The sequence below is a fragment of the Megascapheus bottae genome, chromosome Y, assembly GCF_031878675.1.
Source record: "Megascapheus bottae isolate mThoBot1 chromosome Y, mThoBot2.hap1, whole genome shotgun sequence".
Classification (NCBI taxonomy): domain Eukaryota; kingdom Metazoa; phylum Chordata; class Mammalia; order Rodentia; family Geomyidae; genus Megascapheus; species Megascapheus bottae.
This window is the reverse complement of record NC_143548.1, coordinates 4,351,703-4,423,791: the sequence shown is the minus strand read 5'-3', so window position 1 is coordinate 4,423,791 and position 72,089 is coordinate 4,351,703. Positions and strand designations below refer to the sequence as shown.

Here is a 72,089-nt window from a genome sequence, read left to right as displayed (position 1 = left end):
TAGATCTCCTTGGCACATGTCAAAACTTTCTTAATAATGACCAAGAAACACAACAAATCAGAGAAAGTCTGGATAAGTGAGACTGTGTTAAACTGCAGAGCTTCTGTATGGCAAAGTCTAGCAAATTAACTAGAAAGCCTACAGTGTGGGAGAAGATTTTCACTAATGATAAAATGGAGAAACTACTCACATGTAAAATATTTCAACAGTTCAGAAAATTGAATCACTCCAAAACTAATCTCCAAAGAAAAAGTAGATTCCTAAGGCGATCTAGTATGACGCTAAATGAAAGGACCTACAGGATATAGAAACAAAAGCCATATAATGAGTAATCTTTATCCTTAATGTACTATGTTATATCTCATTTCTTTTGCTGTCCCTTGCTTATCTCATATTGTTACACTATTTCTCCTGCTTATCTGATATATTGTATATTTGAAGTCAGATAGGGTAAAGAGGAAAACAAGATGAGGGGCTGGATTAGGGGAAGAGAAATGGAGACCAAGACCTGAGAAAGGGTATCAATGCACCTTCTATCTGGTGAATATAATGTAACCCTTCTATTAATTATAATAAAAAATATATGAAAAAATCAAAATGAACAATATATATATTAAAAAAGAAAACAAAACATATCACATCATAACCAGGTTATGGGCTAAACTGGCCCACAGTAATTTAAAATGTGTTTTAGGTTCAGGATTACCTAGATGGCCTTCAATAGATGTATTATCCATGAAACTTATGATATGGTTACTGAGAAGATCCCATTACCAACAACACTGATTTTATATTTGGGAATTGTTTGATGGAATATTTACTCAAATGTCACTTTATTACATGCCATATCATGGATGCATACTGTGATGACAGGGAAAAAGGCACAGCAGTTACCTAATATATTACTTTTCATTTAAGAATTATTCTATCTTTCATTGTGACATTAGGGAATGATAAAGAAGAAAACATCAAATAGTGTTTTGAAATATAGGCTTCTGTAATTGAAATAATTTTACAACATAAAACATTTACCCATGCTCTACAAGACAGGGCTGTTTTAAAACATATTTTTCTATTACAAATTACCTTTTCCAACATGAAAATTTATCAAATGAAATCAAATGCTGATTTAGCTTCAAATGATATTTAAATAAAAGGAAATTTGGGGAATGTTGCAATGTATCTGTGAGTATTGGTACTAAGATTTGCCTGCTTTCAAATTTTTACATTTAAATGTTTCCTGTACACATATCAACTGGAAACTGTGGGGAAATATGTGCTTGGTACCCCAAAGAGAAAGAAAAAAGTAATCAGGATTTTAACCTTTCTTCTGGCTGAATTTTGCATTTTGTCCTTTAACTAAAAGATTGAGACATGTCATTAGCAATATGTATCGTTGCAAAGAAAATAGTTTAAAATACTTCTAACATGTCCATATAGGAGTGATAAATGAGGATGCCCTCATTTATGAAGAGAAAATGTGAACACATTCCTTAGACAAACAAATTAGACACACATGTATAGAAATGGAAAAGAGGGTAAGGGAATGTTTGCAACCTGAAGAAGAAAAGCAAACCAACCCATGGCCACCAATGCCTTGAGGATGCCCTCGTTTATGAAGTAAGGATAAAATGTGGACACATCCCTTAGACAAACAAACTAGACACACATATACAAAAATGGAAAAGAGAGTAAGGGAATGTTGGCAATCTGAAGAAGAAAAGCAGACCCACCCAACAGAGAAGTATCCCTCCCTTAGGTCGAAAGGAGAGTTCTCAAAATTGGCTTCTCAGAAAGAAGGATTATGATTTGTTTATATCCCTTATGCCTATGTTCATCTTATGGTGAGATGGCAAATGAAGCTCATTTATTCTTTTGTCATTAAATGCATTCAGTTGTAATCAAATTGGAAGATAAAGTCAAAGATCCCAATATAATGAACCTTCTATAATGGAATATATAACAACTGTGATAAAATTCAGGAGATTTATTCCCTGGAAGTAATTCCTCTTGCACTCCATCTGGTAACCTCACCTTGATAATGGCAATTTTTTTGATCAATCTTAGACTTTGAATGCAGAGCCTGATCATCATGCTTGAGCATTCTGAGAGCTAGAGCATAACCACTTGAGGTACAGTTCTACTCAGAGCCACTTCTGGATTTTTTTCTATGTATGTGCTATCATGGAATTGAGCCCTAGAAAAGCACTCTACTTCTAGGCCAAACTCCTGGACCTTCTCTTTATTTCTTTAGCCCAGCTTTGCATTGGATGTTTGGTTCTTTATGAATTTGTTTTGAATGAGTTCAATGTTTGAGCTGCAGATAAATTTTAGGTATGAGGCATCTGCCAGTTTTAAGGCTAGGTGAAAATGTCCCTTACTCTGGGCTTTCTCTTTATCTGGCTATCTAGATTCCTGCCATGGAAAAGCTCTGCAGTTTGATGCAGCAACATTTGTCCAACCTTTCATTCAGTTGTTCTGTTTCTGGCCCTTAAAAAAAACAAAATAGATAAAATGGCATTAAGGAGCCTTACGGTAGGATAGGACTTATTTCTTCCTGTAAGATTTTCAGGGTATCAGCTTTGGTTTTCTCCAAAATGGAGTTGAATCTGGTGTAAGGTTAAAATTACGGACCAAAATGTAGTTATCTATTTGTGATTGACCAATTCTCCCAGAGCCATTTGTTGAAGCAGCTCTCTTTTCTATATCCAATTATTAGTTTTCTTTTCAGAGTTTAGTTGACTATATGTCAGGGAGTTTATATGTGGGTTGTCATTTCCATTTCATTTTTTCTTGTGGCAATACTAAGTGGCTTTTATTAGTATAGCTTTGTCATAGAGTTTGAAGTTTGGTAATGATATTTCCCCAGAGCTGTTCTTTCTTCTAGCGATCCTTTTTCATGCACATTAAAAAAAACTATTGCACACAAAGTTTTGGGTGACATTGCATTCTTTATGGGTATTATATTGATTTTATGCATTTGCATTTTCTTCCTGCTAATCCTCCCAATCCAGGCTTGGGAGTTTTTCCACTTCCTCAGTTGGGCTTTTTCGATTTTTAAAGTTCTCATCATACAGGTTCTCCCTTTCTATGGTAAGTAATTTTATCAGTAATTTTTGAGTTTATTGCAAAAGAAGTTGCTCTCCTGATTTCACCTTCTCTCTTCTCCTTGTTGAATATAGAGAAGACACTCATTTTTCATGAAAAGAAAAAATAAAATCTGTTACTTTAGTAACATTTTATATCAGCTGGAGTAATGTAGGATTGGAGTCTGTAATGTTCTTTAGCCACAAAATGCTGTCCTCCACAAAGAGGGAACTTGTATCATCCTTTTCCCTATTTGCAATCCATTTATATTTGATTCTTGCCATATTTCTCTAGTTATGAATTCTAATACTATATTGAAGATGAATAGAGAGATAGAATCCTGTCTCACTCCTGATTGCAGAGGGAATGACTTTGACTTTTCATAATTAAGTACAATGGTAGCTCTAGGTTTGGCATATTCAGCCTTTATGGAATTAAGGGGTTTTTTTTAACTAGTTACTAGTTTCTCAAGAGCTAATATCATAAAGGATTGTTGGACTTCATCAAATACTTTCACTGTTTCAACTGAAATGACTATTGGGCTCATGTCCTCCCTTCTTGTGATATGATTATCTGAATTGACTTGTGCAAATTGGATCAGTGATGCACCCTAGCAATGAGTCATGTTTGATAACAATGTTCATGCCTGATGTATTGTAGATGTTGATTGTCTTAGATTTTGGTGAGAACTTTTGCTTCAATGTTGATCAAATAAATTGCTCTACACTTCTGTTATTTTATCAGTCGTTTCTGATATTCCTGGCTCCAAAAAAAGTGGCTGGTGGAGAACTTTGCTTCAAATTCACTCAGAGAATTGAGGAGTGTTGGTGGGAGTTGTGCTTTGAAGACCTTATTCAATTGGGCTGTGAGTTCTTCAGACCCTGAGCCATTATTTCATGAAAGGTCTTTTACAGACATTTCAAATTTATTACTATTTTGTTGGTTTAGATCTTTTGGGGTTGATTTGTTTATATCAATAGCTATAATTTTCTTCTATTTTTTCCAGATTCTCAAATTTTTTGCCATAATGTTTTGAAAAGTACTTATTACATTCTGCATCTTGCTGCATTTTTCCCTGATACTTCCACTGATTGTGTCTGATTGTGTTAATTTGGGTGTGTTCTCTTTTCATATATTTGTATATTTGCTAAAGCTTTGTCAAATAGTTAATTTCTCCAAAGAATCAAGTCCTTGTTTTGTTGATTCTTTCTGTGGTTTTTTTTTACTCTATTTCACTTAATTCTGATTTCATTTTCCTAATTGTTCTATTCTACTGGATTAGGCTTTGGCTTGTTATATCTTTTTCCAGGACCATAAAGTACATCATTAAATAGTTAATTTGAGATTTCTCTAATTTGCTGAGTTTGGCACTCAGAGTGATAAATATTCCTCTGAATACTGTCTTTTCTCTATCCCAAATTAATCTGCCTATTTTGAGCTCTTTTTTTTCAAAAAATTAATTTTTTACTTTGATTTTAGTTTTCATCCACAATCAGAAGATTTACTCTAACTCTGCTAGAGTTAGAGGGGGATAAGGAAAACATGGAAGCCAATCTGCTGCAGAAAGAACACAAGGATTACAGGATACTAAAAGCAGATTTCGTAGAAGGGTGCTCTCCTGAGCTATACAAGCATGTTCTGATGATTAAGGGAAACAAAGTCAAATGTTTTAGAGTTGTCTAACGTGAGTAATGGTGAACTTCTTGCTGGTCTTGCCATTTCCAGATCCAAATCACTGCATGGTATCCACCACTTTCATGCTCACTTTCACCTTCTCAAAGACCACATGCTTGCTTTACAACCTGTCTTGACAGTACAAATGTAAAACTTGGGGCCATTTGTGATTGGCCTAGAATTGGCTGGGGACAAGATACCAAGAGTTGTATGCTTCAGGATGAAATTCTCAACTTCTAACTTTAATTTTACAAATTTGCCACCAAAGCCATTATGCTATGTGAAGTCATCACCAGGGCACATAAATCCTGGGATAATCATGTGAAAGCAAGAGCCATTATAAAGAAACCCTTTCTCTCCAGTGCTCAGAGAACAAACATTACCTGCAGTCTTTAAACTTCCTATGACATTTTCTATTCAAATTACATCAATATTGATGGCACCTAGTGCTCACAGAGAAATTGTTGCTTATAACATTTACATAATTGGTAACTCTAGTTAGTATTAAAATCAAATAAGAACAAATGAATCTAAAAAGGGTGCCTTGGGGCTTTTGGACAAACCCAGATTCTTCAACAATTACAGATGAAATTATGTGGAATATTGTTCCTTTATGTTATTTCTGCCAAGAGAATCATAGATTGCAATTCCTGGCATATCTCCATATCTATTTTCTACTAGTTACCATGCAGTTCATTTGCTTTGTTTTCCTTGAAAAGCAGAGTATTCAATGTTCATAACAAGGATCAAATTTCTCCCCAGGAAAGCAGGGTGGTGTTACATATAAGATATTTGAATTGTAATGGAATTCTTTGTACAAGAAATGGCACACCATTTCCTTAACAGGTAAAGTAATTTGGAAAGGTTTTTATGAGATTTCATAATACTGGGTAACCTAGGCTCATTAAACACATTATATTCTCCTTATTGTAACTGTTGAAATACTGGGCTCTGTGGCATGATAATTTGGATTCTGTAGCCTGCCCTACAAACCAATACCTTTGATAAACCTACATCATTGTATAAAACATAAAGATTAAGAAGATAATTATAATCTCTACTGCATAAAAAGTCATTGTTTCTATTACCATAGAATTCTTTTAATCAACATTTTGTTTTTAAGAACCACACAAGTATTTTGGGAGGAATAGACATGGGAAGAAGACACTTTCTTGACTCCCAAGAATATGATGGAAATAACCAATATAAATGATGAGAAACACAAAGGAACACTTTCTTTATTTTAACTTTTCTTTCATTTGAAAAATTATGACTAAAAATAATTTGAGGAAAAGTTGAAGAACTAAGTTATAAATTTATAAGATTGATTTATCTAAACTAATTGCTTATTGCACTTAGAAGAAATATGTGCTTGGAATATGTATTGAGTGAAAACCACTTGAATAGGCATTCATGCCAAGCTTTATTGAGAACCACAGACTATAGTGAGCAAAAATAGTAGTATTACTAAATGGTTCAAAATCTCAAAATATTCACTCTGATGAATAGCATCTCACATTATACATGAAGACAACAAATTTTACTTGAGGTCAAAGTGAACTATTTCTGTACTTTCTCAGACTGAAAATTGTGCCAATTATAATATTTTAATTCAATATCTGATACTACAAAAAAGTGAGGAATCAATTAGTGTAGGATTTTGTAAGTTTGGGTCTATTAATTCAAATTTATTGTCAGTGTATTACACAGAAGGGTTAAAATTAAATCAGGCTATATAAACAAGACAAAATTTAGAAAATTGGCAATGTGTAAAAGCGAGATGCTCAGCAAAGTTAGAGCATATTAAACTGCCTTTTCAGAGCATTATGAGCAAACACAATACCCTGGTGTCTTTATGCCTTCAATAATTTAAGAAAATTGTCTGAATATATGCAAGCAAAATGCCAGATATCAGGGGCAGTGAAAATCAACTTGCAGAATGATAAGCAAATTCTCCTGCCCACTTGCACAATGAAAAGAAGGAAATATTTTGAGATAAGTGTTAGGCATGCAGGAAAAATTATTTCAAAAAGACCCTCAGTCATGTGAAAGTGATCTCAAGCCTCTGCACTTCTTGACAAATGGTCTTGTGAAGTGGTGGTGAATTAGTGCATATTTCAAAGTAAAAGTTGCCCAGGGCACACAATGTAATTAGGAAATTACTGTGCTTTACCAAGGCAAAGATTTTGCCTGATCCACTTTTCTCTTTACTGGAAAACAAAAGTTTTCATTGACATTTAGCCTGGGGGGATAACAAAAGGATCTTACTGATATGTATAGTGCACAAGATGAAACTCTTGCAAATACGATAAGTTCTGACACTGTACAATATTGTTTTGAGATTTTAGAAATTTAGGAACCTGAGAAACCATTGTGGTAGTAGCTTAGCATCAACTGCAAGTTGAATGAGATATGCTTATTTCATATAGTGATTTTCTGGCATCGTATTGTTATATGCCAGTAAAGATTTTCTCGTAGTCATTGTGTTTCTTCTTTTAATTTAATTAAAATCACAACAAATTGGTTAAATTATTGCAGACCAACAATTGTCAGTGAAATTAGAATATGATAGGCTAGAACTCAAGAAAATTCCGCTTACAAAGACATTCTCTCAAACTATAGGAAAGTAGATTTTTTTTCTGTGACTTGAACAATGAATACTTATAAGTAAAAGATCATGTTGCCATGCCAGTATTAACTGAAAGAAATGTTAACATTTCTGACTGCCTGCTTACAATATTTCAAACTGCATTTTTGAGTTATGTGAACATATTGTATTCCACTGTTTGTCAAAGCTATTTTTAATGTTTTTGTGTTTCCCACAAAAACTCCTAAACTGTAGGCAGTAATATGCTGGCATAATCCTTATTCAACTAAAAATAGAAATTAGAACCAATTCTGGAATATACCTTTGTAAACCTATATCCTTTTGTATCCAACAATCGATTGAATTAATATTTATAACATAACCATAGTACCATTAACTGAAGTAAAATGTAAGTGATTTTCCCTAAATTGGGAATAAGTGACTGTTGCCAAATTCAAATACCTTCATAAAAATATGATTTGAATAAAACTTGAATCATCAGGAAGTGTCATTGTGGGTCAAGCGGTAGAGTTGTAGCCTTTAGCTGAAGAGATCAGGAGCAGTGCCAATACCCAGAGTACTAGTCCCATGGCTGACAAGAAAGAATGAATCTTCACATAGGAGGCTCATGACAGTGAGGAGCCTTTTTCACATGGTACTGGAAAGAGAGGAGCTCTAACATTCACCATAAAGGCAAAAAGGCAAACAATTTTTTGTAAAAATTTTGATCATTTACAATGGAAAGAAATTTTGGATATTTCTGTGAGGTTCATCAAAGAATGAAAGGCATAATGCATATTTCCTATATTTTCAGTTTGATCAAGGAAAAAATTATGAGGTCAAACCAATGAGATAAACAACACAGAGAGAGAGGCACTTTGCCATACACACAGAGATGGTGAGAGGTCATTGAATGTGGTTTTTTTCCTTAATTACTACTTGCAGAAAATCATTAATAACATTCAGGTTTGTGTGTGTGTGTGTATGTGTGTGTATCTGTGATTTGTGGGGTAGCTTGTTCACATCTGAAAATAAGGACCTACTTTATGCAGCCATGTGGACTCCTCATTTGACAACACAAGTGTGGAACTGTCATTTATAAATTGTGTGTTTTCAGTAGAAATACTAGTTTTATTAAGTGTAGTCTACATGTTTTAATTGTTTTGCTGGTTTTCTGGCACACTCATAGTTACAACTCATCTTTCATTACTCCGTTTAGACAATGGTAATAAGTTATGGATTGATTGAATCTAATTAACCATAATTATTTCCCAACGCAAACTTACATTTCAATTACACCCAATGAATTGTCTGTCCCATCAAGGGAATTAATTTTCTGAGCACAATATATTTTAAAGCACAGCAAAGAAAGTACAAAGCACCTTCATTTACATGAGATGTCTGAAACAGAATGTAGTTTTTAACCTGATTTTATAAACGCTACACATATCAGTGAAGAATTCTGTTTCCTAAAATTATAAGAATCCTCTATATATAATGTGACTCAAAATGTCTCCTAATGTATGCTGAATGGATTCTGCTTGAGAAACAATACAAATTACAGAAGAGATGTTGCTACACTTGTAAGAAAATGGAAAGATTTGAAAAAAAATATTAAGTAATCAAGACAGAAAGGAATATAGGGTTACGGTTTCTTTATTTGCAATAATTAGCACACATCTAACACTCTCCTAGCAGAGGATTACAATATGCAAAACCTAGATACATAGGTCATATAGAATGAGAATAAATGAAAGGGTCTCTGTCAACCTTCAAATAATATGTAGTTTTTGATGAAACACAAACACCTACTAACAAATCACTCTCAAGTACACAAAAGAGATATAATATGATCTTTTTTGTCCTCATTTTGGGACCATTTTCTGAATTGAAACATTTCTGTTACAATAACCAGTCATAAGAAAACACAATAGATGTCCTAACATATTACCTTACTTTTAAGATTATTTTACTTTTCTTCTAGAGACTACCCAAATAGTGAAGAAAAGAAAAACATGAACAATACTTTGAAATATGGGTCTTATTGAAAGAAATAAATGTCCACACAAAACATCTTATTTAGTCTTTGCATTGTAGCACTCTATTTATACACAGAGTGGAATGCAATTGCCTCAGAATCCAATAGAGACAGCTGAGGTCAGACAAGCAACAAAAAAAAATCTCTTTGCTCTTTCTTTCTGGACATTTTCAAGCACATTTCCTACTAATTAAAACAATATACCAGACATTTAAGAAATTTCTTCAGGAGGGAAGGAAGATGGCGCCGAGACAATAGGGACGCTACCTAGCTTTCTCTGACAAAAAGAGAGAACCAGGGAGTCCCACGAGCCAACTATCTAAAGAAATCCACAACAACAAACTCAAAAAGCAACGGAGAAGGACTCAAACTGGAAAAGAAATCCAGATAAAGCTCACATCCAACTTTCTCAAAGAATTCGGAACACGAGGACCCCTCCCCCACCTCTCGCCCAAAGCCGCGAAAAGCCGCGCCAGACCAAGCCGCGAACAGTGGCTTGAGCGGGTGCCGGCTCCACGCAGGGAAAGCGGGGGCGGGCACCGGCTCTAACCTACGAAAAGCAGCGGCAGTGGAGGGCGCCAGGCTGGGAGCCCAACGGCTGCAGAAACCAGCACAGAACTGGGCCAGTGAATGGTGGAAGCAGCGGAACCCAGTCGCGGAACCAGAACAGCAAGCAGCGGAACCCAGACGCAGAACACAGGCAGCAGCGGAGACCCAAGGGGAGTGAAAGACTCCCCACCACAGAGGAGCTCCCGCAGATGGACGCAGAGGCGTGAGTAATACAGCGCATCCCCAAACACATCGGGAAAGCAGAGCGGGTGCCAAGCAATAGAACTTAACTCAGACCCCAACACGCCGCCCGAGAAAGACTGGCGGGAGCAGGGGGGCAAGGAATTTAGAATCCTTTCCCTCCCCTCAACAGCCCCCCCCCTCAGGCCATTGACTGGAGATTGACAGGCGGGCTACCCATAAGTCCCAGCACCCCACCAAGGGAGGCGGGGCTGCCCCAACTCCCATCCACCCAACGGGCTAAACCCCCAGCCCTCTGACTTGAAACTGACAAGCGGGCAGACCCTAAGACTCAGCACCCCACCAGGGGAGGCGGAGCTGTCCCAGCTCCCACCTGCCCACCAGGCTCCTCACCCAGGCCACTGGATCTGGAGAGTGGAGCGCTATGGGACCCTGCCTTACAACAGTGGGTAGGGGGTGCGGGTAAATAGGAGCCAGCATCTGCCCCCCCTCAATTCTCTAGCGGGGCATCCTCCAGCTGGGAATCCTGAGCAAGACACCACCGAGGGCCCCCCCCACAGTCACAGACTCTGACAAAGCAGTGGAAACACAGCAGGGCTCTGAAGGGACGACCAGCAGCCAAGCTCCCCTTCTGAGAACCAAAAAGGCACAGCTCCGCCCTTGGAGCCCACGTCCCCAGCTGGGCCTCGCCCCTGGGAACAGAGGGGCCTCCTGCTGGTCCTACTGAGAGCTCCTGAAACTCTCAATCCCCACACCCTTGGCTTGGGGCCTACCCTGGAAGCAGCACAGGAAAACGTCCACCAACCACGCTCAGACGGAAGCTCGCAGATCCATCCCATGGTCCACTGTGAGGCCACTGGTTGGGCTAAGAGCTAGTCATGCAGCAACACATAAGTTTTATTCTAATACTTTCCAAACTATGTACTCAAATACTCTACCTACTTACCCCCTGACCTCTCTCATTCTATTTCTCTGTCTCTGGACCTCTGCTCCTCTTTCAACCCTTATACTGCATGGATCTACACTTGATGGCTGTTGAGCAACATTGTATATCTAGGTGTTCAATCATTCTCTAGGCTCAGAGGGACTTAAAGACAATAGAGATTGGATTGAGAGGCTTATTGTTTTGGATATAAATCGCTTATCAGTGAATAGTTAGACTAGTCCATAACTGCACAAAAATAAAGAGTGATAACACCAATCAAAACTTATGAACATCTAGAGTCTGCCAGCTACAGAGGTCTAGGTTGGACATATCTGAAAAACTATAATTGTGTTTAGTATTAATCTTGCTCCCATTTTCAAATGGGCAGAACAAGAAACTCAAGAAAAATGTCAAATCAAGAAACAACACCTCCCACCTCCCCCACCCAATGTAAACAGCCAATGCAACAGTCACTGACAAACCTAGAGGAGAGTCTTCCAAGTGCTGTACAAATGCAATTGATAAACATCATTAATGAAAAATGTGAAAATATAAAGAAAGAGATAAGGGAGGAAGCCATAGCTGAACAAGAGGAAACCATAAACAAGGTGATAAGTAAAAAAGAAGAAGCCATAAAGGAGGCCATAATAAAGGCTGTTCAAAGAAAGATGGATGAATTCATAGAATCCACAAATAAAAAGGTGACCGAACTCCAGCAAATGTTCAAAGAAAATAAAGCGATGGAGCTAACCACTCAAGTGGAAATCAAGGAGCTAAAGAAATCCATACATGATCTAAAAGAAGAGATGCAAGGCATAAAAAATGAGCAATTAGTAGCAAGGGAGATGAAAAATAAAGTAGATAGCTTTGATAGCAGGTTAGACAATGCAGAGGAGAGAATCTCCGGGGCTGAAGATAATTTAGTTATCATACAGAAAGAACAGAAAATGAGTCAATCCAAATCTAGGAAAAATGAGAGAGCGCTTCAGGAGGTCCAAGACCTGACCAGAAAACAACATCTCACCGCCACATCGTAATCCGAACTGGATCAGTAGAAACCAAAAAAAGGATCCTAAAGGCAGCCAGGGAAAAGGGTTCAGTAACCTATAAAGGAAAACCAATCAGAATAACCCCAGATTACTCAGCAGAGACCATGCAAGCAAGAAGTGACTGGAAGCATATATGTCATGCCCTTAAATCAAATAACTACCAACCAAGAATTCTGTACCCAGCTAAGATCTCATTCATAACTGAGGGAACAATAAAAACATTTCATTCCAGGGAAAAGCTGCAACAATATGTCGCAACAAAACCAACACTACAGAGAATTCTGAAAGATGTTCTATACATAGAAAACCAAAATAAATGCAATATAGGGAAAGAAATGGCACCTAAACAGCATACCACCTGAGGACCACAAGAACTGTCAAGACACAGGCCCAAACAAAAGCTTTCAAAAATGGTAGGAACTAATAAATATCTCGCAATCCTAACTCTCAATATCAATGGACTTAACTCTCCAATTAAATGGCATAGGCTGTCTAGTTGGATCAAAAAGCAAGATCCATCGTTCTGCTGTCTTCAACAGACACATCTTACCCAAAAAGACAAGCATCTTTTGAAAGTGAGAGGTTGGAATAAACTCTATCAAGCTAACGGCCCCCATAAACAGGCTGGAGTCGCCATCCTCATATCAGATAAAATAGACTTCAAACTAAAATTAGTAAGAAAAGACAAAGAAGGTTACTACATACTACTAAAGGGATCTTTCCTCCAGGAAGACATAACGATCCTAAATATTTACACACCCAATCCCGGAGCTCCAAACTTCATCAAGCAAACTTTACTTACACTGAAACCATACATAGATCGAAATACAGTGATTGTCGGTGACTTTAACACACAACTTCCACCTATGGACAGATCAACAAGGCAAAAACTCAACAGAGAAACCTTAGAAGTGAACAACTATATAGAATAACTAGATCTAAAAGACATCTGCAGAATATTCCACCCAGCAACGACACAATATACGTTTTTCTCAGCAGCACATGGAACATTTTCCAAAATAGATCACATCTTATCCTATAAAACAAACCTGGACAGATTCAGAAACAGAAATTATTCCACGCACACACTCAGACCACAAAGGCATCAAACTGGAACTGAACACACATCTCCACCAACGAAAACCCTGTAACTAATGGAGACTGAACGACACATTGTTGAATCACCAATGGGTCATCGAAGAGATCAGGACAGAAATCCAACAGTTTATGAAATTTAACAGTAAGGAGCACACAAACTACAAACTCCTTTGGGACACAGCAAAGGCAGTACTCAGAGGAAAATTTATAGCGCTGAGTGCCTACAACAAGTTGGAAAAATTGCAAACCAACGAGTTAATGTCTCACCTTAAGCTCCTAGAAAAAGAGAAACAAAGCAACCCTAATCCCAGTAGAAGAAAGCAAATTATTAAAATCAAAGCAGAATTAAATGATTTGGAATCCAAAAAAACTATAGAAAGAATCAACAAAACAAGGAGTTGGTTCTTTGAAAGAATTAACAAAATTGACAAGCCCTTAGCAAATCTTACCAAAAAAGGATGAGAGCATATCGAAATAAACAAAATCGCAGATGACAATGGTAATATCACGATAGAAATTACCAAGATCCAGAATATCATGAGGGAATACTTCTCAAACCTTTATGCCAAAAAATTTGAGATTCTAGAAGAAATGGATGAATTCCTAGACAATATTAACATACCCACACTGAACCAAGAAGAACTAAGCCAACTCAACAGGCCTATTTCAAGCTCTGAAATAGAAATGGCAATTAGAGAACTTTCACCTAAGAAAAGCCCAGGGCCAGATGGACTCACAGCTGAATTCTATAAGGTCTTCAAAGCAGAGCTCACACCAATACTCCTCAAGCTCTTCACGAAATTGAAAATGAATGTTCCTTACCAAACTCATTCTATGAAGCCAGTATAACCCTCATCCCCAAACCAGACAGAGATTCATCAACGAAAGAGAACTATAGACCTATATCTTTGATGAACATCGATGCAAAACTTCTCAACAAAATACTGGCCAACCGTCTACAACAACTCATCAAAAAAATTATACACTATGATCAAACTGGATTCATCACAGGGAGGCAAAGCTGGTTCAACATACGCAAATCAATTAATATAATTCAACACATCAACAGGAGCAAGGACAAAAATCACATGGTTGTCTCAATAGACGCGGAAAAGGCATTTGACAAGATCCAACACCCCTTTATGTTAAAAGCTCTGGAGAAACTAGGTATCCATGGAACATTCCTCAATGTAATAAAGGCTCTGTATGAGAAACCTACTGCTAGTATTACACTTAATGGTGAAAATCTAAAGCCATTCCCTCTAAAATTAGGAATGAGACAAGGATGCCCACTCTCTCCACTACTCTTTAACATAGTACTAGAATTCCTAGCCAGTGCAATAAGGCAAGAAGCAAGCATAAAGGGGATCCAAGGAGGGAAAGAGGAAATAAAACCATCCCTCTTTGCAGATGACATGATTCTGTATTTAAAGAATCCTATAGACTCTACTCCCAAGCTCCTTGAGCTGATCCAAAGCTTTGGAAGAGTAGCAGGCTATAAAATCAACCCTCAAAAATCAACTGCCTTCCTTTACACCAACAGTGAGAGGAACGAGGCAATAATCAGGAAAGAAACTCCTTTCACAATAGCCTCAAAGAAAATAAAGTACCTAGGAATTAGCTTAACTAAGAATGTAAAGGACCTTTTTGACAAAAACTTCAAAACCCTAAAAAAGGAAATTAAAGCAGAACTCAGGAAATGGAAAAACCTCCCATGCTCCTGGATTGGAAGAATCAACATGTGAAAATGACAATCTTGGCAAGAGCTATCTACAAATTCAATGCAATACCCATCAACATCCCAATGTCATTCTTTAAAGAAATAGAAGAGGCAATCCAAAATTTCATATGGAATAATAAAAGACCCCGTATAGCAAAAACACTTCTTAGCAGAAAGAACAGCGCTGGATGAATTTCAATTCCAAACTTTAGACTCTATTACACAGCTATAATTCTCAAAACAGCTTGGTACTGGCACAGGAACAGGCCTGAAGACCAATGAAATAGAACTGAGGACCCAATATTAAACCACAGACCTACGGCCACCTAATCTTTGACAAGGGAGCCAAAAAATAGAATGGAAGAAAGACAGCCTCTTCAACAAGTTGTTTTGGCAGAATTGGTTAAGCACCTGCAGAAAACTAAAGCTGGATCCTTCTTTGTCACCTTGCACTAGAATTAACTCCAAATGGATCAAAGACCTGGAGGTAAAAGCTGACACACTGAAAACTCTACAGGAAGGAATAGGAGATACACTAGGCCTCCTTGGCACAGGTCGAAACTTTCTTAATGAAGACCAAGAATCACAACAGATCAGAGAAAGGCTGGATAAGTGGGACTGCATTAAACTGCAGAGCTTTTGTATGGCAAAGGACATAGCTAGTAAACTAATCAGGAAGCCTGTAGAGTGGGAGAAGATCTTCACCAACCAAACAATGGACAAAGGCCTCAAATCTAAAATATATCAACAACTCAAAAAATTGAACCACTCCAAAACTAACTTCCAAAGTAACAACCATCCCATTAAAAAATGGGCCAAAGACTTAAAGAGAGTCTTCTCTGAAGAAGAAAAAAAAATGGCCTATAGACACATGAAGAAATGCTCAACATCTCCAGTCATAAAAGAAATGCAAATCAAAACAACTCTAAGATTCCACCTCACTCGAGCTAAAATGGCCAAGATATGGAAAACGAAAAACAACAGATCCTGGAGGGGATGTGGCCAGGAGGGATCACTACTACACGGTTGGTGGGAGTGCAAACTCGTTCAACCACTATGGAAAGCAGTGTGGCAGTGCCTCAAAAGGCTAAACATAGAACTCCCCTATGACCCAGCAATTCCACTACTTGGCATTTACCCAACCACCCAGAAACAAGGACATACTAAACCCACTAGCACAACCATGTTCATTGCAGCACTATTCACCATAGCAAAGATATGGAACCAACCTACATGTCCCTCAGTTGATGAGTGGATCAACAAGTTGTGGTATTTGTACACAATGGAATTCTATGCTGCTGTCAGAAAGAATGACATCGCCCCATTTGTTAGGAAATGGAAAGACTTAGGAAAAATCATATTAAGTGAAGTAAGCCAGAGTCAAAGGAACTTAGGCTCAATTCGTCATAATCAGTAGAAACCTTGGGCTCTACTAGCAGAGATTTGCAATAGAGCAAACTCTTGATACATAAGGACATATAATGTGAAGCTAATTGAAAGGACCTCCAGGATAGTGAAACAAAAGCTATATAATGAATGATTGTTGTCCTTAATGTACTATGTTGTCTCTCATCTCCTTTGCTGTCCCTTGGTTATCTCATATTGGTATAGTATCTCACTTTGTTATCTGATATATTGAACTTATTTGTATTTGGATATTTGAAATTTGATAGGGAAGGGGGAAAACCAAGACGGGTGGGGAGTGTGGGGTGGTAGGGAAACGGGTACCAAGACATGTGAAAGGGTATCAATGTATGTGAATTAATGCACCTTCTATCTGGCAAATATCATGTAACCCTTTTACTAATTACAATAAAAAAAAGAAAAAAAACAACAAAACGGCCCTGACAGCATCTGCTTTACCAGGTTTGGAGAAAACCCAGTGAAATAACCTACAGAAAGCACTAAGCAGATCCCTAGCCTACGAAAAGAGCCCTGAGCAAATACTAATTTTAATTCTTATAGTCAAGGGATAATTGTAAAGTAGATTTGTCCAGTGACAAACGATCAGGATGCATTTCCTCTGGACACCACTGCTTTCTGGGCTCCCCACAGGAGGAAGGAAAAGCAGGAAAGGAGATGAAACCTGAAGGCATCATCCACATTCAGTCATTCTTGTAAACCACATGGGGGAGGAGGGATTTGTAATTGTAGCTAAAAATAAAATTATTGAATGACCTGTGGCTATTGCAGTCTTTGCTTAGCACCTCTCAGAGGACAGGTACCACCTGCTGAACCTGCTCTATGGAACAGCAGAGTCCATCAGCCCCAAGGCACAGTAAGTAGGAAGGTTAAGGCAATAATTCCAGGTCTGGGTCCAAGCTGGGTCTGCCATTGATGATGTAAAAACCTCCCTCTCCACCCATCTTTCCTTCCCTCATTGTATTGGTCCTGGGGCTAGATCTCAGGGGCCCAGACACTGTCCCTGAGCTTTTGTGCTCAAGGTTAGCACTCTACCACTTGAGCCACAGCTTCTCTTCAGGATTTATGTTTTTTGTAGGTCATGGGGCTTGAACTCTGGGCTTGGGTGCTGTCCTGAGCTCTCCAGCTCAAGGCTACCACCCTTACCCTGGGCCTGAGCGTGTCCGTAAGCTCTTCCACTCAAGCCTACCACCATACCCTTTGATCCACAGACCCACTTCCCATTTTCTAGTGATTAATTGGAGATAAGAGTCTCACATTCTTTAGTGCCTGGTCTGGCTTTGAACTGCCAACCTCAGATCTCAGTCTCCTGAATAGCTAGGATTATAGGCTCATGCCTATATATTATAGGCCTGGCCTGTGCCTGGCCACTTCAGGACTTTTGATGGTTAATTGGAGATAAAAGTCTCACAGACACTGCCCAGACTAGCTTCAAATCAGATCTCAGATCTCAAGTCTCTTGAATAGCTGTAATTAAAGATATGAGTCACCATTCCCAATTGGCACTGCCCTTTTGATAAAATAGAGAATTGGACCATCTACACACACACACACACACACACACACACACACACACACACACACACACACACACACAGTGGGACCTGTAGACATTTCTTCTTTGCTATTTTCCCCAGCTGTTCAACACTTGGGGGAACCAGTTTTAATGACAGGAAACAAGGTCATATGGTTGCTGGGAGACCTGTGGGATACTGTGCAAGAGTCCTGCGTGGAACTAGGCCAGGTCAACAGGTATGATGAATAGGTTTGCAGATAGTCCCATTGGGTCTGCGGACCTTTGGACCTTCAGGAAAGTGTGAGCTGTGGCAAGAGGAAAATCCCGAAATAACAAAGCCTGTTTATTATTTTAATGATATTCTCTGTGTATCCTCATACCCAATTTTCTTTTGTGCTGGTATTGGGGCTTGAACTCAGGATATGGGCATGGTCCCTTAGCTTTTTTTTTGCTTTTTTTCCTCACCTCCAGCTTTTTGCTGGTTAACTGGAGACAAATTTCATGGACTTTCCTGCTGAGCTGGATCTTCAGTGATCTTCAGATCTTAGCTTCTTGAGTAGCTAGGATTACAGAGCCACCACTATCTGGCTTCACTAATGTTTTATTGAAGAATATTTTCTATCCATCAAATAGCGGAAACTCCGGGAGTTTGGCCTAGTGGTAGAGTGCTTGCCTAGCATGCATGAAGACCCAAGTTCTATTTCTTGGTACCACATACTTAGAAAAAGCCAGTAGCGGTACTGAGGCTTAAGTGGTAGAGTTCTAGCCTTGAGAAAAATCCAAGGACAGTCCTCAGGCTCTGAGTTTAAGCCCAAGACTGGAAAAAAAATAGAGGAAACTCCAGAGGGCAAAACACATGGTACAATTAGCATTTTAGGTGATTTTGATTTAGTGTAGTCTTACATGTGCATGTGGACACACACACACACACACACGAGGGGAAAGAGAGGGGGGGCGGAGACAGAGACAGACAGAGGCAGAGAAAAAGGTCCATATTAACAATTTTACTACTAAATTGTTACCTTAGAACTCTTTGTGTGCTTTTCAACTTGGAGCATTTTTGGAAAACAGAGTTGACATAAAGTGGATAATGGGTTCTTCTTGGCTCCCACACTGGTAAGCTGCCATGAAATGAAATTCTTTTTTTGTGTGTGTGTAGGTCATGGATCTTGAACTTGGCCTGGGCCTACCCCTGAGCTCTTCAGCTCAAGGCTAATGCCCTATCCTCAAGCCAAGCACCACTTCCTGTTTTCTAGAGGTTAATTGGAGATAAGAGTCTCAGGTTCTTTTGTGCCTGTGCTGGCTTTGAACCTTGATCCTCAGATCTCAGGTAGCTAGGATTACACATGTGAGCCACAGCACCCTGTGAAATAAAATTCTTTTACTGTGTGTATTTCTGTGTGAAAATTTTTTTAAAATTCTGCTCATATAATAAATCACTTACTGAAATGAACTCCAAAAAAAAAGAAATTTCTTCAGACACATAAGAAATTGTGACACAACACATTTTTCACTAGTTTATCTTGTTTTCTTATAAGGGCAATGCAATAAAATTCCAGGGTCTGCAGATTCCTCAGAAAAATAAAAGGTTCTAATAGAGTAGTAAATGTATTTGGGCCAATACAAACCTTTGAGTGTTGTTACAGTTTATAATTCTGCATTACTTTAGAATCCCTAGAATGACAAGAATTAAACCAGGACAAAGAACAGCACTAGAGAAACTGAGCAGGCAAACAATGGTACTAGAGAAATTCATATCTGAGGTACACACATCTATTAGGTAGTTCATTTTTGGAAATTTCTTCACTCATTTAACTTATGTCATAAAGACCCAGAGTTTACTTGAACACTTCACTTTCAAAATTCACATATGGAATTTGAATTAATTATCAAAACTTTACAATTTCAGATTCTATTTCTATGAAACATATGCTGTCAGCTTCTGACAATATACACTATATATTTCAGCAAAGGAAAAGAAAAAAACCATATGTAATACAAACTGAATTGCTTTGTGACAGTGATATTGGAACCATATGTACCTTCTTCCATTCTGACAGGCAGGTTAGTTTCTCCTGTGGGGAGAAAAATTCTCTTAGTACAACCAGGAATAACTGCTTTAAAAAGCAGGTACTAGACATATTTTCACTGTAGAAATCCAAAAACAGATTTAATTAATCTTGTGCAATTTCATTTTTAGTCACATTTTTGACCCCCGTAGGGGTTGATTTCAGCTCTTGGAGATTTCAGTTCTGAGACTTTCAAGGACCAGAGTTCTGAAATTTGAACCAAAGCATCACTTCTGGCTTTTATTGGGTATTTGGTTCCAAGCTATAGAAGCAGGGCTGTGTGCATGCTTTGTTATCTCTCTACTACAAAGCCATATTGCTAGCCCAATCTACACATTCTGAAAATACTTTCATTTCTCTATTTCACATATACCAGAATCCTTTTCAGGAGTTATATTGGAAATATAGTAAATCTGGTTTCCCCAAAGCTTTCACAGTTTATATTAGGTAACATTCACAGTGTTATTCAAGGAAAGTAAGATTTACTTACAATATTTAAAATAAAATATATTTAGAAGTAAAGCCAAAACAAAATGCACATAACTTCTACATTAAATTTGCTACTTATCTGAAAACATGATTTCATTTGAAGGTTTTCTTTAATAGGCATCATCAGAAGTGGCTCGGGAATAGTTTATATTCATGTGGAATTTAATAGATTTTCTAACTCAATTGGTAGAAAATTTCAGCCTAATGTGTCTTTTGAGGGTAAAGCAGAGCCAGTACATAATACCACTATGTTTGTTGTGACCCACATAATTAAGTCAGAGAAAATTAAAAATGTCATGTCATGGGGAATGGAAATTGGTACTTTCTGAAGTTTGAAGATGTAATGGAGGGTTCGTTTGTCCATTGTACAGCAGCGACTACTTTCAGAAAACTCTGGGTATTACCTGGTAGGACTTTAGGAATGGAAAAGGAAAAGCCAAGATCAGGACAGAAATATCAAAAAATATCCATGTGCCAAGTAGTCATCTTACACAGTATGGAGACAGAAGAAGGCAAAGAAGAGAAGGGGGTCTTACCAAGGAAGTCAAAGCCCTTCTTCACTGCCAAGAGAGAAGACCCAGAAGAAGGCTTTCCCCTAGCAACCTTTCTTTGTTTCTCCTGTTGCCCCTGCGTGGGGTCACCGTGATTGTGACGCAGCTCAACATCCTCACTTCCAGTGCGCCCAGCTCCTAAATTCTGCCCTGTCCGTCATAACTCAGTGGACAAACTCATTTTCACAGCGAAGGCGGAAGACAATGTCTTTCTTCATTTGACTCTCTGTTCTTGGGAACAATTTAGTGGGCAGGTGGTAGAATTCAGTGAAGGAATATCATAAACTTATATGACCTACATGCTGTCAGTGCCTTAAGAAGTTGTATATTACCAGTGTGTTTTTCTGCTAAATACATAATATCCATCTCTTCTTGAACCTTAACTAAATATGTATATTTTCTTATTTGGTAGAATTCTTGGAACATCCGAAGTCCAGGTTTCATTGGGTGCACGATATAATCCTCCAGGAAAAACAGTAATTTATGACTCCACTCTCATTTTAAGAAAGACCCCAAGGAATATAGGTTCCATGGTTTCCCTCATTTGTAATACTTAGCACACATCTAGGAGAGGATTACTGTAGCTCAAAATCTAGGTACATTAGGTCATCTAGGATGAGAGCAAATTAAAGGAACTCTAGCATATGGAAATAATGGATTTCTCTTCTCTTGTTGTATTTAATGCATTATGTAATTTCTCTTTTTTGGCCCTGATGGTTATTCTCCTGTGGTTATTGTATCCGACTTTGTAACCTGATATATTGTGTATATGTTCATTTATTTGAAATAATAAAGGAAATGTGGGAATAGATGATTGAAAGCAGCTGAGGAGAAAATCAGGTGCATCAATGTGTGGGAAGTAATGCTCTTAGCCTAGTGAATGTAACTGTAACTCCCTATATATTATACTGACAAAGAAAAAGAAATTAGTAAGAGGAAGATGAAAAATAACCATAAATACCCTCTCAAAAATGCCTAGATTTCTTGCTATCTTACACTGTGATGAGTAAAGTGGTACACATGTAGATTCATAATGGCTACTAAAAATCACCATCATTAAAGGGACAAAGTCCTTTTCTTTGTGGCTCACCTGGATTTGAGGAAATTATTGGATATAATTTTTTCCCATTTTTATCCACTGAGTACACAAAATTTTTTTCCTGTTTTTCATCCTCTTTGGCTTCAACTCTTGGCTTGATCCATGTACCTGAAGTACTAGCCCAAGCTTGGGGCTGTGTAATTTGAGCCCTTTCCAGTTTTCCTACACTAAATTGAAGAAAGGAGTCTAGTGAATGTTCCTACCAAAGTTGGCTTTACTCCATTATCCTCATTTTTCAGCCCTCTGCATAGCTAGGATTGCAGGAGTGAGCCACTATTGCCCAACTTTTTGCAATGGTTTTTAAAGTGAACATGGAATGCTACCAAACACTAGTAAATAACATGGCCCATTAGAGCCAATGGCGCGAATCTGAAAATTATTAATGAAATTTAAGCATATGAAGTGTATTCTAAGTTCTTCAATATTGGATTCTGTTTGAAACTTTAGGTAAATCCTTTATGAGAGTCATTAGAATGACTTAAGAAGTCTTATGCAAAATAAGTTTGTATTTGCATTTCCTATTTCATGATATTGAGTTATGTGAAAAATATGTATGATATGAAGAATATAAAAAACACAAAGTTAATTAGCAGCATTAGAAATAGCATTTTATCTTTATATGACAGTAAAATTTATGAGTATGCTTTTCAGTAAATAAATGAACTTGCCCTACAATAGAAAAATGATCATAGGCACTTGAGATTATAAAATCTTAAATGAATATTCTGTTCCTAATGTCACTGCAAGTTTGTAATTGTAACAACTGAGTAGCCCTTAATATGATTGAAAGGAATTCTGCTTGAGGCATTAATTTATCCACAGTAATGAAAATTACTGCTCACAGAAGTCCTCATAAACCTTCATGTCAAATCTGTATGTGAGATTAATTGATATTTCCACATATTTTCTTGTGTGGTCAGCTCTGTAATCACCAAGAGTCATTAATTAAATTGAAAATTGGATTCATACTTATGCCATGTTTTTTCTCCAAAAAAACTCTATAAGTAATCAGGGTATTTTGTTTCCATCACATTTTGAATCATACTTATACTGAGATATAAATAGAAAAAGGTAACAAATTAGCTATGAACTGAGGAAATCACCTGTGAACATTTAGGACAAAATTGTATTAATATTTTTAAAAATTTTGTGTCTTTTATGGTTAGTGTGCTGAGAATGGGCTTCACACTTTAATGAGGTGTTTAATAAAACAAAGGTTAAAAACATAGAATGTCTACAATACTTTCAATTGATACCATCCACCTTTTGTAGACAAATTTTCTAGCACTTGCGTTACAAAAAATTTGACATCACAAAAATAATTTGTGTCTTATAATTGAGAGATAGCCAACATTGCAATTACATCAGTATCACCATATTTTTCTCATGACTTAGGGAATTTCAACTGGTGGCATATACAACCAATTTGTAGATTTTGCAACAAATACTATTAAGTGCAACAATCATGTTTACATTTTTCACTACTTTGAGTTTCCACACCAAAAAATATTCAACTCTGTTGCATGAAATTTGAGCCCACTATATTATTTGCCTGTCATTAATCAAAGACTTAATACATTATGGAATTTTACTAGAATGTTTGTAACTGAATGTGGTTTTTCTCTGCCTTAGGAGCTAGTTATGAGTCCATGATGAAAAAAGTAATCACATATTTCCATTCATTTATTTGTATGTATACACTCATATTTATATTTTCATGATTTTCATATTTCTGACATGGTATTTTTTCCACATAAGTACACTTATTTTTCTGAAAGCCCTTCAAATTGTGATTTTCACTTCCTGGTACTCTTGGTGATTTTCATACAGGCAAATGAACAGAAATTGATTTTTTATATGTATTTTTGCTGGGAATTAGCACAAGTGTCTTGTATATTTTTCTGGACACTTTCACATTCTTCCCTTCTAATGAATGGTTTTATTTCATTATATTTTATAACAATTTGAAAAATACTTCTTGATATATCATCGTTCCTTTGTGTTTATTCTTTGCATCTCTTCTAATTGAAATACACACTTGATTTATGTTTCAAATCAAAGTAAATAAATTTGGCAATATGGCAATTATTTTTACTCTACTCATTACAAAGTACTAGACTCATGTCTTTACTATTCTTGTGATACATTGTACATCAGTGAAAATTTTCTAAGATACTTCAGAAAATGTCAACTGTATGATTATGAGCCTTATCAGATCAACTGCATAAACTTTGAAGAATTTAACAGCAACTGTTAAAATTATTTTTTTCACTGATGTCAAATTTTATATTTTCACCTTATCTTGAATATTTCTAGTGTTAGAGTATACAAGTATAATTCCTGAGAAGCTGTCCACACAGTTAACAAATTTCCTTGGACTAGAAGTTCAACAGGATATTAAGTATTTCTCATAGTAATTGGCATTTGGCATTTTCCTGTTTTAAAATTACCAGTGTACCTACAACCACTAATTATGCTACTTACTAGAATTAGGAAGTAAACTGATATGTGTTAGTTTTCTTTTTATACAAATGAATAGGTTTTATTTCTTATTTGTTTGCAGAAATGATTCACCAGGCACAATATATGTGTACCACTTTTTCTGTTCTGTGTTATGAGATAAAATAATAAATATATTGTGACTCTCAAAGAAATGAGTGAATATTTGTTTACATTATCCTCATTAATTTCATTGGAAAATATGTTGCTCAAATGAATTCTTTTTTTAAAGGAACTTAGATGTGTTTTTATTTAAAATCATGCACCCATTCCAGTTTGCAAGGTAAACCAGAAATGAGGAAACTTTGGTAATGAAATCGAAAACTGCTTAGGTTTTTTTTATTTTTTGTGGAGGACAAAGCATCCTATTCTTTTCATTTCAGTTAGGTTTGTCTTTCAATATCAAATGGCATCCACATTTTACTCCTGTAGAATATTACAAAATTCAAAGATAACTCAAGTCTTATACAAAGTTCATATCAAGTCCTTGCTTGAGACGTTTATAAAAGTCTAAAATTATTCTCATTCTTCAAGATTCTGACCAATCCCTAAATTTTCATGAGTTATCGATTCTTCCCCAAAGGTCTGTGACAGCTTTTGAGGCTGAAGTTGCAGGGAAACTTCAAACATTTTATGAATATACAAAATACCTTCTAAAATTCATTCAGGGTGTGGAAATTCATGCATCAATAATTTACAGGTATAGTTCTAAAATGTTCAAGGTACAGTAGAGCAGCTAACGCAAGAGTCTTTCATGATTCTTTGTATGCGGACTTTAATTTCACTTTCAACTTTAAATTACCCACATATTTTTCTATACTTGGCTGAGTTGGGATACTTTTACACACCATTTATATTGCTAAAAAGGACAGCCTTAGAATATGTTTTAGGAAGTTTATAAAGTTAGAAAATTCTTAAATTTTGTATTTGATAAATTCACCTGTAATCATTATTGGAAAATTATTGGAATTCAGATAAGCAAGATAAAGGAATGAGATTCTTTGTCAAATTGATTATTGTTGTTAAAATACAATTTTTTTAATGTTCCAATTTGGTTTGCAAGGTTTCTGTGATTTCATGTACTTCAGCATTCATTAGAATGCCTGGCCAACTGTTATAGATTAACGGACTGAAAAGCAAGGGATTGAAAATTCAACTGTTTCTTTTTATGATCCTATTTGGTCTGCAAGGTTTCTGTGATTTCAAGTATTTAATGTCCATTAAAATGTTTCATCAACTGTTATAGATTAAGAGATTGGATCCTAATGCTTCAGTGATGACTTGATACCAGTTGCCTGAAAATGAAACATCTGCCTTTTCTCTTATTGTAGAAATATTCACCACAGAACAATAAAAAAGCTAGATAGCATTTTAAAAATTAATATTTCCATTGTAAATAAATGATTTCAACATAATTGCATGTTTGTATTGTCAAATAATGAGTTCACATGGTTGCATAAATAAACAAGAGCCTTATTGTCACATGTGTGCAAGCTACCCCTCAAAACACACACATACACACTGATATTAATGGCCAACTTTATGTAGTAGTTCAGGAAATCAACCACATTCAATTATCTGTAAACAAGTCTGTTTCGGGAGGGAGGTGGTCTCCTTTTCTGTTTGTCCTCTCACTGATTGACTTCATTCTCTTCTTGCTTTATCAAATTAAAAATATAGGAAATGTGCATAATATCTTCTGTTCTTAGATAGACATTAGAGAAACATAGATTATTTCCATGGTAAAGGATCTAAATTTAAATAGAGGTATGATGAATAGTAGAATAAAACATGTTACCCATGTTAAGAGAACTCAGAAGTTCATATATGATGAAGGCTTCTGCAATGCTCTAGAGGTCCCATAAATACAAGGAAAATAACTAAAATACTATCTACAATAATTTGAAATTTTGTGAAGTTAGTACTCAGAAATGCAAACTCAGACTAACATTTATTTCAGTAAACAGTGTCTGTGGCAAGATCATCTTCACCTTAAAAGTACTTATTATATTCAAATAAAAAAATCAAATTGCGTGCAATTTCAATAAATGTCCTTACCAGGCAAGCAGAAGTTTCTAGAGTTCTAGTCTCACGTAATTCTAATTTCACTGACAATTGGTGATCTGCAATATTTTGACAAATTTGTTTTTATTTTAACTAAGTGAAAAGAGGGAACACAAAGATAGCTAGGAAACATTATTTCATAGGAAGAGACAACTGTGATTGGAATATTCAGAATTGTGATTGTTTTAATTGTCTTCCAAGAATACTATTTCTGTGTTCACTATTATAGACAGAGCAAACTCTAAGAACAGGCTAGCACTGTTTGTAGAGTAAGGATCAACATGTGAAATAATAATATCACATTCAGCTTGCAAGGATACACCACTATGGTTTCTGAGTTTTCTGAATTTGTAAATCCTAGGACAATTTGTACTTTCAGAACTTGTCACATTTGCAAGCCTTTCAACTTCTGCACTACATATAACAGAAAGATCCTTTTGTTGTGCATCCCCTCAGGGTCAATGCCAAAGAAAAACTTTGGTTTCCACCAAAAGAGAAAGCTGGATCAGGCCGAAACTTTGACTTTGAAAAGCACAGAAATTTCTTTGGTCACATTGTGTGACCAAAAGATGCCTTGGCATCTTGACCATTTGTCAAGAAGTGCAATGGCTTGGAATTATTTTCCTATGGCTGTGGATCTTTACGAAATGATCCGCCTGAATTTCTGGCAGTTTTCTCAAAATATATTCCATTGTGCAAGTGAGAAGAAGAATTTGCTTGCCATTTTGCAAATAGATATTTATTGCCCAGCATAACTGGAATTTTGTTTGCATGTATGCAGATAATTTTTCATGTTTAATTCCTCAAGGCATAAAAAATCAAGGTATTTATGTTTGCTCACATAACTTGAAAAGTCCATTAATATGCTTAGATTGCAAAAGGATTCTGCTTCTACATTAATTATTTTTGGAAATTGTTTCTAACATGTTTAGCCTGATTTGAAATATAACCCTTTTGCTTCATTTTATTTTTTGCCAGTCCTAGGCTTAAGCTCAGGGCCTGAACACTGTCCTTGGACTTTCTCAAGGCTAGAGCTCTACCACTTGAGCCTTAGCACCACTCCCAGCTTTTTCTAAGTATGTGGTACCGAGGAATCGAACCCAGGTCTTCAAGCACTCTACCACTAGGCCAAACTCCCGGCCCCTATGCTTCATTTTTTTATTAAAGAATTTATTAACATTGCTTTTTATATCATATTTCAATAGACATACTTAACCAACAAATATTCAAGAAGGGAATCTCTATATACAATCACTGGCACTCAGATTTTAGAACATAATTAAAATTAGGCTGAGGTTTTATATGTCATGAATACATATTAATTTTTGTAATAAAACATTATGTCTATAGAGTCAAAAATTTTATGTCTGTGCTGTTGTGTTTATATTTCCAATACCATGTCCATAGATTGGTTATGCAAACATTGAGTCTTGCTCCTATACTGTTTGGATTTAATTGTCACAAATTAAGAACATTATGTGCCTTTTTTTTCCTTTGGTCTTTACTTGTCTAAGCTATTGAATTCAACAATGTTATAAGTAGCAAAATTTTCAATCCAAGAGAGTACATGAATAGTTCACTTTTAATTCTCATAAATGTTCAGTCATCATTCTTAATGTAAGATTCTATTCATCAGCGAGAATACTTGGAGTTTTCAAATTATTTAGTAATACTATTATTTTTGTTTATCTGTAGAGTGTGGTTCACAATAAGGCTTATCATGAATGCCTGTGCTGATGATCTTCACTCAATATGCATTCCAAGCTTATCTTCCCTCTAAATGTTACAATAAGTAGTTAGTTCAGATATAGCAGGCTTACATGAGGAGTATAGTTCACAGTTTGGGCCCATGACTTTTCCTGAAATTTCACTTTGCTTTTCAGTTTTCAATGAAAGCAGTGTTCAAATACATAAACCATTCCTTTCCTTTTCTGATGCAATAGATCAGCGTGGGGAGAGCGGGTCACATCTGGCTGAGTCAGCTGGAGTAGCAGTCGAAGCACACTGCTTGTGGAGATGTAGCACTCAAGCACGTCTACCTGGCTTGCCAGCCATGAACTGTCCATGCTCCCTGAACTCTCCCGAAGGACCAATAAGTACCCGCTGCAAGTGCCTTATATCAACTCCCTGCAAGGTGATTGGTCAGGGGAGGCTCAGAAGGTTGGAGTGCTGGTACTATATAATTCCTGATCTACACAACAATAGACTAGTGACCTCCTCATGCTTGTTCTCCCAGCATGTGTACTGTGTGTGCCAGAGAGCTAGTCCTACACATCACTTATATCCATTACATTTGGGGATCAGGAAATTGTTTTCTACCCATGTACAATCCTCTCAAAGTTCCTCTGTGGTTCTCAAAAATAAAAAATAAAAATTAATAAAAACAATGCCATGGTAACGTAGATAGTGCTTTTGGATGCAATAGAGTGTCTTAATTACCTTTATGATATAATGATATAGTGCCTTAGATTTATGAATGGTATTGGTGTGGACAACAGTGCATAGACTCCAAAATATCAGTCCATAGAATCCAGTAACCTATATGCAATAAGTTTAATGAGAGTAGGTTTCCAATTATTATGGAATCTCACAAAAACATTTAGATATTACTTGATTATGAATCGGTGTACAATTAGTTGTACAAAGAATTCCATAGCATTTCAGAAGCAAATATCTTACATGTAACACAATCCACCATTTCTGGGGCGAGAAGATTTGATGTCAGTCCTGAGTATTGAATGCTCTACTTGTCAAGGAAAACAAAGCAAGCAAATTGCATAGATACATGGTAATCAAACAAACATTATACTCAATGAAAAAAGGAGCCATGTCAAAATTGCAGTCTATGCTTCTCTTTGCAGGAATGAAATAAAGAATTATTACTGTGCATAATTTTATTCATGATTGTTGAAGACTCTGGGTTTGTCCAAAGCATCAAGGTCACATGTTTAGCATAGTGCATTAAATTCATTTTTTCTTACTTGACTTTAGTAGTACCTACAGTTTACAAATATGTAATTATTATAAACAGCAATTTCTCTATGAACTCTAGATTGTCAATATTGGTGTGTCATCAAACATATACACACACACATACACACACACAGAGAGGAAACATTTTCTGTCAAAATTAAAAATAGAAAGCAAAAATCCTCAAGTGTTATAAATCATGGAATTAAAATTGATTGCTTATAAATATGAAATTGATTTCTTATTACCTATTGTTAAATAAATGGTGAGATAGGAAAGAAAATTGATGTGTCATATAAATGATATTATAAATGTGAGACCGATTTCAGCAATCTATTTTCTGAAGATTACAGCTTATATTTCTGTACAAGCTATCAATAATTGTATAAAATGAGTGGCATGCATGACTTTCTGTAATTAAAACATGTTTTAGACTGTTGAACTAGAAATGGCCATATTATTTATAAAAACAATAACTAATATACTGTTATATATAAATACATGAAATGATGCTTTGCATGTTCTTGTACCAGAAATTTATGCAATTGCATGTGTGTGTATTTCTCATTTCTTTATCACATTCTTATATTCTTTTTAATTACTTATCACCTGCAAATAATTAATATATCTTTGTAGCTATTTGTGCAACTATATTAATTTCAGGAAATGCTTCAGCTGAGAAAAAAAACAGATGATAGGGAAAGGGGGAAAACAAGATGAGGAATGGGGGTAGGAGGAGGGAAAAAGGGTATCAATGTAATGTACCTGGTGAATATCATGTAACCCTTCTAGTAATTACAATAAAAAATATGCAAAGAAAAAAAGATGAATCCCTTGCATTATGTGACAAATTACTTCAATATGTAATGGAAGACATTTCACTGATGAGTATTTGATATGTATTTCAGAAAGTGTTAGGGCCTTGTGGACTGGTAGTAGCATGGCAATGGTTAAAGACAGAATCTGAACTGTTTATGTGCTGTAAGTGATACACTGGGTGAAATTTCATACATTCCATTAATATTAAATACTTGCAAATGAAGCTGGTTTTGATCAGGATCAAATCTCACATGTTCACCTAATTTTGTATGTGTTCAAATATAATTGAGACAGAGTGTACAAGAAGCTGTTCATTGCATTCAACAGAAAATTTCTTTGGAATAGAAGTTCATAAAGCATTGAATATTTTCATGATAACTGGCAATGTGCTATTTTAAAACTGTAGATATATCTAGAACAAGTAATGAAGCCAATTTTTTGCCAGACCTGGGCTTTGAACTCATGGCCTGGGCAATATCCTTGGGCTTTCTGAAGGCTAGAGCTCTACTATTTCAGCCACAGCTCCACTTTCAGCATTTTTCTATGCATGCAGTACTGAGGAATCAAATCTGGGTCTTCATCCCATGCTAGGCACACACTCAAACATTAGGGCGAATGTGACAACCAAAAACTTTCAAATAAATATCTCAGATAGCAATTCTTGATATGTTACCCATACCCTTAACAAGGTCCCTCTGTAGACAGTGACTTTTTAATATTCCATTACAAAAGATGCTCTGTACAGCTTTCTGTACATGAAAAGTTTTAGTGGAAGTTGACAACCAAATTGTTGCCAATAAAAGTCATCTATTGATCACCACAAAGTTTGAACTAATACTCCAACGTTGGGTGATTTCATATGTGCCAGCACAAAGATGTACTTCATTTAAGATGTACCTCACATTTACGTCTGAATTTTATAGCTAATCACTATTATCCTCATTATTTTAACAGTTTTTTTTTGCCACAAGGCCAATGCCTGTGTTAATTTGGCCTATAAGCAGAGAATTTGGGGTAGACAGCTTTTTATGTTGAAGAATGTACACATTTATTGTTTTGTGCTTTGTCTGTTCCAGAAGGCTCAAAATAGTATCCATGATTTAGTATCCAAGTAATCCAGAATATTACAGAAATTTCGGCCAGAGTGGAAAAGTGAAGCAATCTCCTTAAGAAAACAGTTTTGAGCAGAGCCTGTAGTGAGGCTGCCTCCAGTCCCAACTATCATGATAGCAGCCATCCTTACCGCAGGGTCACTGGGACAAATGCACAGGATCTTTCATAGAAGGCTCTCATCTTTAACTACGAGACAGACTAAGTGACTACCAGTAGAAAATCCCAAAATGCTGCCTAGGGTTGGACACTGATTGCAGCTTATGGTTACTTCCACAGAGGACCCATTCATGTGGGCAGATGACATCTAGCCGAGGTCTCAGGAAAAAACCCTCATAAGTGCCTCAACACTCAGCAGAAGGCTGGTAAGAGACATTTCTTGGCCCTGACGTTCCTGAAGCATTGTCTTTTTCCTGAGGTTCTAGCAGCTCAGGAGTCATTTTGGAAAAACCACTGGGCATTAGTCTGGGCTTTTGTGCAGACCTGCATCAAGGGATCCTCAACTTAAAGTTGAACATAGCACCACTACCTTGAGACGTTATCTGGGAGATGTAGGACCTGTGGGTTGATTATTAATGGCTATCTGACTGTGTTTGTAGATCTGTCTTGTACTTACTCAATTTACTACACTTTATCACTATGTGAAAACAGTGTTGTTAATTTCTTGTAAATACAGTGAAGTACAAAATTTTCTTCCCCAGTGTTACAAGATCTCCAGAAAAAAGAGCTCCTGCTGTACACTCCCCATTTCTATGCCATCAGTTCCTTGGATATCAAGACCCCCTATATCAGAAGTGGTTCCTTCTACAAGTCTGAGAGAGTAAAATTTGGTACAGCCCCCTTACTACAACTAACATAGGAGTCATCACTTGGAATAATGTATGCATAGATCCTCTTTCTAGTGTGTATATCCTTACACCTAGTTACCTGTTTCAGAAGGAAAGACAACGGGCTAGAGAAAAGTACTGGAGGCAGAGGAGTATTGGTAGAAATGGGAAGGGAAATAGAAATAGGAGCAATGGCAAGAGCTGTGAGAGGGGATCTATTTACAGGCCTGCAGAGCAACTGGACTATCCTACCTGAATGGAATAGCACCAAGGAGAAGAAATCCTGTGTTACTGGCCTGATAATCGGGGAGGTATCCCTCTCATCACCTGAGAAATGTACCATTTTGTGTATTGCCAAAAATTGCCAGGTGAGTGTGAAATAATTCTAGCCTGAGAATTGAGTTATACACCTCATTTTACAACAGGGCAAAAGAATCTGACTCAAGTCAACTCTACTCTGGAAAGAGTACGCCTCTCTGGTGGTGTAAATATAACCCAGGGAGAGCCAACTTTCCACACTTTGCAAATATATCCAGAAGACATCCATGCATAGATATTCTCATTAGAGCAGGGCTCTGGGAATCTGAAAAAAAATTGCTCCACTCTAAGCTTGAGACTCAGTAACTGTGTGATTGGGAAAAGTGCTGATCCCAGATAGTTTGTAACTCCACCCTCATTCTAGTTTCAAAAGGAAGCCACTCTATCATATGGAACACACAAGTATATTTGCTAATCCCATATTGTAACCTGGCAAGAGAATCTGAATAGGAGAAATTCTTCTGCTGCTCAAACTTAGTGAAGGACTACATAATCCAAAGGAAAACTGATCATCACAAAGATATCAATGGCATCATCCAACTGCTAGATCCTAGCTAGACACAGGAAAAAACAGGATTCCCCAAAATACACTGAAGAATTCCTTGTTGTAATTAGAATATTGTACAAGTTTTTTTAATATTTACTGGTTTTCACATTATTTCCTTTCCCTTTTGTCCTTTTTTCTTTTATCTCTTTATTGTTCTTTTTTCCTTTTATTACTTCATCTTGGTTCTGTTAATCCTAGAAACTTGTATTAGGAGAAATTCTCTTTTATTTTGTGCACATTTAACTCAGGGTATTTTTTTATTTCCTAGTCTTTTCTTTTTTATTCCTCTTTATTGTATTTTTTATTATTTATTTCTGTCCCTTGCATGTACTTTCAGGTGGTATTCACCTTCCCTCTACTTCTTTTCTCCCTACAGTGCTCTTCTGTTATCCTCTTGCATTTCATTATGCCTATTTTTGTCCCTTGCTCCTTGTTTGTTACTTGGTACATTGATCCTCAATTGTTGGTTGTTGTCCCAGACTGTGCCTGTAATGGTTGAGCCATCTTTTCTGTCTATATTGATTTAATCAAAAGAGATCAGGTTGGATTTTGTCTTAAATTTGTTTTCCATGGAGGTATCTGACCTATATTTAAAAGGAGAGTGAGAGAGTGGAAATACCTGTCTATGAATGCGAATCTGTAAAGTTTGTGCAATTATAAACATCTGGATTTGTTCTTTTCTTACAAATGTTATTATGATATTGGAATTCTTTCCAATCCAAATGGGCAGAACCAGCCATCAGAGTTTGAGAAACAGGGTAAGCCAAGGAACTTCATCACTCATTCAAAATATTCAAGCACCTTGGGTATCTCATATTGTTACAGTATCTCACTTTGTTATCTGATATATTGAATTTATTTGTATTTGGTTATTTGAAATTTGATAGGGAAGGGGGAAAACCAAGATGGGGGGTGTGTGTGAGGGGGTGGGTAATGAGTACCAAAACATGTGAAAGGGTATCTATGTATGTGAATTAATGCACCTTCTATCTGGCAAATATCATGTAACCCTTTTATTAATTACAATAATATATATATAAAATATTCAAGCAACAGAGCAGTGAAGGAAAATTCTAGATAAGAGTCTTCAGAAAGCTTTGCAAATGCTACTGGTAAACAGCATGAAAGAAAAGGTGGATGCATGAATAAGGATACACATGAGACTATTCAAACATTAAAGGAGGAATTCATTGCAAAAATATGCATTCAGCTAAAACATGTGAGACAGTGACCACTCAAGACAAAATTAAGGAGGGAAAAGTTCAGGCAAGATATAACAGAATAGATGCTCTCCATCAAAAATTACTAACTATGAGGACTAGGGAGACAAACACAAAACAGCAAAATTTGACCGCAGGATACATGATGCAGATGATCAAATCCCTGTAAGTGAAGATAGTCTAGATCACATAAAGACCAGTAAATTATTGGAAAAAAATCTAAGACATATAGCAGATATCCAGGGCCGAAACATAAAATCATAAAACTTCATTTTAAGTAACTGGTATTGAGGAGAGCCTGGGGAAAGACCCTAATGGAATAGAAAATGTATTAAGTGGAATCATGAAGAGAATTTTCCTAGGATCCAAAGGGACAGGCTAACCCATATACAATATGCCCAAACAGACAGAGCAGAATATAGCATCTGACAACCAATTAGAATGCATACACGATCATTAGAGACCAAGCAATGGATCCTTATACCTGCTAGGGAAAAGAGAAAGAAAATAAACTATAGAGAAAAGCAACCAGAAAAACAACAGATTCCTCATTAGAAACCACACAAGCACGAAAAGACTGGAATGAAATATGCCATGCTCTACAACCAAGAATGCTGTACCCAGCTAAGCACTCATTCACATTTGAGGGAAAAAGGAAAACCTTCTCAAGCAAGAAAATTGAAAAAGAAAAGTAAATTTTCAAAGGTATTCAACACATTGAAAATCAACAAAAACATAAATTGACAGAGAAATGGTACTGAAGTATTATAGCAACAATTGAAAAACACAATCCCTTATGAAATAGATAAAATAGCAGATACCAATAAACACCTTTTTACTCAAACTGTCAATATTAAGTGACTTAACACTTCAATAAATGATATAGACTGAATAATTAAATAAAAATTTCAAAGATCTATCATTCTGCTGTCTTCAAAAGACACATACAAATCCACCACCACCTCCCACTCTCTTTCCCATTTCAAGTAATCAAATGTATATACAATATACCAGGTAACATAGGTGTATTCACAATATGTGATTAACCAAAGGGAAACAGAAGAGAAGATAAATAATATAGTACATTATAAACAGCAATTACTAAAAATAAAACTCTTGCTTCACATATCCTACAGATATTATCACGTAGTCTCTCCCTATATAACCATATGAATCTAGGTTTTACGCAATTGTAATCCTCGGCTAGGAGATTCCTAGATGTGTATTAATTGTTTCTAATGAGGGAAACCATTGGTGCTATCTATGATCCTTTGGGTCTGGCTGACTTCACTTTATAGTCTTTTCACTTTGAACCAATCACTTTGAACCAATCTCACCAGGAAAGATTCAGTTTGGATAACTTCTTACTGAATTTGATGATAAACATTTCAGGTAAACTGTATTAAATCATTACCTTTTTCCCTGCACATTTCCCTAATATTTGTGCATACCTTCCTAAAATGTGTCTTGGAATCACCACCATGGAAAATAATAAGCAAATAAATTAGGATTTCATGAATCTTTAAGTAAAATATGAATAAGAGAAGCTCACATTATGGTTAAATACAGACAGTTTCACCTGCATATGTATATACATCAGTGTGTCTTTCCCTTGTGGTATTGTCAATGAGAAAGGGTATGGAGTGGTTTATGCAGTAGTGTAGGTAAGAATTGAAGAGTTCAAATTGATTATTCAAAATATTCTCCAAACATCAAGCTATTGCATGGAAATATGTTCCAGGAGTTGTCCTGTGTAAGTTATTTTCGTAGTGTTAATTATATTTACTATAATGACAATATATCAAACCATACAAAATAAGTGAAATGACAGAATCAAATAAAGTGATGTTTCTTTCAAAGTATTTTGGTAAAATATAAGTAATTGGGAATCTTGAGATGTACATATGGGTATTGATACTAGTGTTGCCTGCTTTCAAATTTCTACATGTATATGTTTCCTGTATACATTCCCACACAGAGAGTTCTCAGAAAATGTGTTCTTTGTCCCACAATAATAAGGACAAAAGTAATGAGGATTTCAATATCTCCCCTTACTGAATTTTGCATTTTTGGTATTACTGAAGCATGGAGGTACTTCTGTAACAATATTCATAATTGCAAATATATATTTTGAAACACTTCTAACAAAGGAAGAATGCGGATGACAACAAGTGTCCTAGATAGGGAGAAGATCTTCACTTCTCTTACAATAGACAAATATCTTAGCTAAAATATAACTGCAGCTTAAGAAATTAAATCGATCAGGGAAATTAAAAAAAACTCTGAAAGAAGCAACCATCCCATTAAAAGTTGTGCTAAAATCTTCCCTAAAGAGGAAGTAAAAATGCCCTATAAACACATGAAGAAATGCTCAATATCACTTGCCAGAAAATGAATACACATTATAAAACAACTTCGAAATTTCGACTCATCCTAGTTACAATGGGCACTATCAAGTAATTCATTTAACAACCACTGCTGGTTTGGATGAGGTCAGAAGGGATGGCTACTGAACTGTTGGTGGGGATGAAATTAATTAACCACTCTGGAGAGTAGTAAGAATTTTCCTCAGAGGACTAGACCTAGAGCTCCTCTCTGACCAGGCAGTCCCAATCCTGGCCATTTACCCAAATCTCCAGAAACTATTTCAGTCAGCTTCCTTTGTAAAACAGGCTGTCTTTTTTTCCATCCTATTTTTTGTCCCCCTTATCAAACAATAAATATCCACAGGTCTGTGTGTCTCCAGTTTTATTCCATTCATCCTCAGGCCTACTCTCATTATATTTCTATCATGTTCTGATTACTACAGCTCTATCATAGAGTCTGTAGTTTGGTTTTGATATTCCTTCAGAGCTGTTCTTTTTCCCAGGTTTGTTTTGCTATAAGGGTACTTTTAGTACTCCATATGAATTTTGGATCACATATATTTAATGAGCTCTATATCCCTGTGATGAATCCTATTTGATTATATTATATAATTTTTCTGGTAAAGTTTTGAAGATGATTGGCCAGTATTTTGTTTAGAAGATTTGAATTAATATTCATCAAAGAAATGGAATTATAGTTTTCTTTTTTGATGAATTGGAGGATGTGGGTTATGGTGACTTCAAGGAATGAGTATAATAAGTAGCCTTCACTTTCAGTTTCATTGAAGTGATTGAGCACAAATTATCCTCTGAAGTGAATCCATCAGGTCCTGGGCTCTTCAGGGATGAGAAGTCTCTTATTTCCATTCCTATTTCATTAATCTAAATAGGTCTGGTTACATAGTTTAGATCTTCTTAGTTCCGTTTCGTTATGTCAGTTTTGGCTAGAACATAAAACACATTTATGAACATGAGAAAGGATCCCTGGATTCCTAGTTTTTCCAGAACCTTTATCAAAATGGGGTTTTGGATTTTATTAAATTCTTTTACTAAATTGATTGAGACAGTCATGTCCTTACTCCTGTTGATGTGATAAATTAGATTGACATCTGTATGTTGTACCAGCATTGTATCACAGTGATTATCTTGTTGGATAGTAGTGAATAAATTTTTGATGAGTTGTTGAAGATGATTGGCCAGTTTTTTGTTGAGAAGTTTTGCGACAAATCAGAACAACTCTGAGGTTCCACCTCCCTCCAGTTAGAATGACCATGATGAAGAAATCCAATAACAACAGATGCTGTCAGGGATGTGACCAGGAGAAATCACTACTACCTGTTGGCAGGAGTATAAACTCATTCAAGCACTATAGAAAGCAGTATGGCAGTTTCTCAAAAGACTAAACATAGAGTGCCCCATACCCAGCAATTCCACGAGTTGGCATTTACCCAGTGATCCAAATCAAGTACATACTAAATCCACTAGCACAACAATGTTCATTGCAGCACTATTTGCCATAGAAAAGATATGGAACCAGCCTAGATGCCCCTCAGTTGATGAGTGAATCAACAAGATGTGCTACTTACATACAATGAAATTCTTTGCTGCTGCCGGAAAAATGACATAGCCCCATTTGTAAAGAAATGGAAAGACTTGGAAAAATCATATTAAATTAGTAAGCCAGGCTTAAAGGAACATAGGCTCAATGTTTTCCCTCATTTGTTATAATTAGTATAAACCTTGGGCTCTCCTAGCAGAGATTTACAGTAGAACAAAAATGAGATACATAAGGCTAAATGAGGCTAAATGAAAGGAAATCCAGGACATGGAAACAAGAGCCATATAATGGGCGATTGTTGTTGTTAATGTACTATGTTATTCGACATCTCCTTTTTTTGTCCCTTGGTTATCTCACAATGTTACAAAATCTTACCTTCTTATCTTGTATATCGTATATATGTTTACTTGTTTATTTGAAATAGGATAGAGAAGGGGAAAAACAAGATGAGGGGAGGGGATGTGTGGGGAGAAATAGGGACAATGAGAAGGGGTATCAGTGTTTGTTCAGTAGTGTACCTCTATCTGGCAAATAAAATATAACCCTTCTATTAATTACAAAAAAAGAGACGTTTGTCACCAATGTTCAACAAAGAAATAGGTCTGTACTTCTCTTTCTGACTGTTTTTGAAATTAGGGTTATGCTGGTTTCCTAGAAAGAGTTTCTTAAAGCCTTTCCTTTTTAAAAATTTTTCCATATATTTTTTACCAATGACAAAATATAAAAATTATAATTTGATTACATACCATGTACATATAATCATTTAAATTTTTACTATTAAAGAACTTATCTACATTGATTTTTACATCATATTACAAATGACGTATTTAACAAACAATGATTCAAGAAGGGAATCTCAATATACAATCACTGGCATTTAGATTTTAGAACATAATTAAAATTAGGCTGGAGGTTTGTATGGCGTAGATGCATATTAATCTATGTAATAAAACATTATATCTACATAGTCATACATTTTTATTTCTAAGTAGTTGTGTTTACATTTCCAGTACCATGTCCATAGCACTGGGCATGCAAATATTGAGTCCTTGCTCTTGTACTGCTTGGATTTAATATCCACATATTAAGTATACCATTAGCGTTTTGTTCCTTTGGTCTTGACCTGCCTCACTCAACATGACTCACTCTAGATTCATCCACTTCCTTGCAAATGCAATTATTTTATCTTGTCTATTGGCTATGTAGAATCCCATTGTGTGTGTGTGTGTGTGTGTGTGTGTGTGTGTGTGTGTGTGTGTGTGTATATATCTCATTTTCTGAATCCATAAATCTGCAGAAGGTCATCTGGAGTGTTTCCATCACCTAGCTATTGTGAATATTGCAGAAATTACCATAGCTGAGCAGGAGTCCTTATCATATTTTGAGTTATGATGATCAGGATAGATGCCCCAGCGTGATATGGCGGGAACGTCAATATTCAGTTCTTTTAGAAATCTCCATACTGCTTTCCAGAGTGGGTGAACTAGCTTCAATCCCATCAGCAGTGCAGAAAAGTTCCTTTTTCTCCACAACCCTGGCAGTCTTTGTCAATATCTGAGTTCAAAATCTTAGCCATTCTTGTTGGGGTAAGGTGGTATGTGAGAGTTGTTTTCCTTTGCATTTCTTTCATGACCATGAATGAAGAGCACTTTCTCAAATGCTTTTCTGCCATTTTAACCTCTTTTTCGATAAGAATCTCTTTAGTTCCATTCTTTAGTTCCATTGCCCATTTACTGATTGGCTTCTTGGCTTTGGGGGGATTAGTTTCTTGAGTTCCTTGTAGATACTGGATATTAAGCATTTGTCAGATGTATTATTGGTGAATATCTTTTCCCAGTTGGTTGGCTGTCCTTCTATTTTGTGGCTATGCTTTTATCTATGCACAAACGTTTCATTTTTAGGTAGTCACATTTCTTGAGTCTCTCTCCAATCTCTTGTGAGTCTGGGATTTTGTTCAGGAACTTTTGCCTGTGCATATGAGTTCCAGTGTCTCACCAACTCTATCTTGTAGTAGTTTCATGGTTTCTGTCTAAAATTGAGGTCTTTGATCCATTTTGAGTTAATGCTTGTGCAGTAGTCTAGGGGTTTTAATATTTTGCTGGTTTTCTGGAACACTCATAGTTAAAACCCATCTTTCAATACTCTATTAGAGAAAGGTAATAAGTTATGGAGTAATCAAATATAATTAACCTTCATTATTTTCCAACACACACTTACATTTCAATCACACCCAATGATTTATCTGTCCCATCAAGGGAATTAAATTTTCTAGCAAAATATGTTTTAAAGTACAGCAAAGAAAGTACAGAGCACCTTCATTTACATGAGATTTCTGAAACAGAAACTAGTTTGTGACCAGATTTTATAAATGCTACTCACGTCAGTAAAAAATTATTTTCATAAAATTAGGAGAGAATCTTCTGTACACAGTGTGGCCCAAGATGTCTTCTAATGTATGCTAAATGGATTCTGCTTGAGAAACAATATAAATGACTGAAAAGACATTTCTGCATCTATAAGGAAATGCAAAGACTTGGGAAAACTCATATTAAATAATCCAGGCCCAAAGAAACAAAGGCTAATTGTTTTCTTTATTTCCAAGAATTAGTACAACCTTAGCAGTCTCCTAGCAGAGGATTACAATAGTGCAAAACCAAGATACATAGGTCATTTTGGGATGACGGTAAATGAAAGGGTCTCCAAGTTAATGAAACAAGAGCTTTATATGAAGTGATTGTTGTTCCTCATGAACTATGTTATTTCTTTTCTCCTGATGCTCTTTGTTAATCTCATATTTTTATTCTTTCTGACTTTCTTACATATTATGTTCTATAAAGTTGTATTTGTTTATGTGAAATAAAGGGAAGGTGTCAGGTGAGGGAAATGGGGAAAAAACATTGGAAGGGGTATTAAAGTGTGAGAAGTAATACACTCACTATATGGCAAAAGTGAATGTAACCACTCTATACATATCTCGATAATAAAAACTAAACTAAAAAAATTAATTTGTTGTATTTACACAGTTTCATTTTAAGATTTCTTCATTTATCATTACTCATGTGTTTGTAGCAGCTTCTTTTAGCTATTGCTTTAAAATGGAGTTTAAAGTCTCTTTTATCTGATATGAATATGGAACCTGAGCCTGTTCATTGGCTTATTAGCTTGATAAACTTTATTCCAACCTCTCACTTTCAAAAAATTTTAGTTTTGTTGGGTAAGACATGTCCCTTGAAGACAGGAGAATGATGAATCTTGCTTTTTGATACAACTAGACAGTATATGCCTTTTAATTGGAGGCTTGAGTTCATTGATAGAGTTAGGGTTGAAAAATATTTACTAGTTCCTGCCATTTTTAAAAGCTTTCATTATGGCCTATGGCTTGACAGTTCTTGTGGTACTTAGCTAGCTTGAGTTTTTGTTGCCATTCCTTTGTCAGTATCACATTTGTGTAGATGTTCAATATGTAGATCATCTTTTAGGATTTTCTGTAATGCTGGTTTGGTTGCTACGTAATGTTGCCACTTTTCCTTGGAATAGAAGGTTTTAATTGTTCCCTCAGTTACAAATGAAAGCTGAGCTGGGTATAGTATTCTTGGTTCATAGTTACTTGTCTTAAGGGCATGAAATTTATCCTTTCAGTCTCTTCTTGCTTGCATGGTCTCTGTTGAGAAATTTGTGGTTATTCTGATAGGTTTTACTTTGTAGGTGATTGTCTCTTCTCCCTGGCTGCTTTTAAGATCCTTTCTTTGGTCTCTATTGATCATGTAGGTATTATAAAGTGGGTGGTGGATTATCTTATTGGGGTCAGGTCTGTTTGAGGTCCTAAAAGCTTCTTGTGTCTGGATGGGCCTGCCCTTCTGGATATTTGGGAAGTTCTCTGAGATAATTCTCTTAAGTATATTTCCAATCCCATTGATCTCTTTCTGCAGGCCTACTTCAATATCAATTAGCCTTAAATTAGGCTTCCTAACTGTATCATGATCCTCCTGAAGCATTCTCTCATATTTCCTAGATTTCATTTGACTCATATTCTGTTCTTTCTCAATAAGAAGTACATTATCTTCAAGCCCAGAAATTCTCTCTTCTACATTCTGATCTGCTATCAAAACTTTCCACTTTATTTTTCATCTCCCTCCTTCTAATTGCGCATTTTTGATGTCTTTCATCTCCTGTTTTAGAACATGTATTGACTTCATTAGCTCCTTGATTTCCATTTGATTGGTTAGCTCAACCCAGATATTAAAAAGCAGGTGACTGTATCAATAAAAATATCATTTGTGAAGGAAGATGGCACCGAGACAATAGGGATGCTGCCTAGCTTTCTCTCACAAAAAGAGAGAACCAGGGAGTCCCACGACCCAACTACCTTAAGAAATCCAGAACAACAAACTCAAAAAGCAATGGAGAAGGACTCAAACCAGAAAAGAAATCCAGATAAAGCTTACATCCGACTTTCTCAAAGAATTCAGAACGCGAGGACCCCTCCCCCACCTCCCTAGGCCGGCTCCAAGCCGCGAAAAGCAGCAGCCGGCGCCGGCTCCAAGCCACAAAAAGCAGCGGCGGGTGCTGGCACCAAGCCAGGAAAAGCGGTGGCAGTGGAGGGCGCCATGCTGGGAGCCCAACTGCTGCAGAAACCAGCACATGGCGGAAGCAGTCGAACCCAGACGCAGAACCAGAACAGCAAGCAGTGGAACCCAGATGCAGAACACAGGGGGCGGCACAGACCCAAGGGGAGTGAAAGACTCCCCACCACCATGGAGCACCCGCAGACGGATGTAGACGTGTGAGTAATACAGCACATCCCCAAACACATCGGGAAAGCAGAGCGGTGTCAAGCAATAGAAATTAACTCAGACCCCTCCGCCCCACCCGAGAAAGACTGGTGAGACAGGGGGGCAAGGAATTTAGAATCCTGTCCCTTCCCTCAACAGCCCCCTCCCTCAGGCCATTGACTGGAGATTGACAGGCAGGCTACCCAAGACCCAACACCCCACCAAGGGAGGCGGGGCTGTCCCAACTCCCACCCGCCCAACGGGCTCAAACACCAGCCCTCTGACTGCAGACTGACAAGCGGGCAGACCCAGAGATTTGGCACACCACCAGGGGAGGGACAGCTGTCACAGCTCACCAACGCCCACCAGGTTCCTCTCCCAGGCCACTGGATCTGCAGAGTGGAGGGCGCTGGGACACTGCTTTACAACAGTGGGTAGGGGGAGTGGGAAAATAGGAGCCAGCATCTACCCCCCGTAATTCTTGAGCGGGGCATCCTCCAGCTGGGAATCCTGAGCAAGACAGCACCAAGGGGCCCCACAGTCACAGACTCTGACAAAGCAGTAGAAACACAGCAGAGATCTGAAGGGCTGACCAGCAGTCAAGCTCCCCTTCTGAGAACCAAAAAAGCGCAGCTCCGCCCTTGGAGCCCATATCCTCAGCTGGGCCCTGCCCCTGGGAACAGAGGGGCCTCCTGCTGGTCCTACTGAGAGCTCCTGAAACTCTCAATCCCCAGACACTTGGCTTGGGGCCGCCCCGGGAAGCAGCACAGGAAAACGTCTGCCAACCGTAGTCAGACGGAAGCTCACAGATCCATCCCATGGTCCACTGGGAGGCCATTGGTTGGACTAAGAGCTAGTCATGCAGCAACATGTAAGTTTTATTCTAATACTTTCCAAAATTTGTACTCAAATACGCTACCTACTTACCAACTTAGGTCAGTTATCCTTACGCTATACCTTTTCATCATTACTACAATATTCTTATACTCCTATGTTAATCCTCTTGTACCTCCCCCTGACCTCTCTCAGTCTATCTCTGGACCTCTGTTCGTCTTTAACCCTTATATTGCATGGATCTACACTTGATGGCTGTTGAGGAATACTGTATATCAAGGTGTTTAATTATTCTCTAGATTGGATTGAGAGGCTTATTGTTTTGTGTATAAATCACTTATCACTGGATGTATTAGACTGGTCGGTAACTGCACAAAAAGAAAGAGTGATAACATCAATCTAAACTTGTGAATATCTAGTGTCTGCCAGCGACAGAGGTCTAGGTTGGTTATATCTGAAAAACTATAATCATGTTTAGTATTAATCTTGCTCCCACTTTCAAATGGGCAGAACAAGAACCTCAAGAAAAATGTCAAATCAAGAAACAACATCCCCCACCCAATGTAAACAGACAATGGAGCAGTAAAACCAAGAGGAGAGTCTTCCAAGTGCTACACAAATGCAATTGGTAAACAACATTAATGAAAAATGTGAAAATATAAACAAAGAGATAAGGGAGGAAGACATAGCTAAACAAGAGGAAACCATAAACAAGGTGATAAGTGAAAACGAAGAAGCCATAAAGGAAGGCATAATAAAGTTTTTCAAAGAAAGATGGATGAATTCATAGAATCCACAAATAAAAAAGTGACCGAACTCAAGCAAATGTCCAAAGAAAATAAAGCTACTGAGCTAACCACTCAAATGGAAATCAAGGAGCTAAAGAAATCCATACATGATCTAAAAGAAGAGATGCAAGGCATCAAAAATGAGCAATTAGAAGCAAGGGAGATGAAAAATAAAGTAGATAGCTTTGATAGCAGGTTAGACAATGCAGAGGAGAGAATTTCCGGGACTGAAGATAATTTAGTTATTATAGAGAAAGAACAGAAAATGAGTCAATCCAAATCTAGGAAAAATGAGAGAGTGCTTAGGAGGTCCAAGAAACAATAAGGCTAATTGGTATTGAGGAGGGCCTGGAGAAAGAGATCAATGGTATTGGAAATATATTTCAGGGAATCATCTCAAAGAATTTCCCAAATATCCAGAAGGGCAAGAGCATCCAGATACAAGAAGCTTTTAGAACCCCAAACAGACCCGACCAGAAAAGAACATCCCTCCGCCACATGGTAATCCGAACTGGATCCATAGAAACCAAAGAAAAGATCCTAAAGGCAGCCAGGGAAAAGGGATCAGTAACCTATAAAGGAAAACCAATAAGAATAACCCCAGATTTCTCAGCAGAGACCATGCAAGCAAGAAGTGACCGGAAGCCCTTAAGTCAAATAACTACCAACCAAGAATACTGTCCCCAGCTAAGCTCTCATTCATAACTGAAGGAACAATAAAAACATTCCATTTCAGGGAAAAGCTGCAACAATATGTCTCAATAAAACCAACACTACAGAGAATTCTCAAAGATGTTCTATACATAGAAAACCAAAAAAATGCAATATAGGGAAAGAAATGGCACCTAAACAGCATACCATCCAAGGACCACAAGAACTGTCAAGACACAGGTCCTAATAAAAGCTTTTAAAAATGGTAGGAACTAATAAATATCTCTCAATCCTAACTCTCAATATCAATGGACTTAACTTTCCAATTAAACAGCATAGGCTGTCTAGTTGGATCAAAAAGCAAGAGCCATCGTTCTGCTGTCTTCAAGACACACATCTTACCCAAAAAAACAATTATCTTTTGAAACTGAAAGGTTAGAATAAACTCAATCAAGCTAACAGCCCCCATAAACAGGCTGGAGTTGCCATCCTCATATCAGATAAAATAGACTTCAAACCAAAATTAGTAAGAAAAGACAAGAAGGTTGCTACATACTACTAAAGGGACCTTTCCTCCATGAAGATATAACAATCCTAAATATTTACACTCCCAATCCCGGAGTTCCGAACTTCATCAATAAACTTTACTTACACTGAAACCATACATAGATCGAAACACAGTGATTGTCGGTGAGTTTAATACACCTCTCTCACCTATCAACAGATCAAAAAGGCAAAAACTCAACAGAGAAACCTTAGAACTGAACAACTATATAGACCAACTAGATCTAACAGACATCTGCAGAATACTCCATCCAACAACAGCACAATATATGTTTTTCTCAGCAGCACAGGGAACATTTTCCAAAATAGATCACATCTTAGACCATAAAACAAACCTGGACAGACTCAGAAACACTGAAATTATCCATGCAAACTCTCAGACCACAAAGGAATCAAATTGGAACTGAACACACATCTCCACCAATGAAAACCCTGTAACACATGGAGACTGAACAACACATTGTTGAATCACCAATGGGTCATCGAAGAGATCAGGACAGAAATCCAACAGTTTATGAAATTTAACAGTAAGGAGCATACAAAATACCAACTCCTTTGGGACACAGCAAAGGCAGTACTCAGAGGAAAATTTATAGCGCTGAGTGTCTAGAACAACAAGTTGGAAAAATTGCAAACCAACGAGTTAATGTCTTACCTTAAACTCCTGGAAAAAGAACAACAAACCAACTTTAATCCCAGTAGAAGAAAGCAAATTATTAAAATCAAAGCAGAATTAAATGATTTGGAATCCAAAAAAACTATAGAAGGAATCAACAAAACAAGGAGTAGTTCTTTGAAAGAATTAACAAAATTGACAAGCCTTTTGCAAATCTTACCAAAAAAGAAGAGAGCATATCGAAATAAACAAAATCGCAGTTGAAAATGGTAATATCATGACCGAAATTACCAAGATCTAGAATATCATGAAGGAATACTTCTCAAACCTTTACGCCAACAAATTTGAGAATCTAGAAGAAATGGATGAATTCCTAGACAATATTAACATACCCACACTGAACCAAGAAGAGCTAACCCAACTCAACAGGCCTATTTCAAGCTCTGAAATAGAAATGGCAATTAGAAAACTTCCACCTAAAAAGAGCCAAGGGCCAGATGGGTTCCCAGCTGAATTCTATAAAGTCTTCAAAGCAGAGCTCACACAAATGCTCCTCAATATCTTCAAAGAAATTGAAAATGGAGGTTCTTTACCAAACTCATTCTATGAAGCCATTATAACCCTCAACCCCAAACCAGACAGATATTCATCAAAGAAAGAGAACTATAGACTTATTTCTTTGATGAACATCGATGCAAAACTTCTCAACAAAATACTGGCCAACCGTCTACAACAACTCATCAAAAAATTATACACTATGATCAAACTGGATTCATCACAGGGAGGCAAAGCTGGTTCAACATACGCAAATCAATTAATATAATTCAACACATCAACAGGAGCAAGGACAAAAATCACATGATTGTCTCAATAGATGCGGAAAAGGCATTTGACAAGATCCAACACCCCTTTATGTTAAAAGCACTGGAGAAACTAGGAATCCATGGAACATTACTCAATGTAATAAAGGCTGTGTATGAGAAACCCACTGCAAGTATTACACTTAATGGTGAAAATGTAAAGCCATTCCCTCTAAAATCAGGAATGAGACAAATATGCCCACTCTCTCCACTCCTCTTTCACATAGTACTGGAATTCTTAGCCAGTGCAATAAGGCAAGAAGCAAGCATAAAGGGGATCCAAGTAGGGAAAGAGGAAATAAAACTATCCCTCTTTGCAGATGACGTAATTCTGTATTTAAAGAATCCGATAGACTCTACTCCCAAGCTCCTTGAGCTGATTCAAAGCTTTGGAAGAGTAGCAGGCTATAAAATCAACCCTCAAAAATCAACTGCCTTGGGACCGGGAGTTTGGCCTAGTGGTTAAAGTGCTTGCCTAGCATGCATGAAGACCCGGGTTCGATTCCTCGGTACCACATACATAGAAAAAAGCTGGAAGTGGTGCTGAGGCTCAAGTGGTAGAGCTCTAGCCTTGAGAAAGTCCAAGGACAGTGCTCAGACCCTGAGCTCAAGCCCAGGACTGGCAAAAAAAAATCAACTGCCTTCCTTACGCCAACAGTGAGAGGAACGAGGCAATAACCAGGAAAGAAACTCCTTTCACAATAGCCTCAAAGAAAATAAAGTACCTAGGAATTAGCTTAACTAAGAATGTAAAGGACCTTTTTGACAAAAACTTTAAAACCCTAAAAAATGAAATTAAGGCAGAACTAAGGAAATGGAAAAACCTGTCATTCTCCTGGATTGGAAGAATCAACTCTGTGAAAATGACAATCTTGCCAAGGGCTATCTAAAAAGTCAACGCAATACCCATCAATATCCCAATGTCATTCTTTAAAGAAATAAAAGTGGCAATCCGAAATTTCATATGGAATAATAAAAGACCCCGTATAGCAAAAACACTTCTTAGCAGAAAGAACAGCGCTGGAGGAATCTCAATTTCAAACTTTACACTCTATTACAGAGCTACAATTCTGAAAACAGCTTGGTAGTGGCACAAGAATAGGCCTGAAGACCAATAGAATAGAACTGAGGACCCAGATTTTAAACCACAGACCTATGGCCACCTAATCTTTGACAAGGGAGCCAAAAAAATAGAATGGAAGAAAGACAGCCTCTTCAATAAGTTGTGCTGGCAGAACTGGTTAAGCACCTGCAGAAAAATAAGTTGGATCCTTCTTTGTCACCTTGCACCAGAATTAACTTCAAATGGATCAAAGACCTGGAGGTAAAAGCTGACACACTGAAAACTTTTCAGGAAGGAATAGGAGATACAGTAGGCCTCCTTGGCACAGGTCAAAAGTTTCTTAATGTACTATGTTGTCTCTCATCTCCTTTGCTGTTCCTTGGGTATCTCATATTGTTACAGTATCTCACTTTGTTATCTGATATATTGAATTTATTTGTATTTGGTTATTTGAAATTTGACAGGGAAGGGGGAAAACCAAGACGGTTGAGGGGGTGGAGGGGAGTGTAGTGGGTACCAAGACATGTGAAAGGGTATCAATATATGTGAATTAATGCACCTTCTATCTGGAAAATATCATGTAACCCTTTTATTAATTACAATAAAAAAATTTAAAAAATATCATTTGTAACCAATCTGTGCCCAGTGCTGTCTCTATGTTTCTCAGAATGATCACAATGACAGAAGGAAAGTGGGTATGTGGGGAAGAAAGTAAAGAATCATAACATAAAAAAGTGGATATAAAATGCCAAAAAAATAAAAACATAAAAATGCAAATGAAAATGGTAGAACAAAAGATTTGAAAAAAATGGGGTATTATTCAGTTTGTTTTTTGTTTGGGACGATGGGATAGGAAAGTTGTTTCTCTACTAAATTTGGGATCCAAACACTTCAAAAAGCCCTTTATACAAGACCGAGCTCTCTGCTTAGGTCAACAGAACTAGGTCTGGGTGCTTAGACTTTGGGTGGTTAATAGCATGGAGAAGAAGATCTTTGAAGCTGCTAAATACACACTGAACATAGATCTGATAGTTGTCCAGGCAGGCATGTTTGACTAGAACTCTTCAAGATAGGAGTGGAGGACATTCCTGGAGGCTACATTGAAGCATGAAGATATTAATGAGGAAGAAGATGAAGTTCAGTTGATGAGACTCTGAACCAAATGATTTCTCTAATGAGAGGAAGAATTTTACCTTTTTATGGGCATGGACATGGACCAGCAGAAAGAATATGCTCAGAATCCAAAGCAGAAGTTGCACCTTATAGAGGAAGATGAGCTGCCCTCCTGGATCATTGAGGATGACGCTGCAGTAGAAAGGCTCAAGTGTGAAGGAGAGGAGAATATATTTGTCAGGGGACTATAGCAATGCCCACACAGAGAAGCAGTAGGTCAGGGCCATCGAAGACAACACTTTGGAAGAAATGGAAGAGCAATTATGGCTTAAGACATGTAAAAAGGGAAAGAAATGCAGATAAAGATCCTGTGAAGGAAGATGGAAAAAAACTAAGAAGAGTGGAGGCTGCCCTCCAGCTGAGAAACTCTCAAAAGTCCACCCAAACTGATAAAACAGATGACAGCTACCATTGATACAGTGATACTACAAAGACAATTCAGGGCAACAACTCAGTGAAGTCTTCATTCAGTTACCTTCCAGGAAAGAGTTACCAGAATACTATGAATTCATTAGAAAGCCAGTGGATATCAAAAAAATCAAGGAAAGGATTTGTAACCATAAGTAACAGAGCCTGGGTGACCTGGAGAAAAATGTTATGCTTCTTTGTTACAATGCACACACGTTCAACTTAGAGGGATCCCAGATCTACAAAGATTCCATCCTCTTACAGTCAGTGTTTAAGAGTGCCCAACAGAAATGAAAGCAATGAGGAAAAGGAAGAAGAAGAACAGGAGTCCGATTCAGAGGCAAAATCTGTTAAGGTGAAAATTAAGCTTAATAAAAAAAGATGAGAAAGTTTGGGACAAAGGAAAAGGCAAGTAAAGGCCAAATTGAGGGAAATTCAAACCCGTGGTAAGTGACTTCGACAGTGACAAAGAGCAGGAAGAAAGTGAACAGTCAAAAGCAAGTGGGACTCATGATGAGTGATCATCTGGACCTTTTTTTCCACCTTAAAACTGAACAATTCCTGTTCCCTCATTTCTTCCCAGTGAGTTCACTTTTCTTTGGAGCACTGCATTGTTTCTATGTCCTCATTCACATTTAGGATAGTGCCAGAAAACATATGATATCATGGTGTAAAAAAAATACACACTCAAATATTTGTAACATATTGTGACCAAATGGGACTTAAAGATTCAAAGATTAAAACCAAAAAAGCTTTTCATATAAAAAATATATGGGTGGAAAGTATATTTCTATGGGTGGGTCTAATTTGGTAACTGTTAGATTGTACCTGGTTTTATCACTTTTTTTGTGTGTTCTGTAGTATTGATAACCAAGAGAAGCCATTAGAAGCCACTGGTTATTTAATTTTCATCAGGCAAGGTTTTTCAAGATTTTTATTTGTTCAGTATTTTTTACACTGTGATACATGTTGAGCGTATTGGAAGGATACGTTCATTTGTTGGTCGAAGGGACGGCTTTTGCCCCTCCTCGACCGTTTGAATTTATAGCCTCGGTTTGTCACCGAAGCCGCGTGACCGGTCTGTCTGTTTTGTTTCTTGTATGCCTGTTTTGTTATCTGTTTTACTCAGAATCCAAAATGGGACAGTCTGTGACTGCTGCCATGCATGCCATCAAAATTTGGGGTACCTAAAGGTCTCTGCTTCTGTCTTGTTTTGTGAGGTGTTTTTTTTGTTGTCTGGTTTTGTTTTCAAAATTGGTACCAGTCTTAAATATGGATCCTTGCAATTTTTGTGTGTGTATTTCTGGGCAGTTATAACAAGCCCTGGAAAAATAAATCACTGCTAAGTTGCCATGTAAAAAGTTTTGTTTTAAACCTGGTTCTCATCTGCAAGAGTAAAATTGGCAAAGCTCTCTTGACACAAACTTCCAGAAAAATGAACGGCCGATATTAATTTTGCGTGCTTTAAGATCTTTGAGTATGAATGTGTGAATGAGTGAGTGAACATGTTCAAGGTTAAATTGTCAGCATGCTGTATAAAACAATGGATAAATTTATGCTTGAAACAAAAAGGCAATTGGGTAAATCTAAGTCTAAACTTCAAGAAAATTATTAGGTTAAAATGTTTTACAATGTCTCAAAGGGTTATTGCATTGTTTTAAAGAGAAACTGGTAAAAAGTATTTTTCTAAAGTAGAAAAAGTATTTTTTAAAATGAAATTTGCATTAAAAATTTGATATTGAAATGCATAGAGCTGTTTACATTGTAAACATTGTATCCTGTTTAGCCCAGAGGTATTAGGGAATTTGGAATCTATTTCCTTAAGTTAAAATTTGGAGATAAATATTAGGAATTAAAATGTAAATTTATTTATTAATGTCAGAGACTTTACCTATCTTTCAAAACTGTCTAGGTAATTGAATGCTAAGAGAAAGGATGGGAAAACTTAGGATAGTCCTGTGTGACCATCTTTGGGGGTGAGAGGTGAACTGGCAAAGGTGCAGCTCTGGGTAAATAAGCTGGAATGAAGGCTGTTCACTTAACCTGGTCAGGTGGACTGAGATCCACATCTTCGCTCTTTTTCTTTGCAGACTGACACTGAAAATCTGATGGTAAAATCTGGGTAATATGATTAGCATTTTAAAAGGAATGAATGTTTAAAAGTTTATCTCTGTAAGATTTGGGTTCATGTTACTGGGTTGCAATTGGACGTATTTTAGAAAAAGAAGGAAACTAAGTCCAGATTTAGACTTTTGGTGCACTGATGATGTTTACAGTTCTTGCATTGAGGAAAAACTTATTTGAGTTTAAACTGTTGCTGGAGTTTTAGGCAGTAACCTAAACTGCAGAAAAAAAAATGCCTCTCCAAAAAGGAAACCTGGAAACAAAGGGAGTGCCTTGAGCCCTAGGGGGCCTGAAGGCAAAGGGCTTTCTTTGAGCCCAAGGAAAACCTGAAGAAAAGAGAGTTCCTTGGGCCCTTAAAGATTTTTCAAATGCAAATAAAGGTTAAAGTGTTAATTGTTTAAGCAAATATCAGTAAAAGTTTTAAAGAACATTGGAAATGGGTTTCTGAACAAAGTTTGAAATTGAAGTTGTCCTAAATGTTTGTTTCAAGAAAAAAAGAAAACAAGAAAAATCAGGACTACCAAAATGGTTGCTTAATTGCTATTTCAGCTTATTCTTGTAAGTTACTCTATAGCAATCTGCAGCAGGCCCATGGAGAAGGACAGCAGGTCCTCATTCAGATGTAAATTTGGCCCTCACCAAGTTCCAGGTAAGATCATGCTTAGAGACTATTTCTGAGTTGACCACCTTGTTGCTTCTAATTGGAGTAAAGTGGCCTTTGTAGGACTCATTGATCTGAAAGCCACAGTTTTGAGCCAGCCCAGGCAAAGCAAAGTCCCTGTGAGACTGTGGTGTCCAATCTGTCAGAGTGCTATTGAGAGTTGCTTTGGAGCTTGAAGTGGCAGAGTGCTAGCTCTGAGCTGAAAAGCTGGGGGACAGCACTCAAGCACCAGGCCCGGGACTCACAGTGGCAGAGTGCCAGCCTTGAGCTGCAGAGCTGAGGAGCGGCACTCAGGCCCTGTGTTTGGGACTTAAAAGTGGCAGGGTGCTAGCCTTGAGCTGGAGAGCTGAGAGACAGCACCCAGACCCTGAGTTCAAGTCCAGCAACCAACAAAGTGAAATGCCAATGGGACATTTATTCCTGTGTGGAGAGACACTACTGGGACAATGAAGCATCCAAATGCAGTAGGCCACAGCTTGGATGGCAGAAATGGTGTCAGATCCTAGAGTCACTTGTGCTTGACCGTTCAAAATTAATCAGAGCCGGGAGGTCATAGAATAGTTTGTAAGCATGCCTTACTAATGCCCATGCCTTTCATACTTGGGCACGAACTTGTCAATCATCTGTGATAGAGGATAGTTTAAAGTCCTAACTGAATGAAGTTTGATTTGACACCAGCCACAAATTCAGGGTGGATCTGAGGCTTGTGTCCCTATTATCTGTTTAGATCTGGCAACTGAAGCATAGTTAGAGTCGCAGGGATTAAGTTCCCCAGACAATCAGGAAAATGCCTTTGCAAATGGGTGCTAAGTAAGCTACACTGTTGCAGCCAAAGAAAGTTTGTGCAGTTGTTAAATGCTTTACATGACCTCCAATTTGGAGTAGAATATCACTCCTGATATGTAATCTTGGCAACCTCTTGGTAAAATAGGCTAAGTTTTTAGGGTCCCTGGCCAGGTATAGAGACAACGCCCCTGAGTCAGCCTGAAGAAGTTATAGAAGACAGATCATCACCCATCAATCCTCTTTAGATAAAGGGACCAAAATGTTGTTTCTTAAAAATTAAGACAGCATAAGTTAGAGGCATGGAGAAAAATAGTAACAAATGTGCAAGAGTGGAGACTGCACTTGTGGGGAGTGGCTACAGTTTCGAGTCTTCTGTGCCTGTCTAGAGAATCCTAGCCTTGTTTAATCTGGTTACTAAATGTTGTCACCCTGGTATTACTTTGGATTCTCAACCCTATACTGTCTTAAAAACCAATGGGTGCCAGCCTGCAAAAATAAGTGTGCTCGGGTAAAGCAACTAGGAAAGCATTGGGAGAATTCACCAGAGTCAGGCCTTAGGTTAAGCTTCTTTAGAAATTTTGCAGCCGACCCAGCAGGAGGTGTGACATTCCATTGGAGCTGCTGTGCTGCCGGATTCCACCACCACCACACAGTTGTTTCCTGAGAGGACTGGAACTAAACTCTTGGTGATGGGACATTCTATCTGTGCTAAGTTCAAAGTCCTCTAGATTTTTGCAGCCATTATGGTGACTGGATGACTGAAGGGAATTTTCTATCCAGTGCTGAACAGTCTAGACATGGGAGGTGCTAAATGTGAATGAGGGCTATAGTCAGGTAAAGGAGAGAAGAAAAAATGTTTAGTAAATAAAACCTTTGGAAAGAATTGAGAAAACAGAAGAATAGTCTATGGACAAGGGGGGATCTGGAAAGCATTGTCTTAGGTTTGCTCTACAAAAAGGGAAAAAGACAAATCCTAGAAAGTTCCTGTATATAGTACATGGTATGAGCATGTCTTGAGAATGGAGCTTACAAGTAAAATTGGCATGTAATTGAGTCAACTATAATACAAACCAGGTTAGGATTGCTATACTGATGTGGAACCATTCTTTGTGCCCATCTGAGGAATTGCTGTGCTTGGATGTATATTTCCTAGTTGTGAGGGCTTTCTTGGGTGCAGAACTAGGAGGGCATGCTCTATGCCCCTCCAAACCAGAGAATGCTGTCTACCCGAATCTGATAACAATTGTTGTCCCCCAATCATGTGTTATCTCAGCTGGCACTGTTAACCATGATTCAATCCAGTCCTTCCAGGCCTTATGGAGACCCACAAAAATTGCCATCATGCACTGTCCCAATCATCAAAAAGGGATTAACGTGGTGACCAGAGAAAATATTTGGCCGATTGAGGAGCCAAGATGATCTGTCTCTGTCCCTACCCCCCATATGTTCAGATCAGGTGACTGGGTGCTCATCTGGAGAGACAATCCTAAGACTCTGAAACCATGGTGGAAAGGGCCCCACATGGGGTTGCCGACAGAGTCACCACCTGGGTCCATTGCTCGCAAGCCAGACAAGCAGATCCCTTTGACCTGAAAGAAGATTATCGTGGAGATAACTGGAAGGCCAGCAGTAATGGTAATCCACATCTCCCCTGAAACCTTGCAGGAGAACTTCGGAATCCCTGGGATAGGACTCGTGCTCACCGCTCTACAAGAATCATTAACCTCCCTATCAGAAGTAGTGTTACAAAACAGGCGTGGGCTAGACTTACTGTTCATGAAAGAGGGAGGATTATGTGCAGCCCTAAAAGAAGAATGCTGTTTTTATGCTGACCATTCGGGGGTAGTAAAGGAATCCATGAATAGACTGCAGGAGTGCCTTAGAGAAAGGCAGATAGAGAAAGAAGCCCAACAAGGATGGTTCGAAAGCTGGTTCAACAGATTGCCCTGGCTTACTACCTTGTTGTCATCCATCACAGGCCCACTCATCATCCTGTTATTAATTCTGACTTTTGGCCCTTGCATCCTAAACAAGCTAGTACAATTCGTTAAGGATCGTCTGTCTGTTGTTCAGGCTATGGTCTTAACTCAGCACTACCAACTACTTAGACAAGTGGAGCCTTGGACTGACTCACTTGGGGAGCAGGACAAATGGATATAAGATTCTATCCATGGTAAAGAAAGAGGGGGGGAATGAAAGACCCCAAGTCAGAATCATAGGACTGCCATTCTAAGTTTTAGCTCATGCTTATAACCAGGTGTTTTGCTAACTAAGGAATTGGAGCCTGCGGGCCATAAAACTACTCCTTGACAATTGAATGAGAACTTCCCGTCAGTTCCCCCAGCTTGGGAAGCTCCCTAATCCTTATCTTATCTCATTCAACCACCTGATGGGTGTAAACCTGAGATTTAGCCTATTCCCGTATTTTGATTGTTACTTAGCTTACTTTTGTATTCTTTGGCTATTACCAAGTTCCAGGTAAGATCATGCTTGGAAACTATTTCTATGTTGACCAGGAGGTCATAGAATAGGTTGTAAGCATGTCTTGCTAATGCCCGTGCCTTTCATAACTGGGCAAAAACTTGTGTAAAGCCTAAACCTACCCTTTTCCCTTAGTAGTAAAAATGGATTGCAGCAAGAGCCCCTCACCCTCCAAAGCAAGAGCTCACATCTTGCTGAATACCAAGGATTGTTTCCTCATACCAGGGGCCAGAGATGTGCAACTTAGCACGAACACTATCTAAATGGTGATTGGTCAAATTGTATGGTTTGTTCTAAAATTATTGGCTGCCTGCGTGCAGACCTTGTTGTAATGCTTTAAACTTATTGGCTAAAGAAGCGTGGGTTCTGCTGTAACGGAGTGTGTGGACCTATACAAAACCAGCCCCAGGACAGTTCGGGGCTCTCAGCCACTGACCCGAACCTTGCGGATCTCGAGGTCATGTGTACCTGGGAGCCCGAGCATGCCCGAATAAACCCTCTTGCCTATTGCATCCAGTGGTCCGTGTGTGCGTCCTTGGGTGCAGGTCTCCGCGGCTCTTTCAATGTAAGCAACTTTAATTCGTGATAAATGTACAGTAGTTAGATTTCATATGCATATATACATTTTTCCACTTTACTCTCTATGACTTGAAAAACAAATGCTTTTTTAATTTTATAGGATTTATGTCTACTATAAATATTGCTAATTTGTTTTTTCTTTTTACTCTTAGTTTTAAAAGTTTTGTTAAAAACACTATTGACTGTTACAATCCTTAGAGTGTATTGAGTAGCTTCCTTTGTCCACTTAACCCCTGAGTTTGCATTCCCAAGGTGTATTGTCTCCTCCCTAAAGTGTACTTAATCTTTGCTTTCTTTGCACAGTCTTTGGTTGCAAGTCATTAGTCTGAGGCAAATAAAATTCCAGTAATTTTGAAAAAAAAAGTCTTTTTCTGCAATTTGACTTTGCAGTTTTTCTTATCAGTTTGCTTGATTGCACAGAAAAAAATAAAGGGAGGTTCAGATGCAAGCAGCTTTGTTTACCAGGAGAGCAGCCCAGGGGAGTAACTTTAACTAGCGCTGGGGGCAGATGTTCAGCTAAGCTGCCTCTGAGAAAACCTTTGCCCCTTTGAATGATAGTGCTGCTGGAACCACTTCTAAGGCTCCAGTTGGTTTGGCAGGGTCGTTGCCAACAGTCAAGATGGTGCTGCCATTGGCTCATGGGGAAGGGATTCCTTCCCAATGCCATTTTATGAGCAGAAGTGGAACTATCTCAATGGAGTTATTCACAAATTGCTGGGTTTTCTGGTCCCATGAAGCTGACAGTTCCTCTCCATGGCCTGGTGATGGCTCTAGGCTTGCCCAGGCTCTTTCTGCAGCAGGCAGGTATGTGCTGCCTAAGAAGCACTTTCTACACACGTGCTGAAGGATGGCTTTGTCTCCACAGCAGCTCCGAGCAGCTGGCACTGCTCCACACTGCCTTCTTATGTCAGTTTCCTTCCTTTCTGCTCTCCAACTAAAATATCTGTGGTGCTAAAGTTGACTTAGGATTGATCATTCAGTATGAACTTTCCCCTACCATGCTAGAAGTGATAACTTGGCGAGAGCTCAGAAAGACTCACACTGAACTGCCGCGATCTTCTGCCAATTGAAGATAGCTTCTTAAATTTTGAGGCCAGCAGGAAACTCACCCTCTCTTATAAAGACCAGTACACATAGTAAATTATAATTTATTTTTGTTGGGGGAAGGTAACCTTGAACATGGGCAGTTGACTTGGATAAAAATGAAATTTTCTCTAGATTTTGAGACAGGAGAATCAAGTTCAAGTTCAGAGCAGAAAGATTTTCTCTGAGAATCAATTCCAAATTGTTCTGCTAAAAGCATAAAATAACCAGCTTTATCCTTAGAGTTATCGATTATTATTGGACCTCAAGTATGAATGAATCCCACACATGCACTGATTCACAAAATGGATCATCGAAGAAGGAGGGGAAACCAAATGCTTGGTGGGAATGTCGGTGAGAGGGATTTTTACTACATTGTTGGTGGGAGTGTGATTGTGTTTAACCACTCTGGAAAGCAGTATGGTGATTCATCAAAGACTAAGACTAGAGCTCCCCTATGACCCAATAATCATTCTCCTTTGTATTTTCACAGATGTCCATAATAAAGCACATAGTAAAGCCAGTAGCAGAACAATGTTCATTAGTGGAGTTGTACCATAACTAAGATATGATACCAATCCAGTTGCCCCTCAGTAGATGAATGGATCAAGAAGATGTGGTTCTCACACACAATGAAATTCTATGCTGCCATCAGAATGGCATTGCCTCATTCCCTAGGGAATGTAAATACTTGGGGAAAAAAACATAATAAATGAAATTATTAAGTCAGACCCAAAGTAGTGTAAGCTCCATCACTTCTCTCATTTGTAATAATTAGTATACATGTAGGATTAGTACACATCTACAAGTATCACAGAGCTCAAAATTTGTTTGCTTACGATCATAAGACTAAACTAATTGAACTTTAAGATATGGAAACAAGATGTTTACCTTTGTAATTGTTGTTCCTTATATATTATGTGAAGTTACTTCTTTTCTTTGTTTTCACTTATAGTTGATCTCATATGGTTTCTGCATCTGACTATTATGCTGGTATAATATATATGTTTATTGTGAAATTGTAATAGGAAAGTAAAGGGGGAAAAAGATAATTGGTAGCATGCAAGTTTAGAGAAATGGGGCCAAAAACATGTGAAGAATTGTCAAGGTTAGAGAAGTAATGTATCCATTTCCTGATAATTGTAATTGTAATCTCTCTATTAACCTGACAATAAAATAAAATTATTAATCACATTTATCAAATAATCCAATTTCTTGGAAAAATATTCCATTATTTACAGCAACCTAAGAGTCTTTAAAGTTTTACACATGGTATTTCAAGTATAACTTTATTTTCTGCATCCACACAAGTAAGAATTTGTTTTGAATATGTTTACATTAATATACAACTCACCTACTGACCTATAATTGGGGGCCTCACTCTAACCTTCCTGGGCCTATAGTTGTGTGGTCTCACTCTAACCTTCCTGAGGCTTTAGCTGAGGGCAATGAGAAAGCAGATCGACTAGTATCCTCCTTCCTTGAAGTCCCATTGGAATAGGAATGATCTTTACATTCCCATTTCCACAATTCTGCCCCTTCCCTTCATACCCTGTTTCCTGATTAACTAAAACAGACATGCAAACACCTGGTTCATTTCTGCTTTTCTTGTAGCCCACTTTTGCCCCTAGTCCCCTTCAGCCACAAGGAATAAATTCCTGAGGGTTGAAATCTAATGCTCTATGGCAAATAGATGTTACCCATGTTAATGAATTTGCAAACTTAAATATGCACATGTCTGTGTGGATACCTTTTCCTCCTTTATGTTTGCAGGAGTTCAGTCCAAAGAAAACACTCATATGGTAATAGCCTCCTTAACATGGCAATGGGTGTTCCCTATACTTTGAAGACTGACAATGGACCAGCCTATTTCAGTTCTGCCTTTGCTGCCTTTTGCACAGATTGACATATCAAGCATGTCACTGGTATCACCTTTAACCCAGAGGTGCAGAGTACTGTTGAACAAGCTCACCTGATGATTAAAAACAAATAAAAAAGAGAAATATAGGTATCCAAGTCATGAGGCCTCAAGATAAGCTCATTGATGCTTTATTTACATTGAACTTTGAAATTTTTGATTCTGCAAGATTTTCCCCTGCTTATAAGCATTGGGGCACCATGCTACCACTCAACCCCTCTGCCCCTTGTCTGATGGCAGGACCTCAACACTAATACCTGGCAGGAGCTGGGCCCTCTGTTAACAATGGGGCAAAGGTTTGCTTGTGTTTTTCCAGATGAAGCAGAAAAGCATATCTGGAATCCCAGCAGATATATATGTATCCATAGAGCCCAGGGAAATGGAACCAGTGAAAGAAATGTTGCAGACGATGAGCCTGATGGAGATGATGCCTGAAGCCCACAATGAGGACAGCCCTAAATTGGATGGGAAAAAACACGGAGGATTATCCCAGCCATGGCATTGACAGCTAGGATGCCAAGAAAAAAAAACCATCAGATTACCTGGGGTCCTATAGGCCCAAAACATGTCTCCCAAAGGACCAAATACCGGGCCTAATACCCTGTTTTTACTCATGTGTGCCAGTATAACTGCTAACTCTCAAGTTTCAGTAGCAGGCAATCTACAAGTTCCTGCAAACACAAAATGGCTTCTCAGCAACACTGAAGCTGTCCACAGTCAGCTGGCCTGAGTTTTGCCTCAAACTTTGTAACCTCACCAATACAGCTTAGGAAATCAACCTCTTCAGAAAAACTACCCTGGATGACTGCTCTGCAGGATATGGATGTCACAGACGCTGCCTCTACACTCTCCTCAAAGCTACCTCATCCTATGTTTATTCTGGCATGGGAACCAGAAGAAACAGGAACTGTGGAGGCCTAGAGTAATACACCGATATTAAATTTGAGCCCCAAGCTTGGGATCATGATATGACTATGAACAATACAATCAAAGGAACTGCAACCCTATTGTAATCTCTCAAACCATGTTGGGAGGACATGAGGAATGTGCCTTTAACAGAGTATCATAATTCTCATTTTCCCCAATCTGATCTACACCCACCTAGCCCTATATAGTTAAATGATAGAAAGATCTATTACTCAATTGGAGAACTTCCTCAATTCCATTGCAAGGGTTACCCTTTAAAGTTGGAGGGGCCTTTATCTTCTACAACAGGGAGGACTTTGCACAGTCCTATCAGAACAATGCTGCTTTTACTCAGGAATTATTAGAAATAGCATGACCCAATTAAGAAGGCAAACCAAGGAGAGAGTTAAAAAGACAGCGAAATGTCTCCTGGTGTCAGGCATGGCTTAATTAGTCCTCTTAGGTCCACCATGCTCATTTCCACAGCAGCAAGATCCATGTTTGCTTTCGCTAAGTTGGTTGAGTTTATTCAAGTTTGCCTGGATGCCATCCAGCTAATATTTTTGTACTCCATTTATGCCCAATCCTACAATCCTTTATGAGTGTCCATATTTTTTTTAAAAAAGGGGGAACTGTGGGTCCTCCTAGCTGGTGGCATAGAAGCCCAGATAGCTATCTCTCCTTCTACGAATCTGTGCCAAAAGGCACATGCACTCCTGGGCACACCCAGTGACATAAACAGTCCAGAACCAGAGGGCCTTTGCTGCTTCTGCCTCCAGCAGGAGCTCCTGAAAACCCCCAGTAAGTAGGGGGTGTCTCAGAACACCATTGGCTGATCAGAAAGGTCCCTATTTCCTCCATGAGATGGTTGCCATTGTTAATCTGTTTTTAAGCACACATTTAAAAAAATTAGATCTGCATCTGGAGTCTGGTCTCTGGAGTCTGAAAAGTATGCATCATTGACAAGATAAGGAAAAATGTGCTGGTGGATCATTTACAGGTATAGTCCATAATACTGAAGGTATGGGGCTCATTGTAACTCAGGTCTACATCATGAATCTTTATATGCTGGTATTAATTGCATTTTCAAATTGTGTGTGAATTTCCTTAAATATTTATCTTATACTTAGCTGACTTGGCATCCTTTTAGACACCATCCTTACTTCTAAACTGTATAGCTGGGAGATTAGCTAGTGGAGGAGTGCTTGCCTAGACCCTGGTTAAGTTCTTCAGTACCACAAAAACTAGAAAAAAAACAAAAAACAATGTTGTGGCTCAAGTGGTAGAGCTCTAGCTTTGAGAAAACCCAAGGACAATACACAGGCTCTGAATTCATGCCCAGGACTGGCAAAAAATATATATATGAATAAAACTTACAGCCTTTCAATCTGTTTAAGAAAGTACAAAGCTGTCAAAAATGGATAATTTTTAAATTTGATAAAGTCACAGATAAATTATTACAGTTCAGATAAGGAAGACAAATATATATGAGTCCTACTTCCAGTTAGTGTTATTAAAATGCAATTGTTTCTGTGAATGGTCTTGTGCGATTACCAAGATTTCTTGCATTCTCTGTTTACAAGTAATTGTGGGATTCCTCAGAATGTCTGATCACCTTTTGCAGATTAAGGAATTCAAACAAAATTATTGAATAATGGCCTGACACCAGAAGCCTGAACAAGAAATTATCTGCCTTTTCTGTTGTTACGACTATGCAATCACCATCCATCTGATATAGAATCAAAGCTGAAAATTGGGGATATTGAAAACTTTATATTTATTTCTCATCCTTCATGAAAATATTTCATCAGAACAAAAATATCTGGCAATTTTATTAAATTATTTTGGAATCTACTTAAGGTAACTCTGATATCGATGTCCTCTAGGACAATGTGTATTTGCTTAGTATCTATGGGTTCACATGGGCTCCTAGAATTTTCAGTGCAAAGTTCATTGAAATTTGAATTTTTCTGATTCAGGTGTCAGTGTAAGATTCATGAAATACTAAAAAAAAGTACTCTAGGTTCATCAAAGCATCGATTAGTGATTTCTTAAGACCTTCTTATAAGAAGCCTCTTTCATTATTAAGTGCAAGAATGGATTTTGTGTAATGTTCATGATATCTTAAACAGATTTCATTAGGATACATTCTGAGCAACAGCATTCCCATATGATTAATCCTGTATTTTTTGGGGTCCAATTTTTCTTTTCTTTTTTATTATTCACGGTAATTAGAGAGGAGTTAAGTTACATTCAGCAGGTAGTAGGTGCATTATTTCTTACATATGATTACTTCTTCTCTTGCATTTGTCCATATTTCCCACTCCACATCTCCTCCAATAATTTTGTTTTGGCCCATTCACTTTCCTATTTTAAATAAACAGATAAACATATATAATGTACCAGGTAACAAAGTCAGGTACATTAACAATAGGAGATTAACCAAATGGTAAAAAAAAGAAAAAAGAAATAACATAGTATCTTAAGTACAAAATTCACAACAGATAAAGATCTTATTTCCATTTTCCAGAGATCCTATCATTTAGTCTCATCCTATATAACCTATGTACATAGGTTTGCACTATTGAAATCCTCTGCTAAGAGATTTCTAAATACACATCTAGGACACAACTATTACAAATGAGGGAAACCATTGAGCCACTGTTCCTTTTAGTCTGGCTTACTTCAGTTAATATGATTTTCCCAAGTCTTTCCATTTCCTTACAAAAGGGGAAATGTCATGCTTTCTATGAGTTCTATGACAGCATTTGTATAAGTACTGTTCCTTTTTGATCCAATCTTCTAATGAAGGGCATCTGGATTGTTTCCATCACCTGGCTATTATGAATAGTGCAGAGATGCACATAGCTGAGCAGCTGTCCTTTTGATATATAGGGTTATAATGTTCGAGATAGATGCCCAGTAATGGTATGGTGTGATTGTAGGGAAGGTCTATTTTCAGTTCTTTAAGAAACCTCCAAAATTGCTTAAAATCCCACCAGCAGTGCAGTAGGATTCCTTTTTCTTCACAATCCTACCAGCCTCTGTCATGGCCTAAGTTCAAAATCTTGGCCATTCACATTTCCTTTATGACCATGGATTATGAACATTTTCTCACATGCTTTTCTGATATTTGTACCTGTTCTTTTGACTAGTTTCTTTTTAGTTCCCTAACCCATTTAGTGAATGGTTTGTTGGGTTTGGGGGAGATTAGTTTCTTGAGTTCCCTCTAGATACTGGACATTAATACTGTCTGGTATATTATTCATAAATATCTTTTTCCAGTTAGCTGCATTTCTGCTTTAGTAGCTATGCTTTTATCTGTGCAGAAAATTTTTATTTTTAGATAGTCCTGTTTATCAACCCTCTCTCCAACCTGTTGTGACCCTGAGATTCAGTTCAGGCATTTTTTTGCTTGCTAACACTTCCAATGTCGCTCCAGCTCTATCATGTAGCAGTTTCTAGTTTCCGGCCTGACTTTGAGGTTTTTGGATCCACTTTGAGTTAATGATTGTACATGGCAAGAGGCTAGGGGCAAATTTTAGTTTTCTGCACCAATAATTGATAGGCTGTGTTTGTTCCACTGTATATCCTTGGCTTCTTTGTCAAATACAAGTTGACTATAGGTATGTGGTTCTATTTCTGGGTCTTCTATTCTGTTTCCTTGATCTTCTGGTGAATTTTTCTGCCAATTGCATTCTGTTTTTTTTTAAATTTAAATCTTTGTTAAAATTTTTTATTGTAATTAGTAAAAGGATTGCATGATATTTGCCAGATAGAAGGTGCATTAATTCACATACATTGATACCATTTCATATGTCTTGGTACCCATTACTCTCCCCCGAACCCTCCACCCATCTTGGTTTTCCCCCCTTCCCTATAAAATTTCAAATAACCAAATACAAATAAATTCAATATATCAGATAACAAAGTGAAATACTGTAACAATATGAGATAACCAAGGGACAGCAAAGGAGATGAGAGACAACATAGTACATGAAGGACAACAATAATTCGCTATATGGCTTTTGTTTCAATATCTTGGAGGTCCTTTCAGTTAGCTTCATACTATATGTCCTTATGTATCAAAATTTTGCTCTATTGCAGATCTCTGCTAGTAGAGCCCAAGGTTTCTACTGATTATGACGAATGAGGGAAACCATTGAGCCTTAAGTTCCTTTGAGTCTGGCTTCCTTCACTTAATATGATTTTTTCTAAGTCTTTCCATTTCCTAACAAATAGGGCGATGTCATTCTTTCTGACAGCAGCATAGAATTCCACTGTGTACAAATACCACAACTTGTTGATCCACTCATCAACTGAGGGACATCTAGGTTGGTTCCATATCTTTGCTATGGTGAATAGTGCTGCAATGAACATTGTTGGGCTAGTGGATTTAGTATGTCCTTGTTTCTGGATGGTTGGATAAATGCCAAGTAGTGGAATTGCTGGGTCATAGGGGAGTTCTATGTTTAGCCTTTTGAGGCACTGCCACACTGCTTTCCATAGTGGTTGAACGAGTTTGCACTCCCACCAACCGTGTAGTAGTGATCCCTCCTGGCCACATCCCCTCCAGCATCTGTTATTATTCATTTTCCTGATCCTGGCCATTCTAACTGGAGTAAGGTGGAATCTTAGAGTTGGATCAAAGACCTGGAGGTAAAAGCTGACACACTGAAAACTTTTCAGGAAGGATTAGGAGATACACTAGGCCTCCTTGGCACAGGTCGAAACTTTCTTAATAAGGACCAAGAATCACAACAAATCAGAGAAAGGTTGGATAAGTGGGACTGCATTTAACTGTGGAGCTTTTGTATGACAAAGGACATAGCTAGTAAATTAATTAGGAAGCCTACAGAGTGGAAGAAGATCTTCACCAACCAAACAATGGACAAGGGCTCATATCTAAAATATATCAACAACTCAAAAAATTGAATCACCCCAAAACTAATCTCCAAAGTAACAATTATCCCATTAAAAAATGGACCAAAGTCTTAGAGAGTCTTCTCTGAACAAGAAACAAAAATGGCCTAGAGACAAATGAAGAAATGCTCAACATCTCTGGTCATAGAAGAAATGCAAATCAAAACAACTGTTTTTGTTTATATGACTCTATAGTACAGTTTGAATTCTGGTATTGTCACGCCATCTACATTGCTCTTTTTGTTTTGGCTATTCTAGGTCATTTCTTGTTCCATACAAACCTTTACATTATATCTTCTATTTCAGTAAAGAATGTCTTTTGGATTTTGATGGGGATTGCATTGACTTGGTATATCAATTTTGCTAGTATGGCCATTTTCAATATATTGGTTGTCCCTACCCATGAGCAGGAGATGCCTTTCAGTTTCCTGGTGTCCTCTTTAATTTCTTTCTTTAGGCTTTTATAGTTTTCATCAAATAATTCCTTTACATCTTTGGTAAAAAGTAATTTAGTAAATATTTTATTATTTTGGAGTTTATTGCAAATTTGATCATTTTTTTATTTGGCCTTCTGTTTGTGTATTGCTGGTTACTTTTGTATCCTGCCACCTTGCTAAAGTGGTTTATTAACTCTAGGAGTTTAGGAGTAGAGTTTATTGAGTCACTCAGTTAGAGGATCATGTCATCTGAGAATAGGGATAGTTTAATTCCTTCTTTCCCTATGTGTATCCATTTGATGTCCTTCTCTTGCCTTATTGCTCTGGCTAAGCATCCCAGCACTATATTGAAGAGAATTATAGAAAGTGAGCATCCCTGTCCACTTTCTGTTTTCAAGGTAAATGATTCTAGTCTTTCTCCATTTAGTATAATACTGGCTGTAAGTTTGTCATATGTGGCTTTAATTAAGGAAGGTACCTCGTATTCCTATTTTTTCTAGTGCTTTCAACATGAATGGATGTTGTATTAGTCAAATTCCTTCATCATGTCCAGAAACTTTATCATGTGATTCTTACCCTTAGCTCTATTGATATAAAATATTACATTGATTGATTTGCAAATGTTAAACCAGTCTTGCATCTTGGGAATGAAGCCTACTTGATCCGAGTGTATAATATTTTCAAATTGTTTCCGTATTCTGGTGACAAATATTTTTTTTTGCCAGTCCTGGGCTTGAGCTCAGGGCCTGAGCACTCTCCTTGGACTTTCTCAAGGCTCTACCACTTGAGCCTCAGCACCACTTCCAGCTTTTTTCTATGTATGTGGTGCCAAGGAATCAAACCAGGGTCTTCATGCATGCTAGGCAAGCACTTTAACCTCTAGTCCAAACTCCCGGCCCCTGGTGACAAATATTTTTTTGAGGAGTTTTGCATCTGTTTTCCTCAGATAGATATGTCTGTAGTTCTTTTTTGTTGGGTCTTTCCTTCATTTGGAGATGAGTGTAATATTAGCTTCATAAAGTGAGTTTGGTATTGTTCCCTTTGCTTCTATTTCTCGTGAACAGTTCCAAAACAAACCTTCAAAGAAACAAAGATCTCATTAAAAGCTGGGCCAAAACCTGAAAGAGAGATTTCTCTCAAGAAGTAGTAAGAATGGTCTGTGGACATATGAATAAATTCCATAAATGAAATGCAAATCAAAACAAGTTTGAGATTCCACCTCACTCTGGTTAGAATGACCACAATCAAGAAATCTAATAACAACAGATGATTGTGGGCATGTGGCCAGGAGGGATTGCAACGACACTGTTGGTGGGAGTGTAAATTCCTTCAAACACTATGGAAAGCAGTATGACATTTTCTTAGAGCTCCCCTATGACCCAGCAATTCCACTACTTGGCATTTACTCAATCATCCACAAAATAAGATATACTAAACCCACTAGCACAGTGATGTTCATTGCAGCAATCTTTACAACAATGAAGATATGGAGATGCCCCTTCATAGGTGATGGATCACGAAGATGTCATATTTATACACAATGGAATTCTGTGCTGCCATCAGAAAAAATGAGATCGCCCTATTTTTAAGGAAATGGAAAGAGGGTAAAAATCATATTAAGTGAATAAGCCAGACCCAAAGGAACAAAGGCTCAATGATTTCCCTCCTTGGTAATAATCAGTACACACCTAGGACTCTTCTAGCAGAGGATACAATAATGCAAAACCTAGAAACATAAGGCCATATATGATAAGCCTAAAGGGATATATCTCCAAAATATGGAAGCAAGAGCTTTCTATCCCATGATTACTGTTCTTATTGTACTATGTTTTTTCTCTTATCATTTGTCTGTGTATGTAGTACCTAGGAATCAAACCTGGATCTTCCTACATGCTAAGCAAGCACTCTACCACTAGGCCAAACTCTCAGCCCTTGTTGCATGAATTATTGATATTTGGTAGATATTTGGTTTTTCTAGATTTTGGTGTGAAGTTTTGTTTCCATGTTCATTATAGTAGTGAATCTACACTTCTCTTTCTTGGATGAGTCTTTTTCTGGTTTTGGATTGAGGATTAAGCAACCTTCCAAGAAAGAGTTTGGTGGAGAACTTTCAATTTCAAATTCCTTGAATTGATTGAGTAGTATCAGTGTGAGTTCTGCCTTGATGGCCTTATACAATTGAGCAGTGAATGCATCAGACCGTGAGCCTTTCTTAAATGGAAGATCTTTTGTAGGCATTTCTATTTCCTTATTTGGAAAGCTTATGGTAAGTTGATTTAGAAATTTTGGGATTTATTTGAGTGTATTAGTATTTGCTATGGATTTTTCCTTTTCATCCACATTCTCAAATTTGTTGGAATAATGATATGAAAAGTACTTTATTATGCTCTGGTTCTTGCTGTTTTTGCCCTGTTACTTCCATTGGTTGTGTCTGATTGTGTTTATTTAGGTGTGTTCTCTTCTTTTCTTATACGTTAGCTAACTTTCTATCAATTTTATTAATTTCTCCAAAGAGCCAAATCTTTGTTTTGTTGATACTGTGTTTTTTGGACTCTAATTCACTTAATTCAGATTTATTGTTCATGGTTTGCTTTCTTCTGTTGGATTAGGACTTGGCTGGTTGCTATTTTTGCAGGAGATTAAAGTACATCTTTAATTTTTTGGTTTGAGAATTCTACAATTACTTGATGTTGCCATAAATTTTCGTTTGATTACTACTTTTGCTCTGTCCCAAATTAACTTGTCTATTGTATGCTTCTTTAAAATTTATTTTTTGTTGTTTAATTTTTATTCATAATCATAAAATTTATCTTCCATCCACTTGGAGTTAGAGGAGAGTAGGCAAATCATGAAAGTCAAAGAACTGCCATGAGAACAGAAAGATTGCAGAGAATTGCAAGCAGATTTGGTGTAAGGGTGTTCTTCTGAGCTATACAAGGAATGGTCTGAAGTTTAAGATAAACCAAGTCAAGTGTATTAGACTTTTCTGAAATGGATAATGCTGGTCTTGCCAATCCAAGACCCGAAGCTCTATGTGGGCATGCACTACTTCCATGTCCTCTTTCATCTTTCAAAAGACCACATGCTTGCCATCCAATCTGGACAAAGCTGATGAAAAACTGGGAAAAAATTGTGTTTCGTCCCGAATTCACTGAGGAGAAGATGGCAGGTCTTTTATGCTTCAGGAGTAAATTCTCATCTTCAAATTTTTCTCCATGGTTGGACTTGGCATCAGTGCCATAATGGCATGTGAATCACATTCTCGCACATGAATCCTGGAATTAGCCTGTGAAAGTCAGCACCCCTGTTGTGTTCAGAACTTCATCTGAAATACCTCAAAGCAGATGTGCTGTAGGCGCCATTGTCAAAGAACATGGTGGATTGACCAGGGCTGGTCGCTGATAACCAAAAGCAACAGCTGCATCTGCAAAGCTGCCTTTCTTTCTTTTTTCTTTTTCTTTTGGCTTCATTTGTATTTTATTATATAATCTCATTTTCTCTTTCAATACTTCTAAACGTAAGAAGTTATGAACAGGTAGAAATTTATCCTTACATACTTTTGTATGAGTTTATGGAAGAGGTTAATTTTTAGATGATTCTCATGTACATATAACAATGACAATTAGTTATACATTCTATTAAATGTAGGCTTAATTATGGCTTTTTAAAAATAGATTGTGAAGAGAGAATTCATTTATAGAATACTAAAAAAAAAACATCCAAGGAGAGGGGAAACTGCAATGTCACAGGAGAGAATTTATATGTCTGAGGTTGAGAATTTTATCAATATAAGATATGTATAATTTACATAGTTAGAAAATACTTTCTAGAGCATTACACTTCCATATACAAAAAAGTGCTTCTCCACTGTCTAGACAATGCATTATTTTTTTCAGCTGTACACATACTTTTCCCATATCTTTATTAAAACCGCTTCTCATTCACTAAAACATGACGACTACATTTAATATCAGAGTGATGTCACATTTATGGTAATGGAACTACTCCAATCTACATAAGCAACAGCATCCCAACAAATGCTAAAAATTCATTATGAACACATACATATCGTAACTGTTCTCTAGAGAAGTTTTACTGGAAACTGTTTATATGCTAAATGAACACAGCTGGAGAAACTGTCAAAAAGAAGCCAATATTTTGAAGAATCTGTTATACGATGTTTATGTGCAATCATGTGTCAGGATTATGAGGTATGAATAGTAAAAAAGAATAGAAAACTAAATTAAAATGAGAAATCAGAGAGCAAGAATTTTCTTCTTAGGACCCCTAAGTACTTTACTATTAATAGTTCCAAAATATTTATTAGTATTTCCATATTATTTGTTCATTTGTTTGTTTCATCCTCGAGCTTGAACTCTGTAATTCATGCTTTTGCTTCTATTTTCTGTTCAAGCATGGTGTTCTACCACCTGGGCCACACCTCAACTTCTGCTTGTGCTAGTTAATTATCAATAAAAGGATCTTGGATTTGTCTGTCCAGTTATGCTCTAAACCTCAATCCTCAGGACTCAGCCACCTGAGTAACTATAACTACAGGTGTAAGCCAGAGTTACCTTGCTGTTTCCTGGTTTTGAAAATGTTGTAGAATATTATGATAGATAAAAATAAAAAGGATTTAGTATGTCTTTGTTTCTGGATGATTGGGTAAATGCCAAGTAGTGGAATTGCTGGGTCATAGGGGAGCTCTATGTACAGTCTTTTGAGGTACTGCCATACTGTTTTCCATAGTGGTTGGATGAGTTTGTAATCACTTCCCAATCAATATCATCTTTGTGTTGATTTTGAATGTGTAAAACATCTTTGAGAATTTTCTGTAATACAGGTTTGTTCAATATGTTCCAATTTTCCTTGCTTTGGAAGGTTTTTCCTATTTCCCTCAGCCATGAATTTATGATTAGCTGGGAAAAGTATTCATAGCTGATAGTTATTAGTCCCTCCTGCATGGCATATGTCATTTCAAGCTTTTCTTGCTTGTGTGGTCTGTGAGAAATCTGTGATTTTTATGTTGCTTTTCTTCGTAGGTGATTGTTCTCTTCTCCTTGGCAATTATAAAGATCTTTTTTCCCCATATATTTTTTATTGTAATTAATAAAATGTTTACATTTTATTCACCAGATAGGGGCATTACTTTCTTATGACATGGTCCCCATTTCCCTCCTCCCATCCGCCAATCTTGATTTCCATCTTCCTTATCCAATTTCAAATAACCAATTAAGCATATATAAAATATATCAGGTAACAAGGTGAAATAATGTAACAATATGAGATAACCAAGGGATAGCAAAAGAGATGAGAAATAACATAGTATATTAAGGACCACAATCACTCATTATATGGCTATTGTTTCTATATCAGGAAGGTCCTTACATTTAGCATCATACTTTATGACCTTATGAATCTAGATTTTTTTCTATTGTAAATCTCTGCCAGAAAAGCCCAAGGTTTCTACTGATTATGATAAAGGAGGGAAACCATTGAGGCTATGTTCCTTTGAGTCTGACTTACTTCATTTAATATGATTTTTTTCTAAGTCTTTCCATTTCCTTACAAATGGGGCAAAGTTGTTCTTTCTGGCAGCAGCATAGAATTTCATTGTGTGTAAATATCACATCTTTATGTACTCATCAACTGAGGGACATCTGGGTTAGTTCCATATCTTTGCTATAATAAATAGTGCTGCAGTTAACATCATTGTGCTGGTGGATTTAGTCTGTCCTTGTTTCTGGACAATTGTGTAAATGCCATTTAGTGGAATTGCTCGGTCATAGGGGAGTTTTATGTTTAGTCTTTTGAGGAACTAGCAGTTATAATGATCTTTTTCTTAGTCTCTATTGATCCCCTATGGATTCTAATGAGCTGTAAGATGTCCTCTTCTGTTCTGGTCTGCTTTTGCATCTTCTATTGGGATAGGCATGTCCTTTTGGATATTTGGTAATACTCTGCAAAATGATTCCATTTAATATACTTTCTATTCCATGGCCGTCTTTCTCCAGACCCTCCTCAATACAAATTAAAATGAAGCCTTCTGACTTTATCTTGGAGACATGGAGTTCTGCAATGTGTCTTAGA

General features: G+C 37.4%; 1 pseudogene; it reads left to right on the top strand.

Moving 5' to 3' along the window:
* Nucleotides 1-49,921: 49,921 nt before the first annotated feature.
* LOC150040222 (SWI/SNF-related matrix-associated actin-dependent regulator of chromatin subfamily A member 2 pseudogene) lies at nt 49,922-50,622 on the top strand (annotated as a pseudogene).
* Nucleotides 50,623-72,089: the final 21,467 nt, after the last annotated feature.